The 72,089-nt window shown below is 40.4% G+C and overlaps 5 protein-coding genes across 7 annotated transcripts in view; 4 read left to right on the top strand and 1 right to left on the bottom strand.

The window, feature by feature from the left end:
* The window catches only part of LOC106095733 (parkin coregulated gene protein homolog), a 19,089-nt gene extending 6,518 nt beyond the window's left edge, over nt 1-12,571 (top strand). Inside the window, exons 3-5 of the mRNA XM_013263041.2 lie at nt 4,720-4,891; nt 12,194-12,343; nt 12,411-12,571. Of these exons, the coding sequence (XP_013118495.1) occupies nt 4,720-4,891; nt 12,194-12,343; nt 12,411-12,571 (483 nt within the window). The remainder of the gene's footprint in view (nt 1-4,719; nt 4,892-12,193; nt 12,344-12,410) is intronic.
* An 11,797-nt stretch (nt 12,572-24,368) lies between these two features.
* LOC106095730 (small ribosomal subunit protein uS7m) lies at nt 24,369-26,499 on the top strand. The gene is made up of 3 exons (XM_013263039.2): nt 24,369-24,550; nt 25,717-25,758; nt 25,818-26,499. Exons 2-3 carry the CDS (start codon nt 25,736-25,738, stop codon nt 26,443-26,445), a joined length of 651 nt encoding a protein of 216 aa, XP_013118493.1. The 5' UTR covers nt 24,369-24,550; nt 25,717-25,735; the 3' UTR covers nt 26,446-26,499.
* A 4,019-nt stretch (nt 26,500-30,518) lies between these two features.
* On the bottom strand, nt 30,519-37,330 carry LOC106095741 (ATP-dependent RNA helicase DHX15 homolog). Its single transcript, XM_013263068.2, has 6 exons — nt 37,129-37,330; nt 35,745-37,039; nt 35,416-35,679; nt 31,530-31,652; nt 31,105-31,458; nt 30,519-31,040 (listed from the first exon to the last, which is right to left on the bottom strand). Exons 1-6 carry the CDS (start codon nt 37,179-37,181, stop codon nt 30,913-30,915), a joined length of 2,217 nt encoding a protein of 738 aa, XP_013118522.1. The 5' UTR covers nt 37,182-37,330; the 3' UTR covers nt 30,519-30,912.
* Nucleotides 37,331-39,345: 2,015 nt separating this feature from the next.
* Nucleotides 39,346-44,586, top strand: LOC106095747 (kinesin-like protein costa). Of its 3 annotated transcripts, none has more exons than XM_013263078.2 (3): nt 39,346-40,688; nt 40,753-43,187; nt 43,260-44,586. In XM_013263078.2, exons 1-2 carry the CDS (start codon nt 39,415-39,417, stop codon nt 43,145-43,147), a joined length of 3,669 nt encoding a protein of 1,222 aa, XP_013118532.2. In that variant the 5' UTR covers nt 39,346-39,414; the 3' UTR covers nt 43,148-43,187; nt 43,260-44,586. The 3 variants fall into 3 exon arrangements, with proteins under 3 accessions (XP_013118532.2, XP_013118531.2, XP_013118530.2); XM_013263077.2 differs by having other exon boundaries at nt 43,249-44,586; XM_013263076.2 differs by having other exon boundaries at nt 40,753-44,586.
* Nucleotides 44,587-59,730: 15,144 nt separating this feature from the next.
* On the top strand, nt 59,731-63,476 carry LOC106095727 (kinesin-like protein costa). The gene is made up of 2 exons (XM_059369768.1): nt 59,731-61,022; nt 61,091-63,476. Exons 1-2 carry the CDS (start codon nt 59,731-59,733, stop codon nt 63,474-63,476), a joined length of 3,678 nt encoding a protein of 1,225 aa, XP_059225751.1.
* The last annotated feature ends 8,613 nt before the right edge of the window (nt 63,477-72,089 follow it).

The raw sequence follows: 72,089 nt of genomic DNA, 5'->3' as shown, positions 1-72,089 counted from the left end.
CGTTCGAACTCGGCTATGAATAGGAGGCCCCTTATTATTGAGCGCAAACTTGAATCGGACTGCACCTATTGATGTGTGTGAAGTTTGCCTCTGTTCCTTTGTGGAATGTGAAATGGGCAAAAATTGCAATTTTTACCTCTATCCATTAGCCCTGTACAAAGTTCACCCATTTCGGAGCTTTTTGGTACTTTTTTAGTACCTAAAAGTACAAATTTCCAAAAACTCTTATAGTAACCCAATTAAGATTCAGAGCTCTAGTTCAATTAAAAAGTACCAAATAAGTACCAATTGCGGTACCAAAGTACTATTTCCTTCACCTCCGGTACAATTTTCCAAAATTTTTTTACCAAACCTTATTTTTTGCGTCGCTCTTTAATTTGAGCCCAAGGACATAATTCCAGCACTTTCCCTTCGCGCTGTGCAAATATATACTATTTCGTACTTTTTGGTACCTAAACGTACGAATATCACCAAATCCAGTCTTATCCCGTGCTTAGGGCCCAAGACCAACATTCATGCAAAATTTCGTGATTCTAACTTTAGCCGTTAGGGCTGGGCGATGATCAGTCAGTCACTCAACTCGTTTATATATATAGATTAGCCGAACCGGGCCCGCACCGCTGCGCCTTCTTCAACTCTCTAATATCTTTTTAGGGTGGGGACACTTCGCCCTGAATTTCAATATCGAATTCATACCATTGTAGCCTATGTCCGCCTATGACGCTGAACGTCTACGTTCCAATCCGGGCGAGAACAACGGACAAAATTTAAATCAGTGGTTATCGCCTCTTAATGCTGCATGGTCATGCAAAAAATTCTCCCCAAAGAGGTGTCACACTACGGCACGCCGTTTGGACCCGGCTATAAAAAAGATCCGATATCATTGAATTTAAACTTGAATCGGAAAGCACTCACTGATGTGTGAGAAGTTTGCTCTTGCCCCTCGGTTCCTAGGCAAATTTTTACTCTACTCCCAAATGCAGTTATTGAGTCCTAAATTGTCGTGAATGGTTTATATATCCATTTGCGGGTTTCGGGTGGCCCCCGAGGCACCAGACTACAATAATAGAAACAATGTTTTCTCTTTGTTGACTGTAAGAGTGCAAAAAATGTCGAATGAATCGCATCACAAATCTCCGAGATCTGGTGTTTTTAAAAATTAGGGTAATGAGAAGTGCTTTTTAGAGGAAGGATGGCACCTCAGACATTTCAACTCAAATATGGATATCAAATTCGTGCTACATCCCAAATTCCTTTAATATGGGCTCCATATTGCCATGGTCGGTAAATATAAACCGTTTGGAAGGTGTTTTGGGGATGGGGCGGCCACGGGTACTTTGCCCTCATAATAAATATCAAATTCGTTCTTTACCATAGTGGTATAGTTTAGGGGGTACTTTAGAGCGTACCCCCAAACACTTGGCTGCAAAATTGGATATCGAATTCGTTTTCTACTCTCAAATGCCTTTCATTTGAGTCCCATATGGTCATAATGGGTCAATTAACCTATTTGATGTGCTTTTATGAGGCAAAGCGCCACCTGGACTTGAACGCAAATTTTAATGTCATATTTGTAATCTACTCCTAACTACCTTTCATTTGAGTCCTATATAGCCATGGTTGGCTAATATGCCCGTTTGGGGGTGGGGCGACCTCCCATTACTTGGACCTGATTCTTTATGCCATATTTGTAATCTAATGCCGAATTATTTTCATTTGAGTATCATATTGACATGAACGTTTAATATATCTGTTTAGAGGTGTTTGAGGCGGCCCACTGGGTACTTGGACCAAAATGATAATACGATATTCGTTTTCTAGTCTCCAATACCTTTCATTTGATAACCATATTGTCCTTATCGGCTCACTTTTGGTTTTGGGTGGCGTTTTTGGGGTAAAGGGGGGCCCCCTTCCGATATCAATAAATTATAAAGCCTATTCCTCCCACCTGACCATATTCGTAATCTACTCTCGAATACCTTTCATTTTAGTCCCATTTGTCATGATCGTCAACTAAACCTATTTTAAGGGGTTTTGGGGCTGGGGCGGCCCCTCAGTTACTTGGCCCCTTTTTTATTATGAAATTCGTACTCTACTTCTGAATATCTTTCATTTGAATCCCATATTGTCCCGATCGGTCGATTTTTATTTTTGGGTGGTGCTTTTGGGGCAAGTGGGAAAATTTCAAGATAATCGGATCAGCCGTTTTTTAATCTATACGGAACAAACAAACACAAATTAATTTTTAAAACCTCCACCATAGGATGGGGGTATACTAATTTCGTCATTCTGTTTATAACTATTGTACTCGAAATATTCGTCTGAGACCCCATAAACTATATATATTCATGAACGTCGTGACATTTTATGTCGATCTAGCCATGTCCGTCCATCCGTCTGTCGAAAGCATGCTAACTTCCGAAGGAGTAAAGCTAGCCGCTTGAAATTTTGCACAAATACTTCTTATTAGTGTAGGTCGGTTGGTATTGTAAATGGGCCATATCGGTCCATGTTTTGATATAGCTGCCATATAAACCGATCTTGGGTCTTGAGATCTTGAGCCTCTAGAGTGTGCAATTCTTATCCGATTGGAATGAAATTTTGCACGACGTGTTTTGTTGTGATATCCAACAAGTGTGTCAAGTATGGTATAAATCGGTTCATAACCTGATATAGCTGTCATATAAACCGATCTTGGGTCTTGACTTCTTGAGTCTCTAGAGGACGCAATTCTTATCCGATTTGAATGAATTTTTGCACGAAGTATTTTGTTATAATATCCAACAACTGCGCCAAGTCTGGTTCAAATCGGTTTATAACCTGATATAGCTGTCATATATAAACAGATCTGGGGACTTGACTTCTTGAGCTTCTAGAGGGCGCAATTCCTATCTGATTTGGCTGAAATTTTACTTGACGTATTTTATTTTTACTTTCAACAACTGTGTCAAATAAGGTTTAAATCGGTTCATAACCTGATATAGCTGGCATATAAACCGATCTGTGATCTTGACTTCTTGAGCCTCTAGAGGTCGCAATTATTGTATTATCCGATTTGCCTGAAATTTTGTACGACGGATCCTCTCTTGACCATCAACATACGTGTTTATTATGGTCTGAATCGGTCTATAGCCTGATACAGCTCCCATATAAATCGATCTCTCTATTTTACTTCTTGAGCCCCCAAAGGGCGCAATTCTTGTTCGAATTGGCTGACATTTTACACAGGTCTCCAACATATAATATAATTGTGGTCCAAACTGGACCCTATCTTGATATCGCTCTAATAGCAGAGCAAATCTTTTCTTATATCCTTTTTTGCCTAAGAAGAGATGCCGGGAAAAGAACTCGACAAATGCGATCCATGGTGGAGGGTATATAAGATTAGGCCCGGCTGAACTTAGCACTCTTTTACTTGTTATATATAAGAAGAAGATAGGTGCAGCAAATCATAGCGTGTGTAGGGAACGCGGGGAAGATGATGAGTCGTCATGTCATTGCCCAACTTTTACAGGTAACAGACATTCTGCACAGACTCACTGATAGACGGGGCCACAGATCCAGACTTGAACCAACTTTAGGGCGTTCATTGGAGAACGATAAAGAGCCGATCACTGGCTTAGATGTATGTCCATAGTGGCTCAGGTCAGCTGATTTTATAAAGGGAAAACCAATGATTGATCCATTAAAACAGGGTTTAATGATCTGTGTAAATGTGCTTTAACAGCAAAAATATTATTATAGTGGTTTATATTGTCTGCAATTATTTCAAATCGTTGAATATTTGATCATCAAATTGTAGACAAATTTAAGCTATTTTAAACTTTCTACTATTTGAAAACAGCAGAAAATGTTTGCTGTTTTAGCAGAAAAATTACCCACGTCCCATTTTCAGCAGATTTCCTGGTGATAAAGCAAATTTTTTTTCTGTTTTTATTAACAAATTTCTCTAAGTTTATACAGTTACGCTAGGGGTTCCCATACGTTCGTTTCGGACTTCAACAACTGTGCCTTGTGAACTCCTCAAAGTATGCAATACTGTTACATATTAATTAAGGGACTAGACGTGTAATGAAAACGCACCCAATATGTGTGTGCTGTTTGGTTATTGTTGTCTTCCATACTTCTCCCCCCCCCCCCTCAATCCTTGCAACCCACTCACTGTCTGTGGGCGGGTCCTTGATTTCAAAAGGTTATTTATTTGTTGATAAACACAGAGAACTGTTTATATCAATAAAACGATATTGAGTGTTGCCGTTTTAACACTTGGCAAGTTTTTGTCAAGAAGAGAAATCATCATCTAAAATGAAAGATATACAACACGAAACAAATGTTCGAAATGTGATAGGCAAATTGATTTTCGGCATTCGTCACCATGCGAAAAATTATGATTGATTTGTAATTTTCTCTGACATATTAGCATGCAGGTTTGTATGTATGAGTGTATACTAATTTGGCAAAAAAAACATTCCTGCCCCCCTTGTCCAAACACAATCCACAAAAATACTCCATACTACATCATCGACATTGAAGAGGTTCGTTCGATGAAAAGACATTAAGCTAATATTTTCGGTGCCAGGATATGAATGTCTGATGATTCGTTTGCCAAATGTCTGTCTGAGTGGTGAGGCAGGCAAAGAGACTAATAAAACTATTGCATGCCAAGAATTTTTGCATTTAATTAATTTTTCCTTTTTGTTCTCGTTTTCTCGTTTTTAGGTGGATATTGACAAACTCGACTACAGTTTATACTTACCTTTATTTTTCGATGGCCTATGCGAAACGGAACATCCTTATAAAACCTATGCCCGCCAAGGAGTATCCGACCTCTTAATGGCGGGTGGTGAAAAAATACATACAGTGATTCCACAATTAATTTTGCCATTAAAAAGTAAGTAAATACACCATCAACTAAAGTTCATAGCAGCTAATGACGAAGATATGTTTCAATGGTACAGCTTAAAAATGACTTGCATTTTACTTAAATTTAAACTACGATAAAAATAATTCGAAATCAAATCGAAAACAAGTAAGAGCGTGCTTAGATCTTATATACCCTCCACAATGGATAGCATTTGTCCAGTTATTTTCCCGGCATCTCTTTTTATACCCACCACCGAAGGATGAAGGTATAATAATTTTGTCATTCCGTTTGCAATACAAAGTATATATATTCTTGATCAGCATAAAAATCTAAGTCGATCTAGACATGTCCGTCCGTCTGTCCGTCTGTCTGTTGAAATCACGCTACAATCTTTAAAAATAGAGATATTGAGCTGAAACTATATCTTGATATAACCCCATAGACCGATCCGCCGACTTAGGATCATAGGCCCATAAAAGTCACATTTATTATCCGATTTTGCTGAAATTTGGGACAGTGAGTTGTGTTAGGCCCTTCGACATATTTCTTTAAATTGGCCTAAATCGGTCCAGATTTGGAAATAGCTACCATATAGACCGATTTCTCGATTTAAGGTTTGGGGCCCATAAAAGGAGCATTTATTGTCCGATTTCGCCGAAATTTGGGGCAGTGAGTTGTGTTAGGCCCTTCGACATATTTCTTTAAATTGGCCTAGATCGGTCCAGATTTGGAAATAGCTACCATATAGACCGATTTCTCGATTTAAAGTTTGGGGCCCATAAAAGGAGTATTTATTGACCGATTTCGCCGAAATTTGACAGTGAGTTGTGTTAGGCCTCTGTAGCGCAGAGGTTAGCATGTCCGCCTATGATGCTGAACGTCTGGGTTCGAATCCTACCGAGACCATCAGAAAAATTTTTCAGCGGTGGTTTTCCCCTCCTAATGCTGGCAACATTTGTGAGGCACTTTGCCATGTAAAACTTCTCGCCAAGAGGTGTCGCACTGCGGCACGCCGTTCGGACTCGGCTATAAAAAGGAGGCTCCTTATCATTGAGCTTAAACTTGAATCGGACTGCACTCATTGATATGTGAGATGTTGGCCCCTGTTCCTTAGTGGAATGCTCATGGGCAAAATTTGCAATTTGAGTTGTGTTAGGCTCCTCGACATTTTCTGCAACTTGGGCCAAATGGGTTCAGATTTGGATATAGCTGCCATATAAACCGATCTCTCGATTTAAGGTTTTGGGGCCATAAAAGGCGCATTTATTGTCCGATGTCATCGAAATTTGGGTCAGTGAGTTGTATTAGGCCCTTCGACATTTTTCTTTAATTTGGCTTAGATCGGTCCAGATGTGGATATAGCTGCCATATAGACCGATCTCTTGATTTAGGTTTTGGGCCCATAAAAGGCGCATTTATTGTCCGATTTCGCCGAAATTTGGGACAGTGAGTTGTGTTAGGCTTCTCGAAATTTTTCTGCAACTTGGCCCAAATGGGTCCAGATTTGAATATAGCTGCCATATAGACCAATATCGCGTTTTAAAGTCTTGGCCTTATAAAAAGCGCATTTATCGGATAATAAATCCGATTTCACTGAAATTTGACGTTGTGACTTATGTTAGGCTTTTCGACATCAATATCAATATTTAGTTATACACAATTGAACAATGACTTGTACTTATTAGTATTTGGTCCAAATCGGAACATATTTCGATAAAGCTGATATGGGGAATAAGGTATGTATTTTTCACTGGATTTTGACGAAAGATGGTTTACATATATACTCGAAGTGGTGGGTATCCAAAGTTCGGCCCGGCCGAACTTAACGCCTTTTTACTTGTTAGGCAAACATATGATAAAAGAAAAGAATTGCTATGATATTGGAACTATATCAAGTTATGGTACGATTCGGACCATAATTGAATTGAATGTTGAAGACCATATTAGTAGACGTTGTGTAAAATTTCAGCCAATTCGAATAAAAATTGCGCTCTTTAGGGGCTCAAGAAATAAAATAGGGAGATCGATTTATATGGTAGCTATATCAGGCTATAGACCGATTCAGACTATAACACGTATGTCGTTTTACAAAAGTCGTTGTACAAAATTTTAGCTAAATCGGATAATAATTGCAATCTCTAGAGGATCAAGAAGTCAATATGCCAGATCGGTTTATATGGCAGCTATATCAGGTTATGAACCAATTAGAACCATACTAAGCACAATTGTTGGAAGACATAACAAAACACTTCTTGTGAAATTTCAGCCAAATCGGATAAGAATTGCGCTCTCTAGTGGCTCAAGAAGTCAAGATTCAAGATGGGTTTATATGACAGCTATATCAGGTTATGGACCGAGCAACTACTGTGCTAAGTGTGGATGAACCACACTTAGCACAGTAGTTGCAAATCATAACAAAACTCCTCATGCAAAATTTTACCCAAATCGGATAAGAATTGCGGCCTCTAGTGACTCAAGAAGTCAAAATCCAAGATCGGTTTATGTGGCAGCTATATCAAAACATGGACCGATATGGGCCCATTTACAATCCCAACTAACCTACACTAATAAGAAGTATTCGTGCAAAATTTCAAGCGGGTAGCTTTATTCCTTCGAAAGTAAGCGTGCTTTCGACAGACAGAGGGACAGACAGCCGGACATGGCTCGATCGACTTAAAATATCATGACGATCAAGAATATATATACTTTATGGGGTCCCAGAGGAATAATTCGAGGAGTTACAAACAGAATGACGAAATTAGTATACCCCCATCCTATGGGAAAAGGTTTAAATAAGTACGTGTTAAGTTCGGCCGCGCCAAATTTTGGCAATCCACCAACATGGATTCTGCTACAAAATAACCTAGTTGCAAATGAAATATAAAACGATTAGTTCCGTCTGGGACTAGAGTTATTACCGAACTGGTATTGATTTTAGTTCCAAACTATTATTGGTTTTAGTACCAAACGGTTATTGGTTTAAATACCAAACCGTTATTGAATATTCCTCTCCCTAATGAATCAAAATAAAAACCATGGAAAATAATTTTAGTTCTATTTAGATTTTTTATGTTTATAATTACAAAACTAGTAAAGAGCGGCGCCGACTGTTTAATATCCTACACCTACCCTTTAAGTTCATAGTGGGAGCTATATCAAATTCTGAACCGATTTTGATGGACCTCGGCGGATGTTTTCAGTTCACAATTCGTATCAAATTTCGATCAAATGTGTTCAAAGTACGGCAGAAGTGCGTACCGGATTGACCCGATGTATTCCTTCCTTCCGGTAAGGGCTACCGCCTCAGTGTACAATACACTGCTACAACAACAACAACGTACATCAATAAGAAGTATCTGTTCAAAATTTCAATCGGATGTCTATCCCTTCTTGACCAGAAAAGGAAGTGGAAACTACGGAGGATATATACATAGTGGTCAAGCGGATCACGAAAGCCCTGAGTGCCTCGCTTGTGTCAGGGGCCAAGGGGCAAACAGCGACCGCCATGGTAGACGCCAGAGCTGGTTGGTCTAAGGAAGGACTGCACAAAAATCTTCAACAGAGCAGAAGCCACAAAAGCACCACACGGTTGGGACACCTATAAGGCTGAGTTAAGAAAATATAAGGACGAGCTGAGAAAGGCTCAGAACAAATCCTGGGTGGAATTCTGTAGATCCTTGGAGGGTACATCTGAGGCCTCTAGGCTAAGGAAGATTCTGCCCTCGAGACCTATTACGGTGGGGTTTATTCAGAAGTCAGAGAATGTATGGACAATGTCTAGTGAGGAAACACTAGAACGACTCGTTGATAGACATTTCCCGGGAAATTTTCTAACGGACAAGGTGCCGACGGAAGAGGTTGTCACTGATATAGATTCGTCGAAGGTTATTAGGGAAATTGTGTTTTAAGCCGAAAATCCTTTGGGCGATTAGAAGTTTTTACTCCTTTAAGTCGTCAGGCCCTGATGATATATCACCGGATGAATTACAAGCTGTGTCTGATAGACTGGTTCCTCGGCTTAGGGATATATACTCCGTTTGTATCAGCATGTCATATATACCTGTGGGATGGAAGGACACGAAGGTAATTTTCATTCCGAAAGCAGGAAATCCTTACCACACGACGGCGAAAGAATTTCGACCTATTAGTCTGTCACATTTTCTGCTGAAGACACTTGAGAGGTTGATAGAAACATACCTTAGGGCAACAATCCCTGGTGATCGCCTGTCTCGGCAGCAGCATGCATATATTAAAGGCAAGTCCACTGAAACAGCCCTTCACGACCTAGTCGACTACATAGAGGGTTCTCTCGTTGTCAAGGAATATACAATGGCTGCATTTCTTGACATTGAAGGTGCTTTAAAGTCGGTTTTACATCGACGTCAATCATGAAGGAGTTGGGAGTTTCTAGGCATCAACTCTACCATAAGAAAGTTTATTAATAACTTACTTACTAAAGGATGCATTACGGCAGGCTTGGGATCTGTGGATCTAAAAAGATGGGTCAGCAGAGCCGTTAACAATATATTAGTGTCTCTGGAAGAAAAGGGTGTAAAATTGTTTGCGTATGCTGGTGGGGGGGTAATTGCGGTAAGGGGAAGTTTCCAGCACTCTAAGAGATATACTTCAGGAAGCTGTACGTGCAACAACGAAGTGGGCTACTGAAAGTGGTCTAGATGTAAATCCGGTCAAGACAGAAGTAGTTCTTTTCAGCAGGAGATACAAGTTGCCCACAGTGGCACCTGTCTCCTTGGGAGGAGAGAATGTTCCATTTGCAGAATGTGCAAAATACCTCGGAAATTGAACTTTAAATCCAACATTATGGAAAGGGCAAGAAAGGCAACTCTTACCCTATACACCTGCAAGAGAGCCATTGGCAAAAGTTGGGCGTCATGCATAAGGTGTACACCGCAGTTGTCAGACCTATAACGCTATATGGTGTTGTGGTCTGGTGGACGGCGTTTTAAAAGCCCGCCTACTGTTCAATACTTAACCGGATCCAAAGGATGGCTTGTTTGTGCATCATAACCGCACTGAGGACGACACCATCTCATGCACTGAATTTAATGATACATCTAAAGCCCCTAGGCACTGTGGCTAGATAAATTGCTGCAACTACTGCAGTGAGGTTAAGGGAGCTCTCTCATAGGTCATGTGACGGCTACGGACACTGTATTATCCTTGATACAATATCCGATGTTCCCGGCAGTGTGGAACTGCTTTTTGATAAAAACGTACACTACCACTATTCCTGATAGAACCGATTGGAACTACGATATCCCTGGTAATATAAGTTGCATACAATTCTATACGGATGGTTCCAAACTAGACGACCAGCTGGGTTTTGGGGTGTACTCTTAAGATCTAAAATTGTCATATCGAAAAGGTTACCCGGCCACTGCAGTGTGTATCAAGCGGAGATCCTTGCAATTAAGGAAGTGGTGGAATGACTAAGATATAACGTGATTACAACGATTGGCAGAACTATCTTTTCAGACAGCCAGGCAGGCATTAAATCCCTGGAGAACGTATTTCTGAACACAAAAGCCGCCTCCACTGTAGCAGATCTCTCAACGAGATAGCTGAACAGTTCAAAATTCAGCAGTTCTGTGTGCCGGGCCGCAGAGGTATCCCAGGGAATTGTAAAGCAGACGAGCTTGCGAGACTAGGAACAACCTTACACATTCCAGGGAAACTGAAATCTGTGGCTATGCCTCTAGCGACATGTAAGCTAAGTTTTCAGGACCAGACCCGAAGGACAATGAATAATGTATGGTCACAAAGAGGGGGCTGTGAGCATTCCAAAACTATGTGGCCTAATCTAGACTTGAAGAGGTCTACCGCTTTGCTCTCACTGGCTACAACAGACGTTTCAGTCATTGTGACCGTCATGACAGGTCACTGTCTAACCGAAAAACATGCTGACAGACTTAAGGTTGCCAGGAACGAATTCAGTAGAAGCTGTGAGGACATCAAATAAGAAGAGACTATAGAACACCTTCTGTGTGCGTGTCCCGCTCTAGCAGTCAGAAGAAGTTCCACTTTAGGTTCTCATTTCTTAGAAAACCTGTCTGATTTAGAGGATGTGAACATTCGCTAGTTGTTGGGCTTTTGAAAGCGATCTGGATGGTTCAAAGGTAGGAACTAGAAGGCATCTTCCTTATTCTGTTCCTGTGGTATCACAATGGACGTATACTGCAGTTGTCAGACCTATAACGCTATATGGTGTTGTGGTCTGGTAGATGGCGCTTCAAAAGTCTCCCTACCTTGATATAATGTCCGGTGATGCAGGCAGTGTGGATTACACCCTAACTGAGCCGCTTTTGATAAAAAGTACTATGCCACTATTCCTGACAGAAGCGATTGGAACTGCGATATCCCTGAACTAGAACTGGTCATATTGAAAAGTTTACCCGATCACTGCAGTGTGTATAAAGCAGAGATCATTGCAATTAAGGAAGTGGTGGGATGGCTAAGATACATATAATGTCATAACGACGGCAGCCATTAAATCCCTGGAGAACGTATTTCTGAACACAAAAACCGCACTCGACTGTCGCAGATCTCTTAACGAGATGGCTGCACAGTTCAAAATTCACCTGTTGTGGGCGTCGGGCCACAGAGATATCCCAGGGAATTGTAAAGCGAACGAGCTTGCGAGACTAGGATATACCTTACACATTCCAGGGAAACTGGAATCTGTCGGTATGCCTCTAGACCTGAAGAGGTCTACCGCTTTGTTGTCATTGGCTAGAACAGACGTCTCAGTCATTGTGTCCATCATGACAGCTCACTGTCTAATCGGAGAACAAGCAGACAGACTGAAGGTTGCCAGCAACGACTTTTGCAGAAGCTGTGAGGACATCGAAGAAGAAGAGACTATAGAACACATAGTCTGTGTGTGTCCCGCACTGGCAGTTAGAAAGAGTTCCACTTTGGGTTCTCATTTCTTTGAGAACCTGTCTGATTTAGCGGATGTAAACATTCGCAAGTTGTGAGGCTTTTTAAAGCTATCTGGATGGTTCAACGATAGGAACTAGAAGGCATCTTCCTTCTTCTGCTCCTGTGGTATAACAGTGGACGAAATCGCCTGTATTATTGAAACCTTTAAAACCATTATATAAGTTATTCTAAGACTGCAATCACCATTTTAGCATCTAAAAACAGCAGAATATGTTTGCTGTTTTAGCAAAAAAAATATTCCTGTTCTATTTTTGGTGGTTTTCCCCACAAATTTCTCTGATTGTAACACACATTTTGGTCGTCCTGCTATCAAAGAAATATAGTTATTGGACTATTACACAAATATCTTTTGTTTTTCGATTACAGATGCCCTAAGTACTAAGAACCTTGAAGTTATGTGCACGACATTAAAGATAATCCAACAGTTGGTATTATCATCGGATCTAGTGGGGCCAGCTTTAGTGCCGTTCTACCGACAATTGCTGCCTATGTTTAACGCTTTCAAAGTCAAGAATTGTAGGTTAATTCAATCGAATGTCTAATGAAATCAATTAAAATCTAATTTTTTCACTTTTAATTTCAGTGAACTGTGGTGATGAAATTGACTATGCCCAAAAGAACAACATGAATCTAGGAGATTTAATCGATGAAACGTTACAAGTATTGGAATTGCATGGTGGCGAAGATGCCTTTATTAATATTAAGTATATGGTACCAACATATGAGTCCTGTTATTTAAATTAATTCATTTTAGTATTTACATAAATTTTTAAAAAAAAAATGTTTATTGTTTCACTGACAAACGTTGCCAAGGTATATATATTGGGTTGCCCAAAAAGTAATTGCGGATTTTTTAAAAGAAAGTAAATGCATTTTAATAAAGCTTAGAATGAACTTGAATCAAATATACTTTTTTTACACTTTTTTCTAAAGCAAGCTAAAAGTAACAGCTGATAACTGACAGAAGAAAGAATGCAATTACAGAGTCACAAGCTGTGAAAAAATTTGTCAACGCCGACTATATGAAAAATCCGCAATTACTTTTTGGGCAACCCAATATGTCAGGTATGACGACGACAGCATTGTTACACGTATCAAAATACAACGGCTGCGTTGGCTAGGTCATGGTGTCAGAATGGATGAAGAAGCTCCAGCAAAGAAGTCTTTTGAAGGCAAACAAGGTGGTACACGCAAACCGGGAAGACCAAAAGCCCGATGGAAAGATCAAGTGGTGGGAGACACCTCGAAACTTGGTGTCAGAGATTATAAAATGAAGATCGAGGCGCTTGGAACGCTATTGTACGTTCGGCTAGTGGAACAAATGTTCTGTCGTGGCCAAATGAAGTAAAAGAATATGTCAGGTTTGTTTCAAAAGTTTAGCGATTTTTGTATTTTGCATAACGATCCCGTGATGAATATTTTTATTATTTTTTTTATTATTTTAATAGATTTTATTTAGTATAGTCTATACATTATGTTTATGCGGTATATACTACTTTAATCTATATTTGGTTTAGCGTGAATGCTGTAACCGTTATTTCTGAATCTTAATATTTACATACATCTATTATTCATTCCGATACAACACTTTGTGCTGGTGGAGTGTATATCTAATTAAATTCATTCAGTAACATATTTCTATATTTAATACAGGTTTCTAAAAAGTTATATAATAAAGAATAGTTCGTGCCGTTTAATATTTGTAATACATCAATTTCTGTTAGTGAGCTTTTGCCAAAATACATCGTTCTAAATTCATTATAAATGGGACAACACCCAATAAAATGTAGGGTGTTTTCTGGTGCATCCAAATTACATATAGTGCAAATTCCATCAGTGTGATTCTTGAAGCACCTAGCATTTAGGTCCAGTAGGCCCCCTCTCGCCCTTATAATCAGGCCTACTGCACGTGTGGAGAGGTCACCCATCATCAAAAGACTTCCATCGTAATTTAATTTCGGGTACAGGTCATGAAATTGAGAGCTATGCGCGCCACTTTCAAATTCATATCTCTCACATGTCTCTAAAAGTCTGGTGATTTCCCGCCAATGCCTACATAGAGGTCCATTGACCGTTGAGGGATGGAAACGTAGGTGATCACATAAAGTAGTCCATTCCTCCGCCCAGTACGTACCTGATCTTATTACCTCCTCCGCCAATATACGTGGTAGTCTATTGGGACCTAGTCTTAATACCCTGTCGACGTATTTGAGATGCATCTGCAGAGTCGAAACATACATCGACTTTATCCCAGTCTCCAGATGGATCATATAATTGGGTGTGTTGCTGGGCAAATAAAACAGTTTCTTGACATAGAATCGCAATAATTTCTCAACATCATCGTACCGGACGAAGCCCCAGACTTGGGCGGCGTAAAACATTATCGACCTGCAACAAGCCTCAAATATTTTCAGTTTGTTCTCTCTAGAAATACGTGGGTTGCTTATATAAGTTGACCAAGTAGAAGCAACTGCTATCTTAGATGATGCTAGTCTTTTCCCCAGGTGTTTCCTAAACGATAAATTATACGTCATCTCTAGTCCAAGATACGTATAACTATTAACAATCTCAATATCCTGTCCCCGGTAAATCCACTTCAGGCCTGATGCAATTCTCGCACATTTACGAAATACTAATACCTTGGATTTAAGCAAATTAACACTTAGACCCCATGTAGCACAATACCCTTCCAAAGTATCAATCATCCCTTGCAATCCATCTGGGCAATCTGATAGCAAAACGATGTCATCGGCATATAACAATATTCTGATGGTAGTTCCCGCTACTCTCACACCCCCAGGTAGGACTTCTGGCAGATCGTTCAGGTAAAGCGAAAATAGGACAGGACTTAGTACGCACCCCTGTTTCACTCCAGTTTCCATAACGAAACTCTCAGACATATACGTACCGTCCCATATCTTGCTGTCGGTACCTTCGTATAACAGTCGTAGAATCCTTACTATCTTGGATGATATCCCCATACAGGACAGTTTATAAAATAAACTATTTCTAGGGATAGTGTCGAACGCAGTCGAAAAATCCACAAAAAAAGCGTAAGTGGTTTTCTTATTCAACCTGTTTATATGGACAATGTTGGCGAGGTTAAATATGTTATCCACCGTGGAATAGTTCCTTCTGAATCCTGCCTGGAATTCATTTAATATACTGTTGTAGTCAAGCCAGTCGGAAAGTCGATTCAGTAGAATATTGCAAAAAATCTTACTCATAGAGTTTATCAGCGACAAGCCTCGGTAGTTTGCTGGTGTATTCGGGTCTCCCTTTTTATGTATCGGTAACAAAATTGACGTTCTAAAGGCAGTAGGAATACTCTCCGTTATAAAAATCTTATTGAAAAGTCCAAGCATGCGATCTAGAAAACAGTAGGGTGCATGTTTATAAAACTCGTAGGGTACACCATCAAATCCTGGAGTCTTGTTGTCCTTCAAATTCGCGACTACAGCATTAAGCTCGCAGAATTCGAACGGGGAATCAAGTAAAGGGTTAATAAAGTATGGCATACACCAACTTATTGCCTCCGTTTCACAGTGTGCCCGAAACGCCGCACTAAAGTGGACTAGGAACTCGTCCGCGGTCAGGTTTCCTCGCGGGGCAGGGTTGCGCTTTCGCAAGGAATTAGACAAGTCCCACCATTCCTTGGAGTTCGAAACGTTATCCAGGCGTCCAAGATTGTCATTGTGGTACTCTAGTTTCTTTCTCGCGCACAGTCTTCGAAATTTCGCCCTTGAAGAGTAATAAATTCTCCTATTCTCCTCGTTGTGACTCTCTTTATACCTCCTAAAGTACTTGCGCACAAGTTTCCTTTGCCGATAACACGCCCAATCAAACCACCTCTGCGTAGGTTCGAAAACTCTCCTATTCTCCACATCTGGACGAGCAGACCTTATCATATTCGTCAACGACAAGACTCCCTCATTTATCGGACTTGAATTGTCCGGATGTTGCCTCTCAACCGAATTTCGGAGATTAATATTGTATTTAGCGCAATATCTATCATCCCAATACATTCTACGCCATGGGCTTATTGCATTCCCAACTGCCCCAATACTTGGAATCCTCATCCCTAAGCATACAGGCATATGATCGGAGTAGATTTTTGTAGGGATAGTAAGTTCTTGTACATACTGCAGCAGATTCCACGAGCAAATAAAATAGTCAATGACAGAACTTCCCATTGCCCCACAAAAGCTATATTCTCCGTCAGTATCTCCTGTAGTCCTGCCATTCAGGATGATGCCACCAAAATCCTCCACAAAATTCAGCAATGTTCTCCCCTGAGCATTAGTCACAGTATCCTTTGAGCGCCTGCGATCGGCAATATTCGAGAATTCAGTTATAGAAATTGGGTCCAGAGTCTGTTCACGTCCAATCCTCGCATTTAGATCACCCGTTATTATAAACCTCGCTGGGTCAAGGTCTTTCATAATTGTCTCAAGCTTCACAAAATCGTTCCTCCAGTTTGTACAGTTAAGATACATAGGGATCAAATAAACAACATCTCCATCAAACTTAGCCAACAATACCGTGTTCTCTCCTATACTTCTGAATCTAAAATCAAATTTCCTCTTGAGATCCTTTCTAAATCCGAACAAACATCCCCCACTTGCTCGGCCTGCCTTGTGTATCTTACGTGCATCGACCCAATGTATGCAATAATTCTGAAAAAGTGATGCGAATGACGCTGATTTATTCGGCATTACATGTGTTTCAAACAAAAAGAATATATCAAAGTTGCTTAAATATTTCATAAAACTTCCAAAACTTATAGACTTCTCAAGATTTGCTACATTGTAGGATATTATACGGCACGAATCGAATTGCTACTGATTATTCTTATTACTATTACTTATATTACTATAATTCATTTTGTTTCTAGTTGTTAACTCAAAGGTACTTTCAGTTTCATCTAGTATATCTCCGAGAAATTTTGCATCGTTCTCTGAATGGGCCAGAATCTTTCCATTAGTCCAGCCGTAATGTTTATCGTTTATAAAAATACAGAACTCGCCAAGCCGGACTTTAGCATCTTTTCTAACTTTAGTTACCGTCTTGCTCAATTGCCTAAGATTGTATCTAACATTCTGCTCGGAGTCGGTATAGTCCTTGTGTATGAATATGTTTTGGCCAGTAAGTTTTGCTTTTGCTGCTAAGACCTTTTGGCACTGATTGAATGTCTCCATGGTGAATATAAATGACTTTCCTAACGATAACATCCTTGTATGTGTGATTGTTACATCAACATTTAAATCGTTCTGACAAATTTTATAAAACTTATTTCTTGCGGCCATTGTAGTCGAACAATCTAGGCCACTGACAACAATATTGGCCATACGAGTCTTTCGATCGATGTTTTCCAATCGGCTGTTCAGTTTGTTGATATCTTCCTTCAGTTTTGTGTTCTCCTGTTTCAATTTTTCGATTTCCGTTGTAATGTTTGTTAAATCATCCTTTTTTGCTACATCTTTAAGCTTTTCGTCTAGAAGATTACACAGCTTATTCCAACAGAAAACATCTTGATTGTTATTTTCACTCATATTTCTGCTGGACAGGTGTTTTTTGCTTATATTTTCAATTTGTTCCGGGGATGTCGTTTTTAGCAAACGTTTATTACTCATTTAAATATTTTTACGTAACGCACTCCTCAGTATTAGATGTTAGACTATTATCTGTAGCATAACATTAGGCGGGTTCAATAATGTTATCTGCCTGACGATGTACGTGGTGTTAACTCAGCTGTTTGTTATTCGGTTATCGAGTTTTGCTTATCGACAGAAGGCAATGAAGAGCACAGCTGATGTATACCTTAATTCATCCTAGTATTTGTGCACATTACATCTTTCCAGTCATATTGCAATTTTTTGTGATTTTTTCACCCAAGATCAAACAAAATAATTCTACAATTCTTGCTCACCAACGTTCTGCAACCAGTCAATTCTGCCACAATCGTTTTTTTTTTAACAAAATGCCGGGTATTTCGTTGTAAACCAAGTCGAACCGCTGGGACTGGGACAGTATTTCTGCAATATTATCAGGAGCCACCAAAAAACACAGCCGGTATGTATGACAACAACAAGTGTATCCCGTGATGAATATAGGGTAGCACATTTTTTGATATCTGAAGAGGGGGGGCGGACCCTCCCCCTTATCCTAATTTTCAGAAACGCCAGATCTCGGAAATGGGAGGTGCGATTTGAGCGAAATTTTGTGTGCTCTCTCATAGTAACCTAGAAACAAAAATTTGGTATCCAAATTTCGAATGGGGTACCTAGGGGGGCCGCCCCACCCCAAAACCTACAAAATATATATACATAGGCCAATCAAGACAATATGGAAAACGCATCTGATATCCAATTGTAGGACTAAGTATTTGGGCGACTACCCCAACCCCCAAAACACTCCTAAATCGGCCATATTTATCTGAATTTGATATCCAAATGTGGGACCAAGTTTCTGGGGGACCACCCCTTCCCCAAAACATCCCACAAATAGGACTTATTTACTGGCCATAGCAATATGGGGCTTAAATAAAAGGTATTTGAGTGTACAATACAAACCTGATATCCAAATGTGGGCTCAAGTGTTTGGGGGGCCGTCCATCCCCAAAAACATTCCCCAAAGAGGACAAATTTACTGCCATAGCAATATGGGGCTCAAATGAAAGGTCTTTGGGAGTAAAGCACGAATCTGGTATCAATATTCGGGAAAAAGTATCTATGGGGTCACCCTACCCCCATAACACCACCCATATAGAAAGTATTTGAGGGCCATTGCAATATGGGGCTCAAATAAGAAGTATTTAGGGTAGAACACGAATCTGATATATATTTTCAAGGCCAAGTCAATGAGAAAGCACCCCCCGAACTGGTCATGTTTTTCGACTAAAGAAATATGGGGCACAATGAAAGGTATTTGGGAGTAGACCACGAATCTGATATCAACATTCGGGACCAAATATCTAGGAGACGTCCCACCACCAAAACAACCCCCCAATAGATCGTGTTTGCTCACCAAGACAATTTGGGTCTGCAAGACTGTGGAGCTTGATATTGATAGTTTTTAGGGTCCATACCCCAAACTGGAAATTTTTACTGAATTTTGCAATAAGGGGTTTAAATGATAGGTATTAGAGATAAGAAAACAAATTTGATATCCAATTTCGAGGCAAATGGCTATATGGGGTTCAAATAAATGATTAATAGATATATGAGAATAGAGCACGAGGCTGATATATTTTCAGGGCTAAGAGTTTGGGGACCACCCTACCCCTAAATCGGGCATATTTACGACCATGTTAATGTGGGGCTCAAATGATAGGTATTGGAGAGTAGAGCACGAAATTGATACCCACTTTCGGGACCAATTTTCGGGGGTGTATCTCTATCCCAAAACACCCTACAAACAGCAATTATTTTGCGACCATTGCAATATGGGGCTTAAATAAAGTTATTTGGGAGTAAAATACAAATCTGATATCCAAATGTGGGACCAAGTATTTAGGGCACCGCCCCTTCCCCAAAACACCCCCTAAAGGGTAAAAATTTACCAACCATGCCAGTACGTGGCTCAAATGAAAGGTATTTGAGATTAGAAAACAATAACCAATTTTGGGGCCATATGTTTGGGGGACGCCTCATCCTATAAACTCTCCTGAATCCAATATTTTTTCCAGAACCAAGTGTCTGGGGGACCACCTCACCCCCGAAAACGCCCCCGGTCATCATGAGAATATCGGGCTGAAATAAAGTCTTTAAAGAATGGAGTACATCTAACATCCAAACATTAATAACATTAAACCCTCTAAGCGAGTTTGTAGTCCAAAAAGTTCATATGGGATTCAATTTGTAGACCAAAAAAGTTCATATGGGATTCAGATTAAGGCACTTATATTGTTATACTGTTAGTCAAGCGATATGCATATACTCTTAAATTGTCGAAAATAAATACTCAAAGGATAATTTTGTTCCATATAAAGTAAAAGCATATCGAAGTACCAATTTTCAATCGTCGTAAAATTTTAGGACGATTGGGCGCCCCGATAGCCGAGTTGGTAGCGTGCTTGGATTACCAGTGCAGGGGTCGCGGGTTCGATTCCCGCCAGAAGCCTTGATCTGTCGCTACTGTGATATCACAATGGACTTAAAATTGTTTAAATGAGTCTGTAAAAGACTGTCACTCTTACCTAACCTAGGGGGAATAGCCATGTCCGGACATAAGTCTGCCTGTAGTAATCACGCTTCAGACTTTAAACATGAAGATATTGAACAGAAACTTTCCACAGGCAATTATATTGCCATAGACATGTTAAGTTCGAAGATGAGCTATATCAGACAATATCTTGATATAGCCCCCATAAAGACCGATCTGCCCAATTATGGTCCCGGACCCATAAAACTAGTATTTTTGGTGCCAATTGGATGAAAATTGGAACGGTCCCTCGACATCAGTGCCAAATATAGCTGAGAAAGGCACATATTTGGATAAAGCTGCCATATGGACTGATCTTTCAATTTATGGACTTGAAAAATTTGGCAGTGTGAGTTGTGTTAGGCCTCTCGGACAGTATTTGTATAAAGCTACGATATATACCGATAAGGGTCTTGGCTCCATTAGCTTAGGAATTCCGTGCTACCTACAAAATCCCTAATTATTTTCCACAACACGGCCCTAAGTTAGTTCATATCTGGTATTGTGTACCCACCTATGTTCCGGTGCCTGTTAGCCGCGAAAGCCGGGCAATGACTTAGAAAGTTCTCCAACGTCTCTTTGTCCTCCCTACATGCCCTACTTGCTATCACTTGCCGCACCGATTTTTCATAAGTGAGCTCGTAGTCCTATGTGTCCCGTTATGATACCGAAAGCTATAGTGACTTCCTTCCAATTTCCTTACAGGCTCGTCTTTCCATGATCTGGATCTCCCCGTCTTCGTCGTCTTACCGGCCGTTCACGCCCATAATACGGACTGCGTCGACCCGAAATGCTTCGAGTTAACCAAGCTTATTGACGGCAGTCCTCTGACCTTCACTGTCAAATCATCTACTCTTTTATTCCCCCTTACACTACTGTGGCCCGGCAACCAAACGATGCGGATCTTGCTACCGTCAGAGAAGACGTTAATCTCCTTCTTACTCTCCAAGACGGTTCGTGACCTTGCCGTCCTGGATATTATTGCCCTGATGGCCAGTTTACTGTCCGTAAAGATGTGCACACTCGACACCACTTCACGCATTCCGTGATCGACCGAATTCTTCCATTTCTTCCAGGTTTGCTATCATCGCCTCGATTATGAGGCGATGGTATGACCTGCTCCTATCCTCTATCCATTCTCACATCGCATTAAGTCTCATAGCCGAAGTGGCTGCCTCACGCTTAATCTGTATGGCTATGAGCCGGATATGTAGGGCAGCCTCCAGTGCCCTAGTGGGTGTGGTCCTCATTGCTCCGTCTAATGCAAGGCAACAAGTTCTCTGAACCTGCTGTATGATCCTTACGCTGCATTTTTCTCTATCGCAATCCACCAAACTACTAGGGCGTCTTCGAGTGTGAACATCTTTAAGTATTGGTCTTATCACGCTTCTCTAGAGCCTGTAGACTATACTCGGTTTCAGGCCCATTTTGTGACACTTCCAAATCAGTTTCCTGTCCAAGATCACTCATAAGTACTTGACCTTGCCAGATATCAAAATCGTTTTATTGAGGAAACATACTACATCAAATTGTCCCACCTTCGTCTTTTTGTTGAACAGGCAGATTTCACTCTTCTCTGGATTAACATTGAGACCTTTAGGTCTATCCCAGTCGTATACCATCTGCAAGACCCTTTCGGCCATTCTGCATAGCTGGTTCGGATCCCTACCTCTTAGAAGTATTATAACACCATCTGCGTAACAAATGGGTTCGAATCCAAATGTCAGGGGACCCACATTGTATCCACCTGTTTCTTAGGATATGGTTTATCCAGTCTGACCCAATCCATCCTGTACTGGTCTAAGTATTGGATCAGTGTGTCGGTTCGCACATTGTAAAAAAACCGTCTCGAGGTCAATTTGTACGTCTTGGCATCGAAGCGTTCTTCTATCTTGTGCCCTTGACATATCATTCCCTACCCTTTATCATGGTATCCATAATGCGTTCCATCGTTTTGAGTGGAAAGGACGTGAGGCTTATAGGTCTGTAGGCCTTTGGTGTCGCACCTTGCCTCCTGCCAGGCTTTCGGAATTTATCCAAGTCCTAGCCACGCTGTGAAAATAGTGGCCAGATAGTTTGCCTCCTTCTACAGTAACACCGGAAATATTCCATCACATACGTGTGACTTAAATGGTTAAGAGCGCTTCAAGGCTTCCTTTAACATAAATTCTGTAATGATAAGCCTTCGATCAACCACATTATTCTAAGATTCCGGTGTCGCCGTGAATCGTATCCTGGTGAATATGCGTTTTTATCAAAAGCCTCAACATGTCCTTGGTTGTCTCTGCTCTCACTCCCATTTCGTATACAAACTTTTCAGTTTGGACACGGGCATTTGAGATAAACTTTTTCTTTCGTCTGCTTGATTCTGTTGAGTGTCCAGATCCAGGAACTCTGCGACTAAGATGGGGTGCGACCAGAGGGATTTGAGTCTGTGTCAAGTAGGTCTGGGTGGGCAGTTAAACAGGTAACGTGTGTCGTGTGGTCCCTGGTCACAATCTGGACAAACATCTTGCACGTCTGCATTAATCCTTGCCCTTTAGGGATTGAGGCGGCTGCTTCTGCCGGAATATGTTCGTGACATTCTTCTCAATGCCTTCTATGCTTGCACAGTCTAAATTATCTTGCCCAAGTCTTCCTCTGAGTATGCCCTCCACAAGGAGAGTTCCATCCTCCTTCTCCTTTCTGTGGAAGACCTCTCATTTCGCCGCGAAAAAACCTTGCTTTTGCTTGCGTAAGAATCTCAACATGCGTTCCATCCCGAATTTGCTGCCCCATTTTTTGAAAAATACCATTGTCTTCGTAAGCTAGAGGATATACATCTACTCATCAGTTAGAGCTTTGCGCCCAGCCGAAAAGCTTATTGACGGTATAAATAGGTACATTCTGCTTACGCAAAGTGCAGCGTGAATATGTCCCCTCTATACTCGCAGCTCATCATTTGTATGGGTGGAACCTCTTCAGAGTTCCACACATGTTCGAAAAATCCACTTCTTAACCAGATCCTCCACTTGGGGCCGATGATCTGGTGGAATCCTATCGTATGCACTGCCGATATCGATAACTGTATAAGTCAGCTGATTTATGTTATTCTTTTTTGCCACTCTGACGTAAGAGGGCTGTTCCTTACCTTTTCTAGCGACCATCTTCCCCTTCCGTGATGGTTGTGACGTCGAATTAATTTTTTTCCACAAAATTTTATACATATTTTTGATTCATTTTTTGAAATAAGCAAAAATTTTAAGTGTGATGACGTTTTTTCAGAAAAAAATTTGACGATTCAACTGAGTATTTTTCGAGAAAAAGACATTAGCTGTGTTCGGGAACTCAAAAATTTGTGCAAATTTACACAGAAGAGAGCGCGTGGGAGAGCAAATTTTGACAGTTCGAAAATAAAGAACCTGCAAATTTCTACTGGGACTTTTTTTGCCAGCAGAAATTGCAACTTTGATTGGATGTTTTGTAAACATCAGCTGTTTTATGAAAAGCAGCCGTTACATGAAAATACAAAAGCTAACGGCAAAATGGATCAAAAAGGCAGAGGTAAGTAAAAAATATAAATATTGTTCATTGGTAATTATTAGATTTGTTTCATTTCTATTTACTTCTAAACCCCGGTCTGTACTACTCCCCCTTGGTCGCGTTCTTTCCAGGTTTCAGTAGCGGGAGCACACTGCCCATCTTCCAAACATCGGAACATTAGACAGATCCAGATTCTTCAGCATCTGTGTAGAGATTGCAAGACAAATTGACCCAGGTAGTGTACAGCAACAGCTGATTTTTTTCTCGCGGAGTACACTATCTGTCAACGAGATTTAATAACGTTCGGTTGTGTGCGAGCTTTAAGAATAGTAGCACACAAACAAAGAAAAATGGCTCGAACTAGTAACGTACTCAAAATCAGAGTTGCACTAATCACCGATAATTGTTTGTATGTTACACAGAAAAAAATTAAAAATCTGCATCAATCACGAAATTAATTGATCTAGTTATTTTTTTAATTGAAACTGCTTGGATTGCATTTTGGCTTTGCTTCAATGACAAAAACAAAAAAAAATGTTAATTCGATTTGAAAATAGATTGAAATTGAAAAAATTTTCAGGTAATGTGAAAATAAAATAGGTTTATTTGACAGTTCTATAAAGAAAATATGTCAAACAAGCCTATTTAAATTAAGTTTTTTGAATACCGATGTAAGTTTTTAATAATATTTTTTTTCAATAATTCTTTCTTGTTCTGTGCTGATTTTGACTTTTACGACAAAAGAAAACAAAGCTATTGTACAAAGTTCGAAGTTGATGTGAACCAGTGTCAACTGCGTCGCTGTTACAGTTTCTTAAATTGTTACAGCTGTTTGCTTTCCTTAAGTTTTTCGGTCGGTTTGTTTGCATTTCTTATGGCATTTCTGGAGGAAACTTTTCAAAGACGTACAAAGAGTTAATTGGTTAATTGATTCCCAGGAAGAGCAGTCTATCACAGTTATCTGGTGATTCTTCTATTAATAAATTCTGGATTAATTGGGTATGCCACTTAAAGCACCTCACACATGTGTCTAGACTAAACTAGCGACCCAAGTTTTCCGTGGATAATTCGATGTTAGGATAAATATTCTAAACATGTATATCGTGTCAGGACCGATTTAAGTAGAGTGTCATTCATCTTAGGTCGTTATGCTATATTTTGGAACGGTTGTTTGGAAGTTCTATGAATGTTATAGGTTATGTAAGTAACCCAAACATAAATTCTCTCGGGGGTGGGGGTAATAGCTAGAATACGGATTTCTATGCAAAGCCGAAATTTTGACATCTATTATCTTTCAAAAGCGATGGTACTTTGTAATAAAATTTATTTTTGTAGACATTTAGCAACTTCAGAACTTCGATTCTGCATGTGCGTATGCAAAATACCACCGCATATCGCAAATAATTGATGGCAAAAATTCACTTTTGCATAAAAATCCGGACCCTAGTAATAACTATACAGATGGGACAAGTGTTTCCCTAGCCGTTTATGTTAGGCCCGGCATTAAAGTACTTTCTCACCAAATAAGGTGGCTAACCGCCACAATCGGACACCTTAGGTCCATTGTTTTATACCAATAAGAAGAATACATACAAGAATAACAGGTAAAGATGCACCAAAGTAACAGCCTAAATGATGGAGGAAAAAAAGGAAAATTAACAAATAATATAGGGATTCTAGCGAATCAGGGAGGAATGAGATCACCGTCCAGTCAACCAATTCAGGCCTCTACATAACTTAAAAGAGGACTAAGTGGCTAGAGTAATTCAAGCACGGAGAAAGGTGAATTACCCTGGACCTTTTGAAATTTAGAGGCATTGAAAAAGTGGGGCCACCGTAGTTCAGAGGTTAACATGTCCGTCTTTGACGCTGAACGCTTGGGTCAATTCTCGGCGAGAATACTAGAAAGAAATAGTCAGCTGTCTGTTCCACTAATGTTGTCTTCCATTTGCAAAAAAAAGTCCCTGACCCAAAAGGTAGTCCGCGATTCCAACTTTTCCAAAGATTAAAACTTTTTATTACAGCTGTGTGATGTACTAAAGTCAGGGATTAGCGGTCGATAAAAGACATTTTCTGTTCTTAACTTGAATATTAAAAATGACAACACCTTTTCCATTAAATTGGCCATAATCAAAACCAAATACAACTTTTATTTTGTATTGCAGATAAGAACCATAGATTAACATGAGCAGCTTCCTCAAAGTTGTGTAAGTAAAAATGCAAAGAATTTCAGTGTGCATTTGTAAAGCAATTAAACTGTTTTCAGAATACCCCGGCTTGTGACGGCAAGGCAGATGTCTGCCTATCCCAAACATTATGTAGATCCTGTTTTCAGCAAAGAAGCACAAAACGTCTGCAAAGAACAAGACGAATACAATAAACTTTTGCATGTCCCCACAAAGGCTACAAAAAATGATGAATCTGCATCTGTGTTTTACAATCCATTCGTACAGAAAATGATCAACTATATGACCTATGGAGGAAATAAAAAACTGGCGAGGGAACTATTCGACCAAGGCATGGAATGTATCAAACGGACACAAATCGAACGAATTCACTTGGGCAAAGTAGAGGGATCTACAGCCGATCCATACGAACTGCTACTTCAAGCCATAGAGAATAGCAGACCACTTTTACAATTGACAGCCATAAAAAGAGGCGGTGTTACGTACCAGGTGCCGGTGCCAGTTACAGAGAAACGATCCTACTTTTTGGCTATGAAATGGCTGCTTGAAGCCGCCAGAGAAAAAGAGCGAAAAGTACATTTTCCCGAAAAATTTGCATGGGAAATTTTAGATGCTGCCCATGGCCAGGGAAGAGTAATAAAAAGGAAAAATGATTTACACAGACAAGCGGAGAGCAATAGGGCCTATGCTCATTATCGTTGGAGTTAATTATGTTTTATTTTTAAAATATTTAATAAACTATCACTTGTTAAATAAACCGAACTAAACCATTTTCTATGTGGAAGACAAACGTCAAATGGATAAAATAGCAAATAACAGATTTTTAACGATTTCAAAAAAGGGCGAAGTCAAGTCTTTTCCTTCTCCCGAAAATTACAAAACAAAAATAGTTTGCGTTTTGTTTTTGTTCCGGAAGACAAAATGTCAAATGCCCCTTGTTTAAAATTGTAGTTGAACACACTTCCAAATTTATGACGATTTCAAAAAATGACTAATTAATTTGTTTCCTTCTGTAAATTGACCAAAAATCCAGTTAGGCTCTTTTTATATTATTTTTTTTTTATAAATTCTTTTCATATGTTAGTGTCCAGTTGTTGTTGGAATACATATTATATTTCTTAATGGGAATCTTATTCCCACTAATTCTTTTTGTTTCCAAACTGCTCTTGATATTCGAAACTACTTCCCATGAACATTTTATGTAAGAACCATATTGTATAGTTTAGAGCATATGGCTGCCCGTGTTTGGGCTTTTCGGGGGAATTTGTCGGAGCTGTATTTTACAGGTCGAGGCTATAAGATTATGTTGAGTACCAGGTTGAGTACAAGGTATGTCGGGGAACGATGCGGCCGAAGAGCTAACCAGAAGCAGGTCGCTGATCAGCGCCGATCGTGCTCCAAAATCAGTGCTTTACTAGCTTCTGGGTAGGGTGGAGACTTTCCACAATAAGCGCACGAATGAGGCGTGGGCTAATGCCGTAGGTTTCAGATCGCCTGAGTGCCTCCCTGATCAGAAAGCATAACCTCTGACTTTTATAGGAGTCTCCACTGTCATTGAATGTCAGAACTTTGAAGTTGGGGCTTGTTGGTACGGTTGGCACTATACGATAAGTGGGTGAATGAGGAATATGCTGACGACATGGGCTTCATATCTTGGAGACGTGGAAACATAATCTGTTACTCTGGTACGATTCTCGACAGTCATTTCAACGCCAGGCCTTTGACTTCGCGCTGGACACTAAGAGAGACAGACTTCGCAGTGTGTTATTAAGAGAATTATGTGGAAACGGCTGAGCACATTTAAGGCCGCTGCCCTGCAATTGCGAGTAGAAGGTACGGCACATTGCCACACATCACATCAATCTGGACTACTATAGAAGCCTGAAGTGGCTGTGCTCTTACCTACGAGAACTTCCATCTGAACACCCTTCGATTTATGTTGTTGTTGTTGTTGTAGCAGTGTATTGTACACTGAGGCGGCAGCCCTTGCTGGTGAAGGACTCCATCGGGTCAATCCGGTACATACAACCGGCTGCCATGGGATTGCCCTTCGATTGTCCTATGTCAGAAGCCTGAAGTGGTTGTGCTCTTACCTATGAAAACACCTATCTGGACACTTTTCGATTTATTGTTGTCCTAGGCCAGAAACAATCCTGGATCGGTACCGACTTGAGTGGGGATCGATTCATGTTTTTCTTTGTGCGTGTCTTTGCCCTTTCTTTCTTCGTTCGTGCTACATCCTTCCACCGTATTACGATGGATCTCTCTCTGTATTCTTCGTAGGAGTTCGGGACTAAAGCCATTCGTAGACATGCGTTTTAAAAAGATGATCGTAAAGGTGTCAGGACCCGTTTCGTTTCGAAACTGTGAAGCGGGCAGTAAAACCCGAAAGATCAACTAGTGAAGTAGCTGTGTAAACCGAACCGAAGTTACGCGAAGTTGCTTACACTGTACATGTGCTTCTGTTCGTACTGATGTTTGTTGGTGCCCATCTACGATTTAATACCACACTCAGCGTGATAGCATTGCACCGCTACATTAAGTGAGCTGCAACCAGAATTACCCTCACAATGCGAATCGAGAGCCTGCAGATTCTCGAATTTCGATTTTACTCAAAGTTGCAGGTGTGGCTCAATTACGGGATATGGCTGATAAAGCAGTACCAAGGAGACCATTCTTTAATGAAGACTTAAATATTCTCGGACAGCGAGATTTGGTCTGACAGCAAACCCCTCTTCGCTCTGGATGGGATCAAGAGGGATCCTAGTTTGTTGTTGTTGTAGCAGTGTGTTGCGTACTGAGGCGGCAGCCCATGAAGGATTTCATGAGATCCATCCGGTACGTACCGGCTGCCTATCAGTCAACCCTGGATTCTGGCTATGGAGGGTAGTAGAAAATATGATTACTGATGAGCTGACTATGAGTTGCAGATGAAACGAATATATTTTACGACGTCGGCAAACTCCATTGCTGAGCAATGATAAACTAAAGCTGACCAATGATAACTTTCGGAAAGCAAGACATACGAATGCGTATGTCCTCGCGCCAAGAGTGCAGATTGCCTATTCCAATGTAAGTTCACTTACATCGCACTGGACACATGGAGATGAAGACTTCTGCATGTTTTCTGATGATTGGATGAAAAAGGTCAAACTTTTTTTGTGCAAGTGCCAATGAAGCGAATAGGTAATGGGCGAACACGTTTTCCCCTATCTGTATTTCCATCAGTCACTCCTCTTAACCCTAAGGATGCCATTTAATCAACATAAGCCTGAAGTGACAAGTTGGGTCGTTGTTGTTGTAGCAGTGTGTCGTGTCCTCACCCTTAAATTGTTTGCTTGGTTCTGCAAAATATTCTAATTCTGTCAAATATGCTGAAATTTGTCATGTGGTACCAGGCTACACGCCGGCAACTAGCCCTGCTTGTTGTTGTTGTAGCAGTGTGTTGTACACTGAGGCGGCAGCCCTTGCCGATGGAGAACTCCATCGGGTCAATCCGGTACGTACAACCGGCTGCCATGGGATTGCTTTGATTGTAGTGAAAATTTCTTGCAGCGAAATATGAGGCAAGTTCGTTGAGGTAGACGTTCAACCTATCGCAGATGTCAACAATGGGTGGGGGGCCTGATGCCATGATCGTATAATCGTCCGCATATGATGCGATCTTTATGCCGTCTGGAGGGGTTGGAACGGAGGATAGGTAGAGGTTAAACAGCGCCGGAGATATCACCCCACCTTGGGCCTGTTTCACTCTACGGTGCTTTGACTTCTTATCCCTAAATTCCACAAATGACTGGCGACCACACAGATAATTCGCAATCCAGCGTTTCAGGCCTGGCTGGAGGGACGTGTTGGCGATGTCCTCAAATAATTTGGCATGGCTGACTGTGTCGAATGCCTTCGATAGGTCCAGTGCCACGAGGACCGTCCTATCACATGGCCTGGGTTGATTGAAGCCACGGCAAATGTGTGTGGTGATGGCTATGGCTATGCTATGCAGTCTTCGAAATCCATCTTGATGCTCGGCGTCTTTCCTACGCTTTGCCTCAAACGTCTTTGCTACTGATGAGAGAAGGGAGATCGGTCTGTACGACTCCCCCAAACTCGGGTCCTTTCCATGCATCAGTAGCGGGATCACTCATTTTCCAGACATCGAAAAATAGAATGGTATTTTACAGATGAGTATGAATCTGGTGTTAATATAAGCGGCAAAGTGTCAGGGTGGTCTATAGCGACACGTTAGGCGTCCGGGACACATAAAATGCCAATGACGGCCGCCCACTTAAAAAAAAAAAAAAAACCCAAAACATCATGTAGGCTTGAGTTTTTTTTTTTAATGAAATGCCTTTTAGTGATAGAACACAACACAATCTGTATGTTGTTCATTGCTGGCACGAGAAGCTTATCTGCGAGCTACCGGGCGCGACCACAAGTTGCGGATAGTGGAATGCTCCATATGGAGTAGCTGCAACGGCAGCCACTGACAATCAGCGGTATCGGGGGGAGAGTCTTAGTGAGAGGCCGGGCGGCACCGACTCTTGGACAAATACTGAGTGCCTATGATGCCCGATATGGCAAGGCGAGTTATTGGCAGCTTTAAATAACCAATGTCCAACCTGTTCCATCGGCGATCGGGCCATTGGACCGGAACGACCTTGCTCGTCTACAGGAGCTTTAATGTGGCTACAACATCATATTGCCTAGGCTAGGGCTAATAAGTGCTAAGTGCCTACGCTACATACCTTTCACAAGACTCCAAAGAAAGTAGACTCTCAACATCATTTACATTTAATCCAATATATTCATCCGGTGTATGATCACCATCACATCGGCTATGTTAAAAATTCTTTATTAACACATAATTGCATGTTTCTATGTTTGTATGTATGATGAGTTAGAATAATTGGGAGTGCTTCTGGCATATTTGCATTAAGTTATTTAATTATTTTATGGAAATTGTGGCATCCGACATCTAATGGAATTTCTATGGTAGGATTCAATTGATAACCTTTTTAAGACAACCGCAACCGTCGTCAGCGTAAAAATAAAATTATGTATGTATGTTATGTAGTAGTATAACTTAAAGAGCATATAAACAATGGTTCGATTGAGTGGTGGGCCAAAGGGGGAGTGTTATACTAAATGTATGAAATTAAGGATGTGCGAGTTGAGAATTTAAAATCCTTTTTGAAATTGTTTCGACTCCAGACGTTGCTGCAGCATCTCCAATTGTCTCTTGGCCTCACAATGGGGAAAGTTATTCAAGTCATAGTACTGAGGTGACAGAGTTAATAACCATTCAGCTGAAGTATTAAAAGAAATATAAATATTTTGTTTTTTGTTGGCTTCAAAACTGCAAGAACTTACGTTTGACATCCGTCACAGTGCGTATGTAGTTCTTGGTGGTCAATACAAATTCATTATAAATAACCCAGTCGGGTTTATGGTCCAAACATGTTGAGGGATGTAGTTGTACAATTTGATTATCCTTGATGGTTAAATAATGACCTGTGCGTTCCAAATGGGCAACTTGCATGAAGAAGCCCTGGACCAGTGCCTTTCGTATATTGATGTAATAGTCTTTTGAAATGAAATCCGTACTGCTGCGTTTCAAATAGAAACGATCCATAATTCGGGCCAATTGTTGCCGCACATTATCTGCTGACTTTAGAGAACGGAAATTGATAAAGTTCTCGTAACACCAGTTTGGATCCTCGCTGCCTGAAAGTACAAAGTGTAAAATCATTGTGGGTTTCCATCTCAGTTGAAGGCAACCCAAATTCCCTACTTACTCTGTTTGAAGGCATGATACACATTCAGCAAAGTCAAATGATCACCATCAACGTGAGCAAAACGCTTTTTGGCCTCGTCTGCAGCCTTTTTAGCCTCATTGGGTCTGACGAAACATTGTGGTACTACATACGAGAGACCGGCCAATGATTGTTGTTGTCGTCCAAAGAGAAAACAAAGAGTATTTTGTGTTTGGGGTATTTGGTTTAGTTCCAAAAAAAAATTTACCATTTACCCGTTCACACAATTTGAGATGTTTTTAGGAAATTTTCTTTCATTTGTAAACATATTTTCTGATATATCTTTTTATAGGTATAAGAAAATTTATGAAATATCCCAAAGTGATGACAAACAATAGAAACAACACACATCTAACGACCACTAAATGATATATAAAGGAAGTTTTGTCATAAGCATTTTTTCAGCAGAGAGTTTCAAGAACGTTTTCATCTTCTTTAGCTTCATTAACAGTTGAATTGTGGACGCAACGCAAGTAATTTAGTTAGAAATTGCAAACTATGTGTAAGTAAGACAAACATTTTAAAGAAAACAAAAAGACATTACTTGGGTCCTTTGAACGCTATTGAAACTGCGATTCAGTGGTGAATGCAAAAGACAAATTAATTCTAAAAATTTCAAATTTTTCTTTTGCACTGTTACTTAATTTTAAGAAGAAAAAGAGAACAGGCACTGGGCTTACTAAACCTTATCATGCTATAGCAAATAAATCGTAACTCACTTCACTGCACTCCACACCGTCCCTTAGCAAATATTTAGATGTCATTGAGTCTTCTGATATACTTAGCTTTAGTTCATTAAGAACTATAGTGAAATCGCTAGTATACCCTACACCATGCTAATTCCGTTAGTAACTAATCGAAATTGATCTCAGATCCAACAAAGTATATACAGCTGCGGTCAAAATAATAGTACCGATATAATTTTTTTTGTTCAACTCGCGATTTTTTTTTTCAAACATTTCATTTAAGTTAAAGCAGGCAAAAAACAAGCTGGCACCTCATAACGAATTGGTCAAGAGTTATTTTGATACAAAATATATCGAAACCAATTGGGGAGTTTTAATATGAGCTTGGAACAATGATACATTTTTGATATTTGGTTGTTATTGTTGTTGTAGCAGTTTGTTGTGTTTTATCTTTCGTCTGCTTGCTTCTGTTGAATGTCTAGATCCAGGAACTCTGCGAATAAGATGGGGTGCATCCAGAGGAATCTGGGTTTGAGTCAAGTGGATCTAGCTGGACAGTTAAAAATAACGGGATTTGGAAGAGAAACGCCTTTTGGTGCTATTATTTTGATTGCGGTAAAATTGGCTTCAACGTGAAATATCGCTTTGGACACGCAAACAAATTTAATATGCTGGAAACATGTTTACGTTTCCAATAGGTAATAGTGCTATTATTTTAACCGGCACTTTTAAATTCTTGATTGTCTTGATATTCAAAATCGAGTTAACTATGCCCGTCCGTCTATATGTCCGTCGAAAGCACTCTAACTTTCAAAGGAGTAAAGCTAGGCGCTAGGATCTACTTCTTAAGCCTCCAGAGCCTTCTTATTCTTCCTCAGTTTGGCCGAAATTTTGCATGAGGTGTTATACTTTGACTTTCAACAGTTGTGCTAACTATGGTCCAAATCGGCGCATAACTTGAAACAGCTGCCATAAAAACCGATCTCGAGTCTCCAGGAGAAATTTGGCGGAAATTTAGCATGGGGAGTTTTGTTTTGAATTTGGTCAAACGTGCTCAGTATGGTACAAATCGGACAATAACCTGATATAGCCGCCATATAAACCGATCTCCCGATTTGATTTATTGAGCCTCTAGAGGTCGCAATTATCATCCGTTTTGGCTCAAATTATGCACATGGCGTTTTGTTTTGACTTCCAAAAAGTCCCAAGTATGGTCCAAATCAGTAAATAACATGATATAGCTCCATTGTAAACCTATTGGCCTATTTGATTTCTTCAGCCTCTGGAGGGCGCAATTTTTAGTTATTGAAAGAATTTGTCAGATGCGATCCATGGTGGAGGGTATATAAGATTCGGCCCGTCCGAACTTATCTAGTTTCTAGTAAGCCTGTAAAAAATTGGCCTCTTCTGTCCAATAAAAAAGAACCGAATTCAAACTGTAATAGGTGACAAAAAAAAAATCAACGCATGCCCGAAATCTAATGACCGTCATATTCCCGACACCATTAGTCTAAGTGCACTCCTCATTGCCGCGCACTCCACGTATAATTGCAGAGGTCATAGATCAATTATCGCATTCACTCTTCGCTTCTAGATATCAGCACCGCCTAGATACCAAGAACCTCAATTCAATGGCAACCGATTGTACTAACCGGATTGACTGCCGCCACAGTGTACAACACACTGCTACAAAAAAAACAACTATGAATCTTCTCCATCAACCCTCGAAGACTCACCGTCTCCAGCGTCTGAATCTACAACAGACACCCAAAGGTAAGTATCGGTCTAAACACAGCAGTTTCTAGGATCGCCCTTGGTCAAGTGCCCAAGTCCTGCCTCGCTCAACTCCATCCCTGACAGTTCCCTTGAACTCTCCATACTTACTTTTTCTGGTGAACGGCACTGGCTCAATTATTCTGTGGTTTATCCCAAACCCATTGCCTCTTGCCCATCTAGACTGCTTCCTCAGCAAACACTGAAGAAGAGCCGTGATGGTAGAGAGAAAGCAAAATCCAGCCAAAATGACAACGTCATCAACATAGGCAACTCTCTCCTCATCAAAGGACCTTAGAATCCCTTTAATTACACAGAGCAACAAGAGATGGGGATAAAACATCTGCCTGCGGTGTTCCTTTTATCATAGCATCAATCATTTTTCTATAGTAAAGCATCAATCCAATTCACCAGAATAGGATTGATACCATGGCAGCCGGTGGTACGTACCGGATTGACCCGATGGAGTTCTTCATCAGCAAGGACTGCCGCCTCAGTGTATAACATACTGCTACAACAACAACAACAACAACCAAAATAGGAGGGACCTTCATATCAACAATGCTTTGCAGGGGCCCGGGTCATGTATGGGTGGCAGGAAAAGATATGGATGACGACCTATCCGGATGTAACATGATAATTTGTGAGCTACGGTGGCCTCCCTTGCTACGTCTACGTTCCGAAATTGTTCTTATTCTACTTGTCCACGATAAGGTGGAATTCTACCTGGGGCCGAACTACCGCATTGTGAACGATTGAAATGTTCGAAATCTCTCTATTGTGAATTATGTATCTTTTTATTGAACGGAATATTTTGAAATTTAAGAACGCGAATGTTTAAATCTGATTATTTTTAGAAAACTTGAATAAAAAATGTATATACAAGTGGTATACATCCAATAATAAATAAATGAATATTCATTCGAAACGGAAGCGCACTCGTTTACGTGTGCGGTAATTCGGCCTCTGTACTCTTTTTCTTTTCTAGGGCGGACATAAGGGCAAGTGATCAAGTTTACTAGAAATTGACCAACGTTAAAACCTACGCTGTTTCGAAGTATTTCGAACAGCAATAATAATCTCTTTGACCTTGGTCCCCAAATGGGCCTAGCCAAGTACAGCTAGTTTGTAGCTAAAATAAAAATAACATAAAAAGAATCTACCTAACGCCTAAACATTTTCTGTAAGCAATTCAAAAATAAAATCCTAAATAGAATTGAACAGAGAAAGTGTGTAGTGTTAAAGCGATTTGATCTTATGCGTCATAAAGCCAATTTATCACAAACAGTCTTTCTTTTTTCGTTTAAACGTCAAAATTTGCTTGGTGTGGAAGGAATATCAGTATCACAATTTCGCCTACTTCACAGCCTATAGGGGGCAATTTAGGTGTAATCAGAAAATAATCTCACCCGACAGCATAGCCGTTATAGATAAAATTTCATTGGAACAATTATGTTGACAACTGGCTATAAGCATTTTTGCCAACTGTGGATCCAATGGAAATTCAGACATAACAGCTCCCAAATCTGTTAAATTGCCATCATCATCCAATGCAGCTAAATAATTCAATAGTTCCAAAGCACGCATCAGAGTCTCGGGAGCTGGGGGATCCATAAAGTCAAAATGTACCAAATCATCAATGCCTAATTTTTTTAACTGCAAAACCACTGTGCCTGTAAAGATAAATACAAACATATAAATAAAAAGTTTAAAAACACTGTTGTCAGCAAGAGCTTACCCAAATTTGATCTCAAAATTTCCGGGTATGTGTTATCTTGCATTTCATTCTTATAGGCCTTTTCAGTGTAGAGACGGAAACATTTTCCGGGTTTTGTACGACCGGCACGACCAGCTCTCTGTTGGGCCGAAGCTTTAGAAATAGGCGATACCAGCAAACTTTCCACACGTATACGAGGGTTATACACTTTTTGCTTAGCAAATCCGGGATCAATCACAAACACAACACCATCAATGGTCAACGAAGTTTCGGCAATGTTAGTCGAAACAACAACTTTACGACCAATAGCGCCATTAGCATTTGGCGGAGGCGCTGGCTCAAATATGCGTTGTTGCAAATTCGGTGGCAATGTTGAATACAAAGGTATACACTTGAGTTCGCCAATGTCTGAACCCAAATTGTCAATCTCACGTTTAATACGCTTGCAAGCCTCCTCAATTTCCTCCTGGCCGGTGAGGAACATAAGAATATCACCTTCAATTTCTTCACACATATGTATTTGAATGACTGTACGAATGGCTGCTTCCAAGTAATCACGTTCCGGTTCTGGGGTATAGAAGATTTCTACAGGATGGGTTCTACCGGGCACATTCATGAGGGGTGCATTGTCAAAGTACTGCTGGAATTTGCCAGCATCCAGAGTAGCAGACATCACAACTAGCTTCAGATCATTTCTTTGGCGGATAACTTCTTTCAGTACGCCCATCAATATATCTGTGGCTAGGGTCCTTTCGTGAGCTTCGTCCAACAATATGACTTGGTATTGTTCCAACATAGGATCTGACATAGCTTCTCTCAACAACATACCATCTGTCATGTATTTGAGCAAAGTCTTTGCTGAAGAGCAATCCTCAAAACGTATGGAATAGCCAACCTCTTCGCCCAAGTTGACATCCATTTCCTCCGATACACGCTGTGCCACTGACATAGCTGCTACACGACGTGGTTGTGTACAGGAAACCCCCTTCTTTCCCTTGGAGACGGCATATTCAACACACCACTGGGGTATTTGTGTGGTCTTGCCGGAACCAGTTTCACCTACCAGAACAATGCACTGATGATTATTAAGCAAACGCATAAAATCCGCCTGATACTCAAAAACGGGCAAAGTGATTCTCTTCTTGTACAGTTGATGGAAACGTTGCGAGTAGGGCCGCATGTTAAACGGATTCATCGTGCCTGGCTGTTTATTAAGCGAAGCGGCCATTACTCCAAGCTGCTGTCCAGTGGCGGGTAAAGACGAATTTCCTGCACTAGATGTTGATGCCGCAGAAGTTGATGGTGCTGCTTCGTCCCTGGAAAGAAACGCAATTTTAATCTTACTTTATGCGGCGCCATATTATATTCTGATTTTAGTTGTATTCATTTTGTCATGTAGGCTTACTTCGTGCGTTTTTTTTCGTAGGTCTCACCCACTTCAATACGCCTTTTCGACATTTTTTTGATTAACTGATAGCTTGTGCTAAAACAAGGGCAAAAAAAACACAATACACCAACTTTTTTCAATATATATAATTTTTATATTTTTCTTTCGAACTCCTTAAATATAACACAACCCCACATGTGGATGTCAATCAGAACAAGAAGCTGTGCCGAAAAGAGACGGCGTTAGCCGCCAACAGCTCCGCTTGAACGTCTAAACGCAAACAAAGAGTCAGCGTCAAATTGTTTACATATAAACATTTCATATGACAAACAAAAAAACGCGGATGGTAGTGGCATTAAAGTCCCAAATGAAATGATTGTAAAGAACTTGACGCTGACTCTTGACTTCTTCGATTACGTTTAGACTCTTAAGCCTAGTACTGACTTCATTCATAGTGAAAATGCCTATTAAACTATTGCGAAATCCGACAGACACTTTTTTGTCACAACACAAGTCTAACAACAACACACAACAGTATTGAAGTAGAGTTGATTCGGCGCATTTCATGAGTATTTTATTACACCTGCAATGAAAATTGTGGAAAATTTATCCTGATGCAGCGACATGTCGCTCCTATTTTGCTCATAGAACTCAGTAACACTTATACGGAATGTGTTCGCATCATCTTCGTCACCATTTTCTATATAGTGCGTTTTAACAGTTGTTTGTGTGAAAAGTCGAAGTTAGTACTAGGCTTAAAACAGAAAGAAGCTATGACTCTTCACATTTCAAGACATTTCGTTAAAGCTGCCATTAAGATGAGTATTCTGTTCAGCTTTTCACGCGGAATGCTGTCAAACTCCATATAAAAAAAAGTCGACGAAACGTTGGCTGAAAATAGGCGGAAAAGTAGTACTCTGTTTAGAGTGAGGAATATGGCAAAAAAAAAAAAAAAAATATTATAGTGGCAAAACTTGAAACTATTGCCGGCATCATTTTTGTTTGTTTTATTAGTTTCAATAGTTCGTTTTTCTTTATTTATTTGAGAAAAAATATGTAAAATAGAGAAAACAATAAGTCCAGATAAAAAAAGATGTTTTGGTATGGAAATTTAAACATTTGATTGCTGTCAAATTCCGCTCACGGAACAATTGCAAATTTCAGCGGTTATACCGAAAATAGAATAGAATACCAACCCTTACATGAACAGACTAGTCATATGACGGTTTAACTTATACAAGGTTAGGTCACTTACGAAAACATAAAGTGGATTGGCATCGAGAACATCATTAAGGATGTCAAATCCGCCGATTGAAAATGTCATCAAATAGTAGACATCATCAATAGTAAACAAAGAATGAGTGTAAAAAGAGAACAAGTTGGCATCCTTAAAGCCAAGTACTGAAAAAAATTAAAAAACACTTATGTATGCTGATCGCTTGGATTAACCTTATTCAGGGAATCCTATGTCATATGAAATTAAAAAAAAAAAAACAGCTCTGAAAGTTGTACACATCGTGTGATACGTGTAAAAAATGTTATATGATAAATGGGTATTGGAATAAATATGCAACTTTTTCATTTATATCCATAACGAAACAATTCAAAGTGGTCTCATTTGCACAACAACCACAAATTATATGGCGCAATTTGCCATTTTGTCATCAAGCTGATCGACATTTAACCAACACACACAAAGAAATTTGTGTGCGTGTGTGTATACGTGTGCGCACATGAATAGAGAATATGCGAGATAGAAGATAATAACAAAGAGAATGCATACAAAAATCTGAAATCTTAATACCGTTAAACATGACCAGCAGTTAACAGCTGGTCGCGTGAGACCACTTTTTAAATCCGCCTTGAATCAGATTGTGGCTGAAACGACGTCGTCGTTTTAAAAAAACATCGAAATTGTTCACACTAGTAGAAATGTTTTGGAAATTGCATCTTTTAAACTCCAACGTTATGACGCCCTATATTCAGGGCTGCGTTTATTTCGCACAATTTAAGCATTTATTTGGGCTCACATGCTTTGAATAACCCGTTTTGGTTGAGACATACTTTTCGTGACGCCGTCCTTGATCTCTGCTCACCGTCTGCTTGGCCATAGTTATGTTATCGACATCCACATTGATATCGTTTTTCGATTTATTATTATTGTTTTTAAGAAGAAGAAGAGAAGAGGAGAAAAGGATATTTAATTTTACTTTCGTGAATTAACTTAATAAGAATTTTTATATTTTGTTCTAAGCCTCAGTAAAATGTGTTTCATGTGAGTAAAACCCACACAAAAGGAGCTAAATGGAAATTCCAATTCAAGTTGCTGTGCGTATATGCCCACCAAAGCTGTTACAACAACCGCAGCCAGGTGGAAAAAATTCTGGAGCAGGTATTATAGAGGATAACAATGGAAATTTAAATCAAGCAGCAGAAGAAGACGATGAAGATTTTGGCAGAACGGAGTTTAAAGTAGATGAAGATGATGAACGGGATAGGAAATGCTGTGTACGTTCGATACCCCTAGCGGCCAGAAGGCCCGGCATTCCCCCACCTGGCTGCATGGATCCACCTGGTGTAGTGCAGGTGGGGCCTCACTCATTCCCAGTCACCCATGCTCTACCAGTGAACTGCACACAAAATCAAATTTATCACCAAACTGTTTTTCCCTTGATGAGTTTGTTTATGGAGGGATTCGATGCATCTGTAGTGGCTTATGGGCAAAAGGGTAGCGGAAAAACATATGCCCTCTATGGTAATGGTTTCAATGATTCGCCTGAAAAAGATGACCATGGCGTAGTTGCCCGTTGTGTTAGGGAAATATTCAATCATATCGCCCATCATCCTGAGCGCACTTATGCTGTGAACATAACGTGGGTTGAGATTTGCAGGGAAATTATACGAGACGTTTTTGGTGTGGGCAGTGTGCAGTGCATGAATATGACCGATGCATTTCATTGGCTTAGGGTTGGCTATAAGCTATTAAACAGTACAAAAACTCAGATGGGCCATTCCCTGTTCAGCATTACATTGGAACAGAGATGGATATCGAAGGAAGGTTTAATACAGCATCGTCTCTCGACGGCCAGTTTCACTGATTTGGGAGCAACGGAGCGTTTGTTTATGTTGAATTCGTTAGAACAGCCCACTAGCTTGCCCAAAGATTTGGGCTTGCAGTCATTGGAGCGTGTGGTTAGCACTCTCATTGATCCTTCCCTGATCTTCAAGGCCAATGGCAGTGTGCCATACAATCAAACAATGTTAACCACTTTGTTGAAGGACTCCTTTGGAGGTCGAGCTCAGACTTTGGTCATTGTGTGTGTGTCGCCCCTGGAGCGGGACATCAATGAGACCATTTGCAATATGCAATTTGCCTTCAAAGTGCAATGCGTGCGCAATTTTGTGGTGATCAATTCATTTTCGGATGACAATACACCAGTATCCCCGGAAGATTTGCCTCCCGAAATCAGAGATGTCAATATAGGCTTGCCGCCGCCAGTGCATGACAGTTTTGGGCTACAATTTGCAGCCAGTCAATACTCAAAATTGGTAACCAATGCCGAAGATCTGTTATCAAAGTGAGTTTTGGAATTTTCTAAACTTTGTCCTCTTGGTTTTAATTTTTTTTCGTTTTTATTGCAGATTAATTTCGTCGAATGCCATAAGTGAGACCGAAAAACAACAAATTGAAGAATGGCTGGTACAGAAGCAGGAGTGTGAGGACTGTCTCAATTCAACAGAATCCTTGCAAACAGACAACGCTTTGGGACCCATACAAGAAGCCGACGAACAAGATGAGGACAGCGATCCCGATGTCAGTGATCCTGAATCTCAGACTCCTTTACAGCAGAACTCTGAAATCGAATCCGATGTCGAGTCACAGAGACCCGATGTAGAGGAAAAGGTAGAATATTTAATGGACGATCTCAAGACGAAGACAGATGAAATGGTCAAAAATAAATATCAAGAATTCATGGAAAGCCATCCCAAGGGTGTTATGGAATCCCAGGAGAGTGGCCTCTTCAAAAAGGACAACAGCTACGAAGAGAAGCAAGACGAGCGTAAACCTTCTCTGGGTTCGGACAACTTGGCTATTCGTACAGGTGGTGGCAGTGGTCCAGCTGGTCGCCGTCGTTCCATACAACCAGGAGCCACCCTTTCGAGTGCAGAGATTGCAATGTTAAACAGGGTGGCGTCAAGAGAACGCAGCGAGAGTGACAGATCAAAGGAAAATCAGCAGTTGGAGCCTCAAGGCGATGATTTTCTAGATATTTCCAGTGATATGCCTGTAAGGCAACTTGCGAACTCGCCCACGGAGGCTATACAGAAAAAATTGCGCAAATTAGACGCGGATATAGAGGCAAGACAAAAGCAAATCAAAGAAGTCGAAGAAACTATGCAATTGAAGCAAAACATCATAACCGAATTGATAAAAAACAGTGATACTCGCACCACGGCCAAACAAAGATTCCATAAGAAACGTGCCAAACTTGAGGCCGAATATGAAAAGACAAAAAAGTCCCTCAACAAGGCTATGATACAGCAGAGAGATAAAAGCGAATTGGATCGCCTAAAGGCGGTCATCACACATTTGGAGCAGAGACTAAATGATGTCACATCCATAAAGCATATAGCGGGCGAGAGTGCTCAGAAGGTCAAGAAACTACAAACGTCTCTGCAAGAGAGCAAAAAACTTATGGAAGATTTACAAAAGAAAGTGAAAAAGGAAAGAAAATTGCGGGAGGCGCTACAAAGCGAAATGAAAGCCATCAAGGAAAAGGAAAGTTCCAAGGCTCTGGTGAAGCATGATGTTGCCAACAAACATCCCGAGGAAAAAACCAAACACTTGAAAGATATGCAGTCGCGAATAGCTCATTTGGATCATGTGCTCAAGGAGAAATCTGATAATTTGGAACAGTATCGAGACGACGAACAGCGCGGTGAAGGGCTACGCCACGAAATACGAAATTTGCGCAAAACCCGTGACCATTTGCTCGATCAACGGTGCTCGTTGGATCGCAAGTTGAAACGTGATAAGATGTTGAGCCACAAGGAAGAGCGCAAGTTGCTGGAGTGTGATGAGGCAATAGAGGCCATTGATGCAGCCATTGAGTTTAAAAATGAGCTGATATGTGGCCACAAATCCATTGACACCAGTGAACGCTTGCAGCGTGAAAAGGGAGAGCAGATGCTAATGGCTCGCCTCAACAAGCTCTCAAATGAAGAGATGCGCACTCTGCTTTACAAATACTTTACCAAAGTCATAGACCTGAGGGATTCATCGCGCAAACTCGAAATACAACTAGTGCAATTGGAAAGAGAAAAGGATGCCTGGGAATGGAAGGAACGCGTACTGTCGAATGCTGTGCGGCAGGCTCGTCTGGAAGGCGAACGCAATGCAGTTTTGCTACAGCGTCAACATGAAATGAAACTGACGTTAATGCTGCGTCATTTGGCCGAGGAGACTTCAAATTCTTCGGCTTCATTTTCGGATCAATCACTGTCAGTGCCAAGATTCTACAAACCCTCGCATTTGGCGCTCGCCCCACCCACCACATTGGCCAATACTTGTTATTCGGATTCCGAATTTGAGTGGCCTCACCAGCAGCATGGCCAGATCAATAGCAATTCGAAAATTTTAAAAGCCAACAAAATTAACGATTTGGAAATGTGTCCTCTACCCGATGCCCCGTTGACCAAATACAAGCCATTAGATAAAATCAAAGATAAGGAGAGAGAGACAAAAAACAAACTTTTTGCCAAATTTCAAGTGTTAACGCGTTATGCCAGCAATCAACAGCAGAACGATGACAGCAATATACCCTCGACTTCTTCCTCCAATTCGAACAGCAAACGTAAGGACAAGGAGTCGTCGATGTCATCGACAACGTCACCTAATCAGAAGCATGAAAATGCCGAAGTTTTAGCCCATATACCACAGAAGAATCTAAAGCAACTATCGGGAACTGCTCAAAATACCAAGGTAACGCGACAAAAGAATAAAATAATCATACAGGACAAATCAAGAAAGAATTAAACATAAATCTACAACAAAAGATGCAAGGTGCTGAGCATAAGTAAGTAGCAGTAGCAGTATTAGGTAAACAAAAGTATAATTCGACAAAGTAACTTCTTAAGTTGTTTAATAGGCATTCACAATTCTCTGCACACTATATTTGCGTAATCTGGCGGCCAAATAAGTAGTTCTCTTTGGGGTGTGATTGCTTAAGGTGGTACCCTAAAAGGAAATATACCAATTAGTGTATTTGTTTTTTACTTTATTTTTGAAGGATATTCCTTGGGTTTTTTATTGTAATTTAACGATTATAGTTGGAAAATGTTTTAGTTTTCCTTTCCTTTTTTTATTTTTTTTTTCATAATTCGATTCGTTTCTTATCGGACACAATTTTGGATTTTTTTTCAATGTCATGTCCAAGGTGTGTCTAACAACCTCAATCGCTATCAGCTTCACACGGGGAACTTAGGTTCATTGTGTCGTCCCGAAATAGATTCAAAAAGCGCTGAAGAACACAGACAAAATTTAAGACAGTACGATGCCAGACATTACAATGAAGAAGATTAAAAGCCAACATGCATGACAATAATGGGGGCCAGGCGGACTGGAGAAGTTCCCTCCAATATGCTATGTGCCTGATAATAATTTAGACATGACAAAAACACATTCTTTTAGCCATAATCCTGCACCTACCCCCGTAATTTCAGGCAGAGCGACAAAGGGGCTCAACCGTCTATAATGCTGTCCGCCATGTATCCAGCGCGACGTCAACTTCCTGACATTGCTTGTCAGGACCCCTATCAGTAGAGAGAGCAATAGCTCTACCCATCTAGGAGATTTCCCCTAAATACAGCAGCCCTATTAGAGTTGAGCCCGAAAAACCCTGGTCTACCGTGGAAGGTTGAAGGCATTCACTTGGTAGCTACAATAACTTGGAGAAAACTATTTAAACCTGCCATTTTGTTTGTTTTGTGGGTAACTCCTCTGGAGCTAATGGGAATTTTGAATATTTTTAATTTTTTTTCTAGCTTGATACTCAAAAATTAATAAACTTTTTTCCCCTTACTCTGTTTGGTCGAAGCAAATTTGCCGAAAACTTTAAATCGAATTTTCTTCGCCCTATTTAAAAATGTTGACATATCAAGTTGCCAAAATGGCTTCGTTGTAGCAATTCGGCGAAGCGGCCACCTTATAAATACGCCTTGGTCATGTCTTTTGAGTTCCAATTGTACCGGTAGCATTTTATGCCCGGCCTTGGGAGGTCCGTCCATTGAAACATGAACTCTAATGTTTTTATATCAGATTCGTTCTCTTCACCCAACAGCCTTTCATTCTCGTCGGAACATTCGACCGGTTTTTATGCTCGTTTTGGGGGGTTTTCGGTGTGGGATCGCGAACCGGAATTTTGATCCCAAATTTTATAACACATTCGTACTCTTCTCCACATGCCTTTCATTAAAGTCCCATATTATACCGATCGGTCCCCGTTTTTGGGCTGGGGAGTTCCCCTCTGGGTCTTGATTCTAATCTAAAAAATTAATCGTTATTTAAGGTAACTATAAGGGTACCAACTACAATTCGCTGAAGTCGGTCCATCCCTTTATTATATTCGCAAAATATAAAAGGGACCGAAAAAAGTTTGACCTGAAAAGTCTAAATAAATGTTGTTAACAGTCACACAATGGGAAAAATCGAAAAAAACTAGTAAAGGCCCTAAGTGGTCCGGGCGCTTCTTGGCAGGCCCTTGAAATTTGTCATCTCGGCATTTCGAAAAATTGCTCGGGTTGCCAAATCTTCTTTTGTGGTCCGATTTTCCATTTTTTTTTTTTTGCTGGATAGTGCTCATCCCTACAAAAAAGTGTCCTTAGGAACCAAAAATAAATTCTGCTCGAATTCTTTTACAAAAATTCCCAAAATAACTCTTTCGGGCAAAAATGGTTTCAAAGTCGTCATATTTTAGTAAATTTTGCTATGGAGGCTAAAAATTTTGTTAGGTTCAACAATTTTTTTTTTGCATGAGTTTAGGGGATATATGGAGTAAAAAAAACATGGGTCCAATTATGGGATCTGGGTTTTGGAATTTTTGAACTCGAAGGGTTTTTCCAATTTAAAAAAAAAATTATAGCACACGTTCAAGTCGATATATCTTGTTCAAATTTCACATAAAAAGCCTCTACAAAAAAAAAGGTATTTAAGCATGTTTTTTTCAATAAACCCTTATCAATGAAAATACTTTTTTTGATCAAAAAATGCAAAAAAATAAATTTTTTTACCATTTTTGGCTTGCAGACTGTAAAACTTTGAAATGAACAGTCAGATGTGGGCAATTGCTGCGGCAAAGTCTTTGAAATTTTTATCTCGAATCTAAATGATAAATCCTAAAAACAAATTTTAACAAACAAACATTGGAACTCGTATATCTCCGAAGCCAGTGGAGATATCGTTGCCCCATTTTTGAGCTTCATTGAGCTCAAACTAGTTTGTAAGTCGTTTGGTCGTGTTCCTCAATGGAATGTTCATGGGCAAATTTGCATAGTTATAGATGACCCATGTATGGATATAGCACCCATTATACTGATTTCTCCATACGACTTCTTAAATTGTTAAAAATTTTATTTTGCCCCGATATCTATGAACAACAATGTCGGATAAAGCTGTCTCCAGATTTACTACCCGTTTCCGCCGATACAGTGAGTTGCATTGTACCCCTCAGCATCCGAATATGGGCCAGATTTGTCCACAATTGTATATAGCTACCATATAGCCTGGTCTTCCGATTGAAGGCAATTTGACAAAAACCGAAGTTTTACCCTGCATTTACGAAATTTGGTCTTGTACCAGTTGTAGTCGATATCAGAACTTATTCAATTTTTTTCTGAAATTTGAGACAGTGAGACCCCTTTACCAGTATTAGACTCCCGACGTCCAAGCCGAGTACTTGAGAAATATAGTCTAGATCGGGTTATTGAAGGCCCATAATAATTATATCACATGATTTTGTTTGAAACTTCAAGCTCGTGGTCAAAGTGGTACTGATTTAAAAAAATGGTTTCATTCAGCATACACTGAAACGAAAGAAAGTGAAACAGTTTTGAGTTATCCCCAGGGATTTTGTCAATAACTTGCTTGGTGTATTTATCATTTTTGGTAGGAAAAACCTACCAAAATTTGAGGTCAACCTACCAATTTTGGTAGGAATCTACCAAAAACGGCAACACTGATCAGGACGTGTGGCTCGATCAGTGTAAAATGTGACTCAAATGTAAGGTTTTTGAGGGTAAAGTACATATCTGATGTAAATATTTAGGACTTAGTTATTGTAGGATGGGGAGGCCCCCTAGACACTGACAAACGGACAGTAAGATCGACCGGGTCAATATGGCATTCCAATAAAATGTCTATGGGAGTAGAGAACGAATCGAATATCAAAATGTGGGCTTTGTACCACCGTCTAAGGAATCCACTGATTGGATATGTTGACCGATCGAGACAAAAAAGATCTTCCAATATAAGTTTCTTTGGAGTTAAGACAAATCTGGCATACCAAATTGGGGCAAAAAGTAACCAAGAGGTTTTGTATAATGTTGTATCCAGTAGTACTTTTATGAAGTGAATTTAAAAGTAAATAAGTAATGCCCTACACGAATTAAATAAGGTGGATCGATGCCCTGGTTCTTGATCTTAAGAAGATTTGTCATACGATACTGTCATCTATACTGAACTAAGCAAACTGACATTAGGGGTTTTTATACCCTACACCACTACTGTGGTACAGGGTATTATAACTTAGTGCATTTGTTTGTAAGGAAAGAGATAGACCATTTGATAAGGAAGAGAGATAGACCCTTTGATAAGCAAATCGATCGGCTGAAAATCACTTTCTGATTCGATTCAGCTATGTCCATCTGTCTGTCTGTCCGTCTGTCCATGTTAATTTGTGTACAAACTACAGGTGGCAATTTTCATCTGATCGTCTTCAAATTTGGTACGGGCATGTCTTTCGGCCTAGAAACGAGGCCTATTGAAATTGGAAGGAAATCGGTTCAGATTTCAGATACCTCCCATATATATGTTCATCCGATTTGCAGTAATAACGCAAAAAAATGGTAATTTGTTAACCGATTCTCTTGAAGTTGGGCAGGAAGGATTTTCCTACGACTTGCGACATTACTGGTGAATTTCAAAGAAAGCGGTCAGATTTGGATATAGCTCCCATATATATGTTCGTTTGATTTGCAGTAATAATGCAATAAAATAGTCATTTGTTAACCGATTCTCATGAAGTTGGGCAGGAAGGATTTTCTTACGACTCTCGACATTACTAGTGAATGTCATAGAAATCGGATCAGATTAAGATATAGCTCTCATATATATATATAACCCGATTTTTACTCCTAAAGCCACTGAAAGCGCATTTATTGACTTATCTTCCCAAAAATTTTGTACAACGCTTTCCTCAAGGAATTCCACAATATCCATAAAGTTTGGTCGAATCGGAAATATAGCTTCCATGTATATGTTCGTCCGATTTTGAGAAATATTGCAATAAACTGTTAACCGCTTCTTTCGAAATTTGGCAGAAAGAATTTTCTTCTAACTCCTAAATTGACGACGAATTTCGAAGGGCCTAACACAATTCACTCTCCCAAATTTTAGCAAAATCGGATAATAAATGTGGCTTTTATTGGCCTAAGACCCTAAATCGGAGGGTCGGTATATATGGCAGCTATATCCAAATCTGGATCGATCTGAGCCAAATTGACGAAGGATGTCGAATGGCCTTACACAACTCACTGTCCCAAATTTCAGCAAAATCGGAAAATAAATGTGGTTTTTATGGGCCTAAGACCCTAAATCGGAGGATCGGTCTATATGGCAGCTATATCCAAATCTGAACCGATCTAGGCCAAATTGACGAATGATGTCGAAGGGCCTAACGCAACTTACTGTCCCAAATTTCAGCAATATCGGATAATAAATGTGGCTTTTATGGGCCTAAGACCCTAAATCAGAGGATCGGTCTATATGGCAGCTATATCCAAATCTGGACCGATCTGAGACATATTGACGAAGGATGTCGAAGGGCCTAACGCAACTCACTGTCCCAAATTTCAGCAAAATCGGATAATAAATGTGGCTTTTATGGGCCTAAGACCCTAAATCGGCCGATCGATCTATATGGGGGCTATATCAAGATATAGTCCGATATATCCCATCTTCGAACTTAACCTGCTTATGGACAAAAAAAAAAAAAGAATCTGTGCAAAATTTCAGCTTAATATCTCTATTTTTAAAGACTGTAGCGTGATTTCAACAGACAGACGGACAGAAGGACGGACATGTCTAGATCGTCTTAGATTTTTACGCTGATCAAGAATATATATACTTTATATGGTCGGAAATGGATATTTCGATGTGTTGCAAACGGAATGACAAAATGAATATACCCCCATCCTTCGGTGGTGGGTATAAAAAGAAAATTTTAAGTAAGGAATTCCGTGCTACTTACAAAATCCTTAATTGTTTTCATTGCCACTCCCCTAAGTTGGTTCTTGTCTGATATTGTGTCTCCACCTAAGTACCGGTATCTGTTGGACGCGAAAGCCTGGCAATGACAAAGGAAATGCTCCAACGTCTCATCATCTTCCCCGCATGCCCTACACATACTATCACTCTCCGCACCGATTTTACATAAGTGAGCTCGTAGTAAGTAACTCCCATATATATGTTCGACAGATTTTGGGTAATTTGTAGTCATTTGTCAACCGTATCTATTACATTTTGCTCGAAATTTGATACGGGGATTTTAATAACCCATCTGAAAACATCCGCCGAGGTCCAACAAAATTTGTTCAGAATTATATATATCTCCCACTTTGTGTTTATAGGGTAGGTGTAGGGTTTTATAAAGCCGGCACCGCCTGAATTTTGCCTTTCCTTACTGGTTTTGCAGTTAATGTAGTGATGCGTCATTCCACAGCACTATTAATACTGACATGTATGTATTGTACCATTAAATTAAGCTTTTTGACATTTCATGCTGTCATGTCTGTAATTCTATGGTCGAAAAACTATGATCTTTGCCAATAGCGAAGAGAATAATTATTAATCTTCATCCCGGCAATGATTTATCTTTTAACACCTTGCCCATTATTGTTTTCGATATGCAACGTTTTGAGATTTTAACCATCGCTTCACATCCTTCTTAATTGTCCTTTCTGTTCTTTTGCTTTTGTTGAGTGTTTGTATTTTGTTTTATGTTGGTAGAAGTTTTGTTTTGTTTAAGTTTCGCCTCCTTCTCCCTGTTTGTCTTTTTGAAAAGTTTTGAAAACTAACTATTATACTTGAGAAATATTTGTTTTCATATCACTAATAAGTGTTTATTTACTTATTTTACACAAAGAAAAGGCATTTAACAAATAAATTACATTTTAAGTAAATGTATACTCGATAGTTTGTAACTTAAGAATATGATGATGATGATTGGTCTGATTTTTCTTCAATACAACAATACAGGTCTAATCTTTTGATAACTTTTCGTTTTAAAAAAGGAAATATCTACTTTATTGTTTACACTTTTTTTTAACGCTTCCCCACATACTTTTCGATCTCTATTTTACAAAAAAAACATTATTGGGGAAAAGAAGAATAAGTTCTGTGAATAATACTCATATTTTTATATACTGATTTATCTTCGCTTAAGTAATCGATTGATGGAAAGATACTTAAATTACTAGTCTTCATGTTGACTTCAACTGTATTATGTGACCCTTATGAGTTTTTATTTTATAAACACTGAGAAAAAAAGTATTATGTTTTTAAGGTATTTTTATTGCATTTTTTGTTCTTTAACGCATCGGACAAAAATTGAATTTCCTAAATCATAGATATAGTTGACTTTTAAATCTTACCATAGTTAATTTTAAAGGAAATAACTAAGTTCAAAACTGTACGTAAGATACATTATGACTTTTCATTATTTTAAGTAATTAATCATTAATTGAGCAGGCGATTGTTTGAAATTTCACAAAATACTAATGGTTATTTGAAAATGTCATCTAGGGTCTTCACTCATACACTTAATTCCATATAGTAATGTAAAGTTGTGGATTAACTTAATTTGCAAGTATTTCATATTTCTTTTATTTTAATTTCTTAATTTTAATCATTCAAAAAAAATCTAAGGTATTAGCAAAAACTTAAGGATATTGTATTATCCCCAAAATATAGAAAAGAAAATTTGTGCAAAGTTTAGTGACAAGCGGTCGATCCCCAATTGTGTTACTTAAAACTGCTAAAAAACATAAAAGGTGGCATACTTCTTCTCCTACTTTCAGCCAATAACGAAAATGTATATAAACAAATTTTCACCAACCGTTGCCAACCGTTTCACTCGGAGACCTCTGGTCCATTGTGTTCGTACTAGAAAGATTGAAATAGGAGTGAAGAGAGAGAGCGACGAACGCCATTAGAAAATAGAAAGCCGGCATAAAAATCGAAACAAGTCTGATCGACTAGAGGGCCACCCCTTCAGCCATCCCAGAAACTTGCAAAAGTCTAGAATGACTCGGGGGCTGAACGACTGTGGGGGTTCGAGACCTCTCGTCCATTGTGTTCGTCCTAGAAACATTGAAATAGGAGTGAAGAGAGAGAGGGAGAGAGAGAGAGAAAGAGAGAGAGAGAGACGAACGCCATTATAAAGTAGAAATCCGGCATAAAAGCCGAAACAAGTCTCACCGACTAGGGGGTCAACCCTTCAGCCATCCCAGACACTTGCAGAAGTCCAGATCGACTCGGGGGCTGAACGACTGTGGGGGTTCGGTTAAGAGAATAGACGTTCATCCATAAATATACGTCTGCTCCCTGTCATTGCGAATCACTCCTTCTCATCCCCACACCCTCCTGCAGAAATCTTCATCTTTATGTCAGGGACATGACATTGCAGTGGCCGGTCAGGACTGTCATTAATAATCCAAGGTCGCTTAAAAACACTTGTTTTGGACAAACCCGGTCACAGAGCCTAGGCATAATTGCAGCCTATAACGACAGCCCACGTCGAGTCAGCACATTCGTCATAATAGGAATCCGACCTCCCAAAGAGCCAACACAGAGGGGATTCACCATAGAGCTGGCATACTATCGATAATCGCAACATTCGATATTTTCCATAGTTTTAATAATAAATATCGATAGTATGGATAGTATCTTGAATTTCCGATCACCTATATTTCAAACGAAAAAGAGAATAAAGTCAGTTGGAAGTCATGAGAGAAATCATTTCGCAAGATGTTAGTCAAATCGGATGAAAATTGCGCCCTCTATAGGCGTAATATATCTTAAGGGATACATTGAGTATCGGATCGATTATTTCTGTTTAGTTTCGTTAAAAATTTAACTTTTGCGATAGTATCCATTGGAAAAATAACTACCGATATTTAGTCAAAAAATTTAATATCGATAGTGCCATCGATATTCTGCCAGCTCTAGATCACCATCGGCATCGCAATACCTGAGCCCATCCGCGAATCATACCTGACCAGCTTTTGTCCGCCTCGTTCCTCGCCAACCCTTGATGGCCCGGAACCAAGCACAATTTACAATTTTTCGACAAGCCTCGAACTCATGGGACACGCAGTCAGAGCCCTAAGTGCCGCCTGACTGTCCACATTAATCGTAACAGTCTGAGAGGGCCGCCGCTCCTGATTCAAGAATACATCCAAGGGCCTGAAGATCGCAAAAACCTCTGCTTGAAAGACAGTGCAGCCATCCAGAAGTCTATGTGACTCGATAATTCCTAAGAATTCGAAAAAAGCCCTGCCCTTGTGTGTCCATCCAGCATGGATCCATCTGTGTAGGCCGAGGAACCCATGATTTGTGGGACGCCCCCAGGCCAAACTTGCCTTCCCGGGAAAACAACCTCTAGGTCGCCATGGAAAAAAATCCGCCGTCGCGTCGCCAATGTCACGTAAACGTTCCACGCCAGCGGGCTTCCCAACGCCCAAAATCTAAAATCTGGGGGGTGGGCAAGCACTCCCCAATTTTCAAAATTTCAAATTTTTCGCCAAAATTTGCTAATTTATATTCAAAGGGTTTTGAATAGCAAAACCCTTCCTCCACTGGGCTCGCGAATGACCCTTCAGCCTGAATGCAGTTTTCAAAGCTGCGCACTCTACATACAAGTGCAAAGGTTTCAGATCGAGTATGGCATTTAGCGATGCTCTCGTATGACTCCTCTCCCGATATACCAACGCCGAAATACCCTGTATCTTCTTCAACATACCGCAAAAACACAAGTTCTCGAGAGCGCAGTTGTGAAGATCGGCCGAACCACAGAAATGTAAATCCAGTGAACCGTACTTGGCCTATATCCCCAAATCTTGTCCACCGAACTGCGACATGAGTACAGCGCATTCAGCCTTCGTTTGACTCTCTCTTCAACGTTTCTTTCCAGTCCAATTTCTGGTTAGAGAGCGGCAGCTCCACCCCAACAAGAACCGGTCCTCTGAACTCGCCATATCTCCTCCTCCTATTGAACAACACAAGCACTTTTTTCCTGGGGTTAATGCCAAGCCCTTTGACTCTCGCCCATCTCGATAGCTTGATCAGAGTGCCCTGAAAGACAACCGTGATAAAAGAGGGAAAGCGGTCGCCATTCAAAATGACGTCATGGCAGCCGGTTGTACGTACCGGATTGACCATCGGCAAGGGCGGTCGTCTTAGTGTACAGCACACTGTTACAACCCAAACAACGACGTCAACAGTATAGGCAACCCTTTCACTCTTTCCTCCCCGGTGGATCTAAGAATCCCATTGATAACCAAAAAACACAAGAGGGGGATAAAACTCCCCTGCGACATACGCTGGTCACAGTCTTTCTTATCGAACCCTCAGCCAGTGATGCATTGTTCATTCTGCCCCTTAGCATAACATCAATCCGGTTAACCATAAGAGTAGAGACTTCCATATCATCCAGAGAACGACGAATGGATCCCAACTCCACGTTATTAAAAGCACCTTCTATATCCAAGAAGACCGTCAAAGTATTAAGTCGCCTGTCGCCAAGTTCCTTTCTAGGTCGTGTCGTCGTTGAAGGCTCTATCAACTGACCGACACTTGGTGTAGGCATTCTGGTAGCCGCGTACCAAAGATGGTTCAAGAAGATCCCTGATGTACGCACCCAAAAGTCTCCCAAGTGTCTTCAAGACGACAGACTGATCGGCCTAGAGTCCTTGGGACTGGAGTGACCCAGTTTCCTCGCCTTGGAAATGAAAACGACCCCAACTTCCCGCCATGCAGTCCGCACAAAGCCAAGCAAAACGCGATCCCAAAAAATTCCCTCCAGAAGCCTCATGGTATATGGCCGGCTCTTTGCATCATGGCAGTCAAAATCTCATCCGGTCCGGTTTATTTTTAAGGTTCAAGCGAATTAATAGCCCGGACTATCCTTCCCTCCGATGTCATTCCCTCAACAACCGGCGGCGCCTTAGCACTGGTTTGTATCCGAGGGGCATCCGCAACGTCGAAAATCACCGGTCCACTGGTCACATCAGAGCACCTCGGAGAGTGCTTTGTAGCCAGGAATTCGAGAGTTTCGAAACTACACTTCGCCCAAGTTCTATCATCATCTCCTAAGGGTCTTGGGGTCCTTAGATAACACTCTCCGAAACCTAGAGGACTCCACCGACTCACAGAAGCCGACCCATGAGGCCCTCTTAGCTGATCTCACCTCGCCCTTGTAACGACTCAGGAACTTCCCAGCGATTAATCACTATATTTGCTCAGAGACAATATCGTAGTGCTCATACCTATATTCCAACGTCAGGAGACAATACAATGAGGTGTTCCTCTACTGAGACTTTCTTGACCAATAGATCGCATACAGGCTATTATACCTAAAAGCACTACATATTTGTCATTTTATAATTTCTTCAACTCCACGAATCTCCTCTTGATGAACACTGCAGTAATAGAGTAACCTTCTCAATATGTCTGAGAAATATACTGAAAAGCTTTTTTTTGAAAAACAAATATCCAACGACTTTGCATAAAATTTGGAATTAAGCTTATCGATTAATAAGAAAACACACACTTATATCATACTTAACATTATCCCATAAAAAAAGAGGACTAATCACTTTTTAAAAAAATCATCAATCATGTTCCCGAAATTTGTCATTTTGTCCACTCCCCTAAGACTTTAAGGTAGAAATACTCATTATTATTTATATCCATGTACTTCCGTTGTTTTAAACTATATACATTTTTAAGTTTTTATTTTAGTTTGTAAAGGAAAAAAAGTTATTAAAAAAAATTAAATTAACCATGCGCCATAATAGAAAAACTCAAGGTATATATTTAGTATATACAAACGTACACACACATATAAATCAATTAAAACATTTTTGTAATCAATGTTATAGATACCACAAATAGTATATACATACTAATATACCATAAATATATATAAATATATCAAATTAAATAAAAGCAATTCCCTATAAAAAATTATTAAAGTTTCTTTTTTCGTCAAGTTAATAGTGCTATAGATTACGTGACTCTGCTGTCTAAATCGTGCCATGTTTTGCCACTCCTCTCTTAAAGAAAGTTTCCATGACTACATTGCTTTGGAATATGATGTAAGTGTTACAAAGTGGTTAAAGACGACTGAAATGCTGGAACTTGAACCTTGGAAACTACCAAGTTGTATATAGATATATTTCATTTAAAGTTATTATTTCCAACAGCGAATCGTTTATACCCACCAATATAGAAAGGAGGTTCAAAATGCGGTAATTAGTATGAACAATAAATCGACGCTACTTTATTTTAGTTTTCGAACTGTTCAAAACGTAAGTCTTTTCAAAAGAAACCGGGACAAGTGTTTGATTAAAAAAGTCTACCAGTATATTTCTATTTTGGTTTGTGGGTCAACATTTTGTGGGAGAGATTAGGATATAATTTCAATAGATTTCTTAAAATGTGAATGAAATTTGTTCTAGGTTAGGTTAGGCTGAAAAGAGGGTGTAGATATTAATCCGCCACTATGAACATACAGCTAAGCCAGTAATCGGCTTGTTGTGCGCTCTTCAAACTGTAAAGTAGTCTCTAAAAAGAAAATTTTATATTAGGAATTCCATGCTACTTACAATATCCTTAGTTTTTTTCAATACCACTTCCCTAAGTTGGGTTATGTTTGGTATTGTGTCTCCAGCTAAGTGCCGGTATCTGTTTGACGCGAAAGCCGGGCAATGTCAAAGGAAATGCTCCAACGTCTCATCATATTCCCCACATGCCCTACGCATGCTATCACTTTGTTCTAAGGACAAAATTTTATTAAAATTGGCTGGGAGTACGCAAAGCTCGATCTAATGAGATGAGAGGACATCCACCAGCTCACAAAGGCGACGGTCTTCATCAAGGAATGGGGCAGCAAATTCGAGATGGAAATCATTGTGAAATTCTTATGCAAGCAAAACCAAGATTTGGTTGCGGACAAATGGGAGGTCTTCCACAGGGAAGAGAAGGAGGAAAGAAATCTCCTTATGGGGGGCCTTGATAAATTCTCCGCGATAAGTTTGACTAAGACAAAAGACATGCCGTTCTACGCTATCAAGGCTGTCCTTTTCAAGATTGGGAATGCAAGAATCCAAATTTTGCAAATTTGTCCATCATTAGGGAACAGGGGAAAACTTCTCTCATATCAATGAGTACTGTCTGATTCAAGTCTAAGCTCAATGATAAGGGACCTCCATTTTATAGCCGAGTCGGAATGGTGTGCCGCATTGCGACACCTCTTTGTGGAGAAGTTTTTACGTGGCTGCCATACCAAATGGTACAGTACCCCCCAAATGTCGCCAGCATTAGGAGGGGATAACCACCGCTGAAAATTTGCATGATTTTCGCCAGGATTCGAACCCAGGCGTTCAGTGTCATAGGTGGACATGCTAACCTTGCATTAACCTCTGCGTTATGAGTCCACCTCTTGCACTAACCTCTGCGCTACGAGTCCACCGTAGCGCAGAGTTTAGTGGAAGAATAGGCAAATTAAATCAAGGACAGAAAACTCAATACGACCTTACGCACGGAAGACTAGGATAGGCAAAGATCTTAATATTGAAACCTCATGCACTACAGTGATAGAAGACTCAATGCAGCCGAGGATGAGAATGTATGAACAATGATCGGGGTCATCCAGATGGAGAAAATCACCAAAAACGGTAGAAGACGACATGGGAGTGAGAGCAGAGACAACATGTTGAGGCTTTTAATGAAAACGCGTTTTCCACAGGATACGACGAGAGTCACGGAGACACCAGAGTCTTAGAATAATGAGGTTGATCGAAGGCTTATCGTTACAGAATTTATGGTAAAGGAAACCTTGAGGAGCCTTCAACCAAACATAAATCGATACAGCTAAGTGCAGAGGTTCAACAACAAAAATTGAGTCAAAATCAGCGATTAGTGCAACTGTGATTTCGAGTTTGTTACTAGTTCGTACAATTTTTTTGTTGTTGTTTGTGTGTTATGGTTTTTATACCCTCCACCATAGGATGGGGGGTATACTAATTTCGTCATTCTGTTTGTAACTACTCGAAATATTCATCTGAAACCCCATAATTATTATATATTCTTGATCGTCGCGACATTTTATGTCGATCTAGCCATGTCCGTCCGTCCGTTTGTCTGTCTGTCGAAAGCACGCTAACTTCCGAAGGAGTAAAGCTAGCCGCTTGAAATTTTGCACAAATACTTCTTATTAGTGTAGGTCGGTTGGTATTGTAAATGGGCCATATCGGTCAATGTTTTGATATAGCTGCCATATAAACCGATCTTGGGTCTTGACTTCTTGAGCCTCTAGAGTGCGCAATTCTTATCCGATTGGAATGAAATTTTGCACGACGTGTTTTGTTATGATATCCAACAACTGTGTCAAGTATTGTTCATATCGGTCCATAACCTGATATAGCTGCCATATAAACCGATCTTGGGCCTTGACTTCTTGAGCCTCTGAGTGCGCAATTCTTATTCGATTGGGATGAAATTTTGCACGACGTGTTTTGTTATGATATCCAACAACTGTGCCAAGTGTGGTTCAAATCGGTCTATAACCTGATATAGCTGCCATATAAACCGATCTTGGGTCTTGACTTCTTGAGCCTCTAGAGGGCGCAATTCTCATCCGATTTGACTAAAATTTTGTACATAGTGTTTTAGTATCACTTCTAACAACTGTGATAGGTATAGCTCAATTCGGTCCATAACCTGATGTAGCTGCCATAAAAACCGATCTTGGGGCTTGAATTCTTGGGGCTCTAGAGAGCGCAAGTCTTATCCGATTTGCCTGAAATTTTGTACGACGAATCCTCTCATGACCATCAACATACGTGTTTATTATGGCATGAATCGGTCTATAGCCCGATACAGCTCCCTTATAAATCGATCTCTCTATTTTACTTTTTGAGCCACCAAAGGGCGCAATTCTTATTCGAATTGGCTGACATTTTACACAGGTCTCCAACATATAATTTAATTGTGGTCTAAACCGGATCACATCTTGATATCACTCTAATAGCAGAGCAAATCTTTTCTTATATCATTTTTTGCCTAAGAAGAGATGCCGGGAAAAGAACTGACTAATGCGCTCCATGGTGGAGGGTATATAAGATTCGGCCCGGCCGAACTTAGCACGCTTTTACTTGGTAACTATAATGCACACACACAACCGAACTTTATAAAAACTCGATGACCCATAGTAAGGCTTTATTTATTTAATACAATGATAAAGAATAGGATATATAGCGAACGGTACAAACAGCATACCTATGACAAGGAAAGGTCGGTGACGACTGCTTTGCTCGTGGTTGTACATAATATAGAAGAATCCTTCGATGCCAAGACATAAACATTTGCGGTATGCATTGACGTTGAGGCGCTTTTTACAATGTGGGGATCATCACACTGATCAATGTGTGGGGACTATCACACTGGACTTTAGAGACTGAATATTGTGGCACATGGCACGCCACAGAGTTTTGTTTTATTGACACTCCTATGCGTGATTACCATAAATAACCTATTATGGATGCTGACTGGGGAGGGGTAAGGATCCGAACCATCTATGCCACAGAGCCGAAAGGGTATTGGAGAAGACTGAAATCTGCATGTTCACGAGGAAGGCGAAAGTGGGGCAATTTGACGCACCATTTTTTCTCAACGAAACGATTTCGATATCTGAAAAGGTCTAATACAATACTTTCTTTTAAAAAATCCGCAATTACTTTTTGGGCAACCCAATACTTAGGAGTGATCTTGGAAACTGAATTGGCAGTGTCACATTCAGGAGCGTACTGAGAAGGCTCACAGATGTTGGGCACTATGTAGGCGGGCTGTAGGCTCGAAATGGGGCCTGAATTCGAGGATAGTCCACTGGCTTTACAGGAGGCTGATTAGACCAATATTTACCTACGCTTCAGTAGTTTGGTGGACTTCGAGGGAGAAAAAGAGAAAATTTAAATAAATTTTTATTTTAGGAAATTTTTCAATTTCGTGATGATTGGATTATAAAACATATAATCCTCAACAGAATTCAATGTTCAATGTTCTGGGGGTACGTGTTATCATAGACCAACCGCCGTAAAATTTCGTACTTTGCTTAATGGGATCAAAAAAAGCCTCAAAAAAAGTTTTTTTAGGACATTCAAATGCATACATTGGGAAAAAACGAAAGACTTAAGACACAAACTTTCAAAATTAGCATCTGGTAAAAATGACTAAAGGACATTTTACATTTCTCTGGTATGTTAAAAATAACATTTGGTTTTTTTTTGGCACAAACTATCACATCTAGCAACTCGAAAAAGAAAATTTTAAGTTAGGAATTCCATGCTACTTACAAATTGTTTTCCATACCACTCCCCTAAGAGGGTTCATGACTGGTATTGTGTCCCCATCTAAGACCGGAAATGCTTCAATGTCTCATCATCTTCCCCACATGCAATCACTTGCCACATCGATTTTGCATAAGTGAGCTCATAGTCCTATATGTGGGCTTTTAAATGCTTATTTGATTTTGTATAAAATTTTATAGACTTATTTGTATAATACGTAAATTTCAAAAATTGTTTTGTCGCATCTCTATAACGACCAACTAAGTCTGTCCGAATACTGCGAAAATCTTTTACCACTAACATCGAACAATTTTTGGGATACAGCAATTAAGCAATTAAGACTTTTAGTAGAGAAATACCTTCATCATAACTTAATCCCAACATTTGCGCAGCGTGCCCTATGTGGCCTACTGACTCCAGGTGGTGTTTTTTTTTGGCAGGTAGAATCTCCGTTAGAAGAGCAAATTCCAACAAAAATGGTCATAAATGGCAAAAACAAAAGAAAATCTCCATGTAATGGGCTATAGAAATCGCCTACCTGCTATCCATGCTCATCAGAAATAGAGTCTGTCCATAAGTTTTTTGCTGCATTCCTGGCCAGTCATAGTTTAGTCTCTGTAGTGTAAAGTTTTAGTTTATTTTTAAGAGGGAAGAGCCAAGATTACGCTGCCTTTGCAAGCGTTTAAGAAAAATCTTTTGAGATTTACAAAAGACACCATGGAAATTCCCATTCAAGTTGCTGTACGCATATGTCCCAAAGATTTGGAGGACGAAGACAAAAAAGAAGAAAGTGGCACAGAGCCAGAATTTGAAAATGTTGACGATGACAATGGCAATTTATCTCAAAAAGGGATTATAACGCAGCCAGCGATCAATGCCTCTAAGGAAGAAGTGGAAGAACGAAAATGTTGCGTAAGAGTAAAACCCTTTACCGGAGGCCTGCCAGGACCGCCGCCACCCGGTTGCATGGATCCACCCGATGTGGTCCAAGTGGGACCCCATTCATTTCCTGTTACTCATGGCCTGTCAATGGGTTGTACACAAGCCCAGATTTACTATCAAACTGTCATACCTCTGATGACTCTCTTTATGGAGGGCTTCGATGCCTCGGTGGTGGCTTATGGCCAAAAAAGCTGTGGCAAGACATACGCACTATACGGCAATGGCTTCCATGAGAACTCAGATGAAAACAATCAAGGAATTGTGGCTCGTTGTGTGGCGGAAATATTCCAACACATTGACAAGCATCCAGAACGTAAATGTGCGGTGAATATAACCTGGATAGAGATATACCGAGAAATTATACGCGACGTCTTTGGGGTGGGCAGTGTGCAGTGTATGTCAAAATCCGATGCCTTCCATTGGCTGCAGGTGGGCTATAAATTGTTGAATAGCACCAAAACCCAAATGGGCCATTCACTGTTTAGCATTACCTTGGAGCAAAGATGGATTAACAAGGATGGCTTAATACAACATCGCCTTTCCACCGCCAGTTTCACCGATTTGGGGGCCACAGAGAGGGTGTTTATGCTGAATGCCTTGGGCCAACCCTCGAGTATGCCCAAGGACTTGGGTTTGCAGGCATTGGAGTGTGTAGTCAGCACTCTCATAGACCCGGCCCTTATGTTGCAAGGATACGAAAATGTACCTTACCACCAGACATTGTTGACCACCATGCTGAAGGACTCATTTGGTGGGCGAGCCCAAACCTTGGTCATTGTATGTGTATCGCCCTGGGAGGAGGATCTCAATGAGACAGTGGCCAACATGCAGTTTGCTTTTAAGGTACAGTGTGTTCATAATTTTGTGGTCATTAACTCTTATTCGGATGACAATACTCTGGCCACTGTGGAGGAGAATATTTGCGAAGCATTGGATGAGGACATGGAAGACATTGAGGAGCAGCAGCTATCACCTCCACCCAAGAACCAAAGCGATCAGTTTGCCTTGCAGTTTGCGGCCAATCAATGGTCCAAACTGGTAGCAAATGCTGAAGATTTACTTTCCAAGTGAGTATGTAAAGGTTGTTTCATTGCCAGTACAATACGAAGTTTTTATTGTTGGAAACTCTTTTCAGATTAATTTCCTCCAATGCTATTGGTGAGCAGGAGAAACAGCAAATCGAATCTTGGCTGATACAGAAGCAGGAGTGTGACGATTGCCTAAATTCCAGCGACTCTCAGCAGGAAGAGAACTCTTTGGGACCCATACAAGAGGCAGATGAGCCAACAGAAGATAGTGATCCCGATGTAAGTGAACCCGAGACATCGCTGCCCCAAAATTCCGAAAATGACTCGGATGGCGGTGTTGTACTCATGAAAAATGGCGAAAAACTCCAGACGTTATGGCAGAAATTTGAGTTGAAAACAAATGATTTGATTAAAAGAAACTATGGAGATTTTATGGAAAATCATACTAAAGCTCAAGAGAGAGAACAAATGCCCAACGATAGCCCACCATCTAGTTTAAGTGAGGCGAGAAACCTTGGGCGGGGTCCTCAACGGGGACGCCGAGGTTCTATACAACCAGGATCGACTTTATCCAGTGTTGAAATGGCCATGCTTAAGCATTTGGTGGCACGAGAACAATTCGCTGATAAAGAAGATGCCTCAGATATCAGGCCACAGCATGAGGAATTTTTGTACGAGTCCGGCAAGCAAAGTAACTCGGCCTTAAAGGGCATGAAGAAGAAGATGCGCAAACTAGATGCCAGTATTGAGGGCAGAATGAAGCAGATCAACGAAATCCAAGAGACGATTCAACTTAAAGAGAACATCATAACGGAACTAATCAAAACCAGTGATACCAGATCTACTGCCAAGCAAAAATTTCAAAAGAAAAGGACCAAAATGCAGGCAGAGTACGAGAAATCCAAAAAAGCTTTGGACAAGGCTTTGGCCCAGCGAAGAGATAGAAACGAAGTGAGACAGCTAAAGGCTAACGTGGCGCAATTGGAACAACGTTTGAGTGATGTCACCTCCATAAAACACATTGCCGGCGATAGTGAGCAAAAAGTTAAGAAACTACAGCAGTCCTTGAAGGAATCAAAAACTCTGCTGGAGAATCTGCAAAAGAAAGTGGAAAAGGAAAAGTCAAAAAAGGAGGCCTTGGAATTGCAAATTAAATCGATGGAGTCAAAGGAAAATTCAAACACCACCAATGACATACGAGAAGACGTTATTCCTGATACTGGCACAATACAATCACAGCTGAAGCATTTAGAGGAGAAAATCGATCACCTCCAACCTCAAGGCGAAGACTTGCGCCATGAGATACGTAATCTACGAAAAACCCGTGACCACTTACTAGAACAAAGATGCTCATTGGATCGCAAATTCAAGAGTGAAAAAAGCCTAAGCCCCAAGGAGGAACGCAAGCTGCTCGAATGTGATGAGGCCATAGAGGCTATAGATGCAGCCATTGAGTTCAAAAATGAGATGATATGTGGTCACAAGTCCATTGACACCAGTGAGCGTTTGCAGCGTGAAAAAGGCGAACAAATGCTCATGGCCCGTCTCAATAAACTATCCAGTGAGGAGATGCGTACTTTGCTCTATAAATACTTTACTAAAGTTATCGATCTAAGGGATTCGTCGCGTAAATTAGAAATCCAGCTGCAGCAGCTGGAGAGGGAAAAGGATGCTTGGGAATGGAGGGAGCGTGTGCTCTCCAATGCTGTGAGACAGGCTTATTTAGAAGGCGAACGAAAAACGGTGCTCTTACAACGGCAGCATGAAATGAAATTGACTCTTATGCTGAGGCACTTGGCTGAGGAATCGTGCAATAGCTCTGCTTCATTTTCGGAGCATTCATTGTCGCCGGTGTCCAGCTTTTACCGACCCCCACAAATGGCTTTGATACCCACCACAGTGTCCATGTCCAGTTCTTGCTATTCGGACTCCGATTATGAATGGCCTCATCAGCTTAAACCAAAAATGCCACTGATGCCCAAACCCTTGGATAAAAATGCTTTAATGTGTCCTCTGTCAGATCGGCATTTGAAGACCTACCAGCCAATGGATAATATTAAGGGCAAAACTTTGAAATTGGCACCCAACATTTTGAATAAGGGTTATGCGGAGCCAGATTTCAAATGGCCTCATGCACATAATGCTAAATTCTCAAAATCTTCACATTCACATGCAAATGCTATGGAAATGTATGCTGTGCCACCACAACCAATTGCCAAGTATAGCAAATCTGATGATAAAATCAAAGAAAAGGACACCAAAAGCAAACTATTTGCCAAATTTCAAGTTTTAACACGCTATGCCAGCAACCAACGTCAGGAGGATTCCTTTACATCTTCCTCTAATTCTAGCAGCAAATCCAAGGATAAGGATTCATCCACTTTAACGCAAGAGGATCCGAAAAAGGCGGTGCCGAATGAGAAATCGCAGAAAACCAAAGTGACTCGTCAAAAGAATAAATTGATTATTCAAGACAAGTCCAGAAGCCAATGAGGTAGGTAAAAGAGAGAATAATGAGAATTTTGGGTTTTTTTTTTGTGGGAGAAGAAGAGAAGAGATGGGGAAGTTTATTGCCTTCATATAGACACTGTTCCTAGAAAAGGGTTTCTGATTAAAAAGTTGGTTAGGTAAGGTTAGGTTAGGTTGAAAAGAGGGTGCAGATATTAATCCGCCCCATGCCACTATGGACATACACCTAAGCCAATAATCGGCTTGTTGTGCGCTCTAAAAACTATAAAGTAACCCCTAAAAAGAAAATTTTAAGTTAGGAATTCCGTGCTACTTACGAAATCCTCAATTGTTTTCAATGCTACTCCCCTAAGTTGGTTTATGTCTGATATTGTGTCTCCACTTAAGTACCGGTATCTGTTGGACGCGAAAGCCGGGCAATGGCAAGGGAAATGCTCCAACGTCTCATCAACTTCCCCTTATGCCCTACACATGGTATCACTTGCCGCACCGATTTTATATAAGTGAGCTCGTAGTCCTATGTGTCCCGTTATGATACCAATAGCTATACTGACCTCCTTCTTGCTTCTTTTAGTAATAGCCTCGTCTTTCCATGATCTGGATCCCCCCATAGGATTTTCGCTGTCCTACCGACCGTTTCGCTGTTCCACAATGTTGCATGCGCATTCGTCGCGACTCCCTTAACTCGGCCTGCGTCGACCCGAAAGGCTTCGGGTTAACCAAGTTTATTGACGGCAGTCCTCTGGCCTTCACCGCCAAATCGTCCGCCCTTTCATTTCACCTTACTACGTTATGGCCCGGCACCCAAACGATGCGGATTTTCCCATCCTCAGAGAAGGCGTTAATCTTTTTCTTACACTGCAAGACTGTTCGTGACCTTACCGTCCTGGTTGTTATTGCTCTTATGGCAATTTTACTGTCGGTAAAGATGTTCAGACTCGACGTCCTCGCGTTAGCACCACACCACTTCACGCATTCCGTGATCGCCCGGATCTCCGCCTGCAGGACCATATTATGGTCAGGCAGTCTAAAACAAATGTCAGTCCCTGGGCCCACTCTGTCCTCTAGCTTTGATCCATCCGTGTAACATGATCTTCCAGATGGCAATACTAGGGTCCCGTCAATCCAAGACTCTGCCGATGGCAGCAGTGCCTCGCACTCGACTTCAAGATTCATCTCAGATATCCGATCGGAAACCTCTCCATTTCCTTCCAGGTTTCCTATCGTCGCCTCGATTATACCGCGATGGTATGAGCTGCTCCCATCCTCAATGCATTCTCCAATCGCTTTAAGTCTCATAGCCGTAGTGGCTGCCTCACATTTAATCTGTATGTCAATGGGTCGGATATCTAGAATAGTCTCCACTACCCTAGTGGGCGGGGTCCTCATCGCTCCGCCTATGCCAATGCAACATGTTCTGTGAACCTGTTGTATGGTCCTTATGTTGCACTTTTTCTCCATATCAGTCCACCAAACTACTGAGGCGTTTGTAAGTATTGGTCTAATCACGCTCCTGTAGAGCCATTGGACTATCCTAGGATTCAGGCCCCATTTCGAACCTACGGCCCGTCTACATAGTGCCCAATATCTGTGAGCCTTCTCAGTACGTTCCTGAATGTGACACTTCCAATTCCTGTTTCCTGTCCACGGTCACACCTAAGTATTTGACCTTGTCAGATATCGAAATCGTCGTCTTATTGAGGAAACGTGGTGCGTTAAATTGGCCCACTTTCGTCTTCGTCGTGAACAGGCATATTTCGGTCTTCTCTGGGTTAACATTGAGACCTCTGGGTCTAGTCCAGTCATATGCGCTATGCAAGACCCACCTTCGTCTTCGTCGTGAACAGGCATATTTCAGTCGTCCCGGGGTTAACATTGAGACCTCTGGGTCTAGCCTAGTCGTATGCCATATGTAAGACCCTTTCGACCCTTCTGCATAGCCCATTCGGATCCTTACCTCTTAGAAGTATTATAACATCGTCTGCGTTGCAGAGTATTGAAAGCGGCGAGCTCTTTTTCTTCTTCAGTATTTTAGCAGTGTTATGCTCTTCGGGAGACCGATTCTTTTTCCAGCTTCCGTAGAAGTGCCTGGAATGTCAGTTCTTTCCTTTCCAGCATCACTTTTGCGCGAGTACTCTGCCGTTACATACTCCTCTGTCTCCGTCGTCATGCCCCGGTTCGCTTTCTCGGTCTGCTTGTGAGCTTAGCAAAGCCATCGCTCACTTCTGCTGTCATCCCGATGCCCTCATCTCTCGATTCGGCTGCGATGACTGCTTCATTGGCACAGTCGCTGTCTGAATCCGAGTCAGAAACTCCACCTTTTCTTAAAGGATGGGGACGAATTGTGCATCCCTCTGGTTTATCCGTCTCTTCGTCATTTATTAGTCTGACGACTAGTTGTGCGCTTAAAGCATTACTCTTGGCTGCAGGTGCCAAGGCAACCACACCTACAGGAGGGGAGGACAACATGCTGCGGTCTGACGCTACCACCGCAGATGTTGAGTCTTTGGAGTCTATTTCTAGCCTACTCCAAAAGGCTTTAAAATTTGTTCGTACTATGTAGTACCTGTTCCGAGATACGAATATATATACCCACCACCGAAGGATGGGGTATATTCATTTTGTCATTCCATTTGCAACACATCGAAATATCCATTTCCGACCCTATAAAAGTATTGTATATATATTCTTGATCAGCGTAAAAATCTAAGACTATCTAGACATGTGCGTCCGTCTGTCTGTTGAAATCACGCTACAGACTTTAAAAATAGAGATATTGAGCTGAAACTTTGCACAGATTCTTATTTATCTTGATATAGCCCCCATATAGACCGATCCGCCGATTTAAGGTCTTAAGCTCCAAAAAGCCACATTTATTATCCGATTTTGCTGAAATTTGGGACAGTGAGTTATGTTAGGTCCTTCGACTTTCCCCGGCAATTTCGCTCAGATCGGTCCAGATTTGGATATAGCTGCCATATAGACCGATCATCCGATCTAGGGTCTTAGGCCCATAAAAGCCACATTTATTATCCGATTTTGCTGAAATTTGGGACAGTGAGTTGTGTTAGGCCCTTCGACATCATTCTTCAATTTGGCCTTGATCGGTTCAGATTTGGATATAGCTGCCATATAGACCGATTTCTCGATTTTAGGTTTTGGGCCCATAAAAGGCCCATTTATTGTCCGATTTCGCCGAAATTTGGGACAGCGCTTTGTGTTAGGCTCTTCGACATTTTGCTGCAACTTGGTCCAAACCGGTCCAGATTTGGATATAGCTGCAATGTAGACCGATATCTCGATTTAAATTCTTGGCCCCATAAAAGGCGCATTTATAATCCGATTTCACTGAAATTTGACACAGGAACTTATGTTAGGCTTTTCGACATCCGTGTCGTATATGGTTCAGATCGGTGTATTTTTAGCCATAGCTACTGTATTTATTAATATTTGGTCCAAATCGTATTTGGGACATAAAGTATGCAATTTTCGCCAAATTTTGATGAAAGGTGGTTTACATATATACCCGAGGTGGTGGGTATCCAAAGTTCGGCCCGGCCGAACTTAACGCCTTTTTACTTGTTCTTAGAGGAACGAAATAAAAAATGTCCGCTTCACTCAACGGCTGCAATACAACCGTTGTATTGTAGCCGTTGATGGTTGACTCTAACGTCCAAAAGGATCCACCGGATAAGTAATTCAAGCATTCTCAGGTTAGGTTAGATCCACTCAGAAACCATGGTACGTGGGAATTTTTGTCCAATTAAATATACTTCTCGACATGATTTAACTAAGTGAACTTTAAGTTAGATACCTACTTCACATATACAATATAAAATTTTGAAAATCTTTGTACAATAACCAATTCTGCTTGTTTCATAATGAACTTTTTTCTTTTTTCCAGCTAAAATTTGAACCTCTTCATTGATACTAGTAGAATATTTGTGGCGCGATTATCTATAGAAGGTCTTATCTTTTAAGTAATTTGTAAATTATTGCAAATATTTGAAATGTTCTAAACAATGACTGTTCATTCTTTGATCTAAAAGATTTAAAATCTGTAACAAATGTATGATTACCTAGCACTGTTTTTATGTTTTCAATATAATATGTTCATGGATTATAGTTAAGTTCATAATGCTGATATTTAGAAAGTATAGATGTGAGACATAAAATTATTACATAAAAATTAATTATATAAATAAACTTAATAAATGTACAACAAATAAACCCCGATGCACTTCTATGATTTCTTTTGCTTGACAAGAACTTTTTCATATGTCTTTGAGAAAATGCAATCCATTGTAAATGTTAGGGTAATTATTATCGGAGGCCACCGTAGCGCAGAGGTTAGCATGTCGAATCCTGGCGAGACCATCAGAAAAAAATTTTCAGCGGTGGTTTTCCCCTCCTAATGCTGGCAACATTTGTAAGGTACTTTGCCATGTAAAACTTCTCTCCAAAGAGGTGGCGCACGCTGTTCGGACTCGGCTATAAAAGGGAGACCCCTTATCATTGAGCTTAAACTTGGTGTACTCCATTCTTAAAAAACTTTATTTCGGCCCGATATTCTCAAAAAATTGCTGTTTGTGGGGTATTTTGGGAAGAGGTAGACCCCCAGAAAATTGGTCCCGAAAGTGGGTATCAATTCTTGCTCTACCCCCCTATACCTTTCATTTAAACTCCACATTGACATAGTCCGTAAATATGCCCGATTTAGGGGTGTTTTGGGGTGGTCCCCCAAACACTAATTCCCCCAAACACTATTCTCATATAACTATAAACCATTTATTTGAAACCCTTATTGCCATTGGCCTCAAAAATGGATATCAAATTCGTTTTCTAATCTCATTTTAACTCCTTATAGGTATTTGTCCTAAAAACTATACATATTTAATTCCACTCTCTTTAAGACCTAAATTGTCTTGGTGAGCAAATACGTCCTATTTGGGGGTTGTTATCGCGGTGGGACGTCCCCTAGACAGTTGGTCCCTAATGTTGATATCAGATGCGTGGTCTACTCCCATATATCCTTAAATTGAGCCCCATATTTCCATAGTCGGCAACCATGACCGTCTTGGGCGGTGTTTTCGGGGATGGGCGGCCACTCAGTGAGTTGGCCTTAAAAATAAATATCGGATTCGGGTTCTACTTTAAAAACCCTCTTATTTGAGCCTCATATTGTAATAGTCAGCAAATACTTACTATTTGGTTGGTGTTGTGGGGGTGGGCGGCCCCATATTCGTGCTTTACTCCCAAAGACCTTTCATTTGAGCCCCATATTGCTATGGTCGTAAATTTGTCCCCTTTGGGGGATGGTTTTGGTGAGAAGCGGCCCCAAACACTTGGTCCCATAGAAAAGAAAATCGGTTCAGCCGTTTCTGAGTCTATAAGGAACACACAAACATACAAACAAACCTACAAACAAACACAAATTGATTTTTATATAAAGGGTGATTTTTTTGAGGTTAGGATTTTCATGCATTTGTATTTGACAGATCACGTGGGATTTCAGACATGGTGTCAAAGAGAAAGATGCTCAGTATGCTTTGACATTTCATCATGAATAGACTTACTAACGAGCAACGCTTGCAAATCATTGAATTTTATAACCAAAATCAGTGTTCGGTTCGAAATGTGTTCATTCACCGTAAAGTTGCGTCCAACAGCATCTTTGAAAAAATACGGTCCAATGATTCCACCAGCGTACAAACCACACCAAACAGTGCATTTTTCGGGATGCATGGGCAGTTCTTGAACGGCTTCTGGTTGCTCTTCACTCCAAATGCGGCAATTTTGCTTATTTACGTAGCCATTCAACCAGAAATGAGCCTCATCGCTGAACAAAATTTGTCAAAATTTGAACACATTTCGAACCGAACACTGATTTTGGTAATAAAATTCAATGATTTGCAAGCGTTGCTCGTTAGTAAGTCTATTCATGATGAAATGTCAAAGCATACTGAGCATCTTTCTCTTTGACACCATGTCTGAAATCCCACGTGATCTGTCAAATACTAATGCATGAAAATCATAACCTCAAAAAAATCACCCTATATAAGATTCAAATTGTGTTTGTTTGTATGTTTGTTTGTTTGTCGGTATGTTTTGTCGGAATGTATACACTCAAAAACGGCTGAACCGATTACCTTGAAATTTTCAAAGATTGTGTAGGTTGGTCTGGAAGAAAACATAGGCTTTATAATTTTTTGATATAGGGAGGGGGGAGGACTCTCCCCCTTACCCCAAAAGTACTGCCCAAAAATAAAAGTGGACCGATCGGGACAATATGGGGTTCAAATGAAAGGTATTCATGAGTAGAGTACGAATTTTAAAATAAAAATTGGATCCAAGTAACTGGGGACCGCCCCAGAAATTTTCGCATAATGTGTAGGTTGGTCTGGAAGGAAAAATAGACTATATAATTTTTCGGTATCCGAAGGGGGACGAACCATCCCCCTTATGCCTAAAACACAACCCAAATCAAAAGTGAACCGATCAGGACAATATAGGTATCAAATGAAAGGTATTGGTGAGTAGAATACGTATATGGTATTAAAATAAAAAAATACAAATTTCGAATCTGACATACAAAATCAGATCGTAGTATAGGGGATCATGCCACGCCATTAGACCCAATATGACTATATCAAACTTGGCTGAACCGATTTTCTTAAAATTTTCATAGATTGTGTACGTTTGTCTGGAAGGATACAAAGGCTATATAATTTTTAGATATCGGTTGGAGGCGGACCCTCTTCTTTATCCCAAAAACGCCAGCCATATCCGAAAGTGGTCCGATGGACACAATAAGGGTATCAAATGAAAGGTATAGGAGACCGGAAAACGAATATGGTATTAAAATTTAGGTCCAAGTACCAAGGTCCAAAACACCGCTTTGTTCGATGTTCTCGCCAGGATTCGAACGCGTTCAACGTCATAGGCTACAATGGCACGAATTCGATATCCGCATTCAGGGTGAAGTGTCCCCACCCTAAAAAGATATTCGAAAGTTAAAGAAGGCGCAGCGGAGCGGGCCCGGTTCAGCTAGTATTAAATATTTGTAAAAAGAAACAAAACAAGTAAAAGGGAGCTAAGTTCGGCCGGGCCGTAGAATTCTTTGAATGACTTTTCAGGTATATATAAACCAGGGAAGTAGCCCCACCAAAAAAAAAGAGTTTGTCTAAAGAAAAAATTTAAATTAAATTTATTCTAAACAAAAAATGTCAGTAAAATTTTTTAAATTACAAAATTTCATATATATTTATAATATTCCACATAGTAAACATTTTGCTGAGGCCAGTGCCGCCTCAAAATTATTTTTCTTAAGGAAAAAATTGTAATCAAATTCTTATTAAAAGAAAATTTTATTTAAATTTCTTCCAAACAAATTTTAATGAAATGTTTCTAAATTTCAATTTTCCCCTCTCTATTGACACACTACATCACGGGCCGGACCCCCCTTGAAATTATTTTTTAAAACCAACCTAAACTCGAGATTACTTTTAAAGCATTTTGCGACAATACATTTTGCATAAGAATTTGTCGTGGACCCAAGGGTCCACGTTGCCGTTGGAGTGAGGAGTCGGACTGGCGGGCGCTGGTCGCTGGCATTCGAGCACCGGCTTTTGGCTCAGTCTTTGGGGCGCGGTTCTTTGCCAATCCAACCCTCTGGCAAGGTGACAAAAAAAACAAAATAAACAACCAGCTGTCGGTGGTACGAAACGGACGACAATAGAACATTAACAAAACACCCACTGGAACGAACTGGAGGACATTACGGCTGTGGAATTGCCTGGCGCCTAAAATCCTTCATGGCGCCTCAGGACTTTGCCCACCCCAACCATGGTACCCCTCGTCCTGTAATATTAAGGGTACCCCGTAATCCATCACCTGTCTATCTTTGCCGCTGCTCAGTCACTTACCCCATATTCCGATGCTTTAGCCTTCCATCATCCTTTAGAAATCACCAAGGCAAGTGTTTTTGATAATCATTCTTGTACAGATTTCAGTATTTTATTGAGTAAGTAAAAGAATATTCACATGGTAAATAATGTAAAAAAAACCAATAATCAAAAAGGCAAAATTCAATTACAAAAAAAACAAGATTTAGAATATAAAGAATCGTTTTCAAGCAAACATGAAATATATTAGATTTTGAAGGCAAACGTTAACACTGCTTCTACACATTGCCATTCACAAAGACAATATTAACAATCTTGAAATTTTTCTCTATTTTCAGAAGAATGGGTCGGTCGCCTCGTCAGCTCTAGATGGATGACCAAGAATCGCCAAAACGGTACTGCGGCCTTGATGCGGGCCTCTGCGGCCAATAAGGTCTCTTCAAGTTCTCGTCGGTCCGTCCGTCTGGTTTTCGGTGAGTATTGTCAAGTTTTAAGTGTATTTGTCGCAGTCTGTTTTTCTTGTCTAAAAAAGTATTCTATGTTTCTTTTAGGGTCTTTTTTTTTGTTGTGCTACCTTTTTAGCACCGTAGGACCAACATCGGCTGATTGGAGGACGAAAATGTCCTTTAACTGCGTTGCTACCTAACCTAACCATGAGCTCATGTTTGGTTATAGCCTGTAACCCAAACAACGGGTGAGTAAAAAAAAAGCACTAATGTTGCCCCTACCTAAT

The sequence above is a fragment of the Stomoxys calcitrans genome, chromosome 5, assembly GCF_963082655.1.
Source record: "Stomoxys calcitrans chromosome 5, idStoCalc2.1, whole genome shotgun sequence".
NCBI lineage: Eukaryota > Metazoa > Arthropoda > Insecta > Diptera > Muscidae > Stomoxys > Stomoxys calcitrans.
This window is presented reverse-complemented; position numbering and strand designations above follow the sequence as displayed.

Coding starts and splice junctions, on each gene's coding strand:
- LOC106095730 (XM_013263039.2), top strand. CDS start 25,736: ATGAGCAGCTTCCTCAAAGTTGT. Junction 25,759..25,817: donor AGCAGCTTCCTCAAAGTTGT/GTAAGTAAAAAT, acceptor AACTGTTTTCAG/AATACCCCGGCTTGTGACGG.
- LOC106095741 (XM_013263068.2), bottom strand. CDS start 37,181: ATGTCGAAAAGGCGTATTGAAGTGGGTGAGACCTACGAAAAAAAACGC. Junction 35,680..35,744: donor AATTTTGAGATCAAATTTGG/GTAAGCTCTTGC, acceptor TTATCTTTACAG/GCACAGTGGTTTTGCAGTTA. Junction 31,653..35,415: donor TATAACGGCTATGCTGTCGG/GTGAGATTATTT, acceptor TCTCGTATGTAG/TACCACAATGTTTCGTCAGA.
- LOC106095747 (XM_013263078.2), top strand. CDS start 39,415: ATGGAAATTCCAATTCAAGTTGCTGTGCGTATATGCCCACCAAAGCTG. Junction 40,689..40,752: donor GCCGAAGATCTGTTATCAAA/GTGAGTTTTGGA, acceptor TTTTTATTGCAG/ATTAATTTCGTCGAATGCCA.
- LOC106095727 (XM_059369768.1), top strand. CDS start 59,731: ATGGAAATTCCCATTCAAGTTGCTGTACGCATATGTCCCAAAGATTTG. Junction 61,023..61,090: donor GCTGAAGATTTACTTTCCAA/GTGAGTATGTAA, acceptor AACTCTTTTCAG/ATTAATTTCCTCCAATGCTA.